The sequence below is a fragment of the Enoplosus armatus genome, chromosome 17, assembly GCF_043641665.1.
Source record: "Enoplosus armatus isolate fEnoArm2 chromosome 17, fEnoArm2.hap1, whole genome shotgun sequence".
NCBI lineage: Eukaryota > Metazoa > Chordata > Actinopteri > Centrarchiformes > Enoplosidae > Enoplosus > Enoplosus armatus.
This window is the reverse complement of record NC_092196.1, coordinates 20,356,736-20,411,059: the sequence shown is the minus strand read 5'-3', so window position 1 is coordinate 20,411,059 and position 54,324 is coordinate 20,356,736. Positions and strand designations below refer to the sequence as shown.

Sequence of the window (54,324 nt, the reverse complement as noted above, 5' to 3'; positions counted from 1 at the left end):
ATATTGCTTTCTGTTGTACACATTTTAATATAAAGCACCTTACTTGTAATGAAACGAGCTATTCGGTGTAATAAATGCTCTTCTTGCCTTGTAGTGCCTTTCCTGTGTGAGGGAGGAGATTAATGTTTGTCCTTGCAGGAGTAGACCTGCTTTTTCTCAGTTTCTCAGAGTTCCCCTCGTGCGAGGGAGATCTAGATCTGCAGGTATGAAGGTATTTCTTTTGATGTTGTTATTATTATTATTATTAATTACGCACTTATTATACATTTATTGAATTCCTGACTCATTAAAAAAAACAGCAAGATAAAAGGAGAAACAAAAACAAAAGAATACCGAAAAAAACTCCCATTTAAAGTAAAATAAGACGTATTTACAGTTTACAATGATGACAAAAGCAGCTGATGAATGACTGAAATGATCAAAAACTTCAGCTCCAGCTCCAAACTTGAAACGTCATTTAAAGCGAAGGTCTCTTTTCTTTTCAACTCCACCCGAAAAACGTGAGGATGACCCTCGCTCACCTGGTCGCTCACCTTCGTCTGTGCTGCAGGACGTTTTGCAGAGTAGAACCTCCTGCGCGCTGCATGTATCACAGCAGATTTATGTGGTCATTTCTCCTGCGTTGTTGCTGTGCCACATTTGGCCTTGTGAAGAAAATCAATGACAAAAATGATCAGGAGTCAACCATCTGTAATGTCTGTGATAGTGAAATCCATAGGAGAGTATGAGGATGAGTCGATTCCTTGTTGCCAGACTGCAGGCTCATTAACTACGGAGCAGAAAACAATTCATGGATCAAGCCTGACTGATGGATGGCGTTGTCTGGAGGGAGAGGGAGCTGAGGATATGCTTTATGGCACTGGTACTGTAACTACATTTGCTGGCCTTGAAGATGGTTTGGGGATGTTGCGAGTAGTTTATGATGTTGATGTACAACAGCTGATTGATTGAGCCGGCTGTTGTTGATTTTCTCAACGCTTTATTTATCCAGGGAGGGTTTGCTGAGCATGAAAGCTCTGTTTCAACAGACACCCCGTCTCAAACTCATACAGCTACACACAGTCGCAACTGTGACCCGGGAACCTTGTGGGCACTTGAACCTACCAGAGGGGCATTTCAACTGACCAGAGGGGTGAGTGGGCCATCCACAGGGACGGAAGAGCTGTTGAAGGGCGTCTGGACTGACTAGAGAGGGACTGTGGTTCACTAGAAGGTCATTAAGACCAACTCAAAGGGCGCTTGGGCTTTTGGACCGACTAAATGAGCACTTGGTATAATCAAAGGGGCATTTGAATTGACTGTGTGCTTGGGCCAGCTGCCAATCTGACACAACTACAAGGATCAGAAATCAGGCACTCGGACTGACCAGAGGGGCACTTAGACCAACTCGCAAAGCACTTTGGCATTTCGACCAACACAAAGGGCACTTAGGATGATCAGAGGGGCACTTGGATTGATTATAAAGGGGCTTGGACCAGCTAGAAGTCTGGATCTTCGGCCTAACAGAAGGGCACTTTGACTGCCGTTAGGAGCTTTTGTATTGAGTGGAAGGGCACTTGAGGGTCAATGGACTGACTATAAGGTAGTTTCGGTTGTCTTGAAGGGCACCTGGGCTGACCACAGAGGAATTTGCACCAAGCAGAGGAGCACTGGTGTGAACCAAAAGGTAATTTAAACCGACTCGAACGGCACTTGGGCATTTGCAAGACAAGAAGGGCACTTGGTGAGTGCCTTTGGGTAAATATATAAATGGAATTGTCCTTAAAGTCTCGACAAATCCTGGTTGAATTAAGGTTTAAGGAACACCACTTGCCATGGAGCAGCATGGCTGCAGCAGCTCGGGGTTAAGGGGCGAGTGATTCTCATTCACACCTGAAGAAACTCATCATGCCAGTGTTTGGGTAACACAACCTTTTATGTCAAAGCTGTCCTCATCCTGATTTTGCAGACAGAGGAAGTGTCTCATATCATCCCGTCCCCTCGGTTCATTGATTGATAGATTTCGTGGGGTCATTCTGCAAAGCCATGTCTTTTAAAAAAGGGGAGGGGGGGGGGGGTTGAATGGACAAACATGTCGACATTGGAGGTTCTTTGGGGAACATTAAGCTTTTATTGATTTTACCTTGATTACTCGCGTGCTTCCCAGCGTGCATGCAAACAGGGACTCAACCGTTTGAAAAGGTGAACGAGCGAATGGGAGAGTTTTCTCTTCTTTTTTCTTTTTTTTTTTTTTTTACTTAACCTTGGATCTGTCTCAGTCTCATTACCACAGAGGGAATAGCTCTCCAAAATTATCCGGCCTGTCCTCCTTTCATGTCTCTCTCATAGACATGGGAAATTAAATGGAGGAGGAAGGGAGGACCCCATTAAAGCACTCCCATTGCCCTTGCACCAGCCATAACCAAAGACATGCAACGCGAGAGGATTAAGCACATGATGAGGAGGCATGTGACTGATGGGATTTTGAAGGGCGATACTAGATGACATCAGAGCTGGATGACGTTGATTAGCTGATGTTCAGATTTCAATAAAAAGCTAAAGAATTGGCTTTGTTGATCGGCCACCCCATACACAGGTCAAACCTTAGCTTTCCCTTAAGGAGGGCTCACACTGGTAGGACAGTCTGATGATGCCATGCTGTCATGTGCGACTGCGTAAATATTGTAACCCGTCTTCCTTTGTGAGTTTGTGAAGTTTGTGAAGTACCATGTGTAGAAAGCAGCTACACACTTTGCTCGTGTTACTGTATCACTAGACCTCATCAAGTTACCTGTCAACAGACCCTTCGGGAATGTTGAAAACAGGCCTTTTAAAACTAAATGATGGTGCCTTTTTTAACGTTATCAGGATTTATGAATGAGGTCTGTGCTCGCCAGGTTTATTCTCTACAGATCATATCACACACAGAAGCTCATTCCCGTTATGAGACATGTAAGATGCTTTTTTTGGCAGATTGCATTACCAAGTTCTCAGAGCGTAAAATGTACCAGGAGCAGCCCAGAATGAAAAGTCCCTTTCTCTGCCCAATGAATTCAATTGCCACTGACGATTTAGTTGAGGGTATAATTCTATGATTTCTGGGCTTAGTCTGGCCTGTAATGGATTAATCTATGAATAAACTATATGCTTCTTCATTTTAAACACTCACAAAACGTCCATCCATATACAGCCAAGAAATAATCTTCACTAGGATTCAACTGATTCAGGAATAATATCCCGAAAATGATGTGAATTTGCTTTTCCACTGGTGTTGCTTAACGATAGGATTACATCCAATTACATTTATTGTCAATACCCTTAACTCACTTTTATCCCCTCAATATGTCCAAAACTCTTTATTTTTTTTGTTAATGTTATTATATAGCATTTCAAAATAAGATATATAGAACACTTCCTGTTTTGGGAAAGTTGATTATTCTCAATGGAGCAGTTGAAAGCATATGACTCTCTTTTGTAGATATTATGTCTTTTTCCTCTTGCATTCTCTCTGTGTTGAACTTAATCTTTTTCTTATTCCCATCCACACTTTCCCCCCTCACACCACCCAACCACAACCCCCACCCTATTCTCAAAGTGACTCTTAGCATCTGGGAAAATTTATGGAGTGTGAGGCAATTTATTCAAAGTGTGGATGTCCTGAGAATTCAGTTATGGAGCCGCTTTGTGGACGAACGTGAGGCTCGGGAGGAGAGTAGGATGATACCAGCCGGTGTGTGTGTGTGTGTGTTAAAATGCCTATTTATTGAATGATTTTATTTACAGAAAGAAAAGAAAGAAAGTTTTCAGGATTTTAATAAAGTTATTTGCCTTTGCCATAAACACCAGTGCCCCTATCCTACCCTAGTGCACTATCTTATATATATTGTGAGTGTGTGTACCAGGTGTAATGAAGAGGAAAACACAAGGTTTTTGTAGGACGCCACCGACATGAACGTATAATTTGAATGCAAGCTTGTGTGCTGCGGAGCAGATAAGTGGCATGACATTAGTGACATGAATATGGCTTAAAGGGGAAGGAGGAGGTCATGAAATCAATTGTGTTTCCAAATGGTCTCGAGTCGCTGCCTTTTGTGTTAATTGATCAAACTGTGGCTTAATTAATGGCATGCCACTTTAATGGAGAATAAATACTCATCAATGTCAGAGGGTCACTCTGTAAGTCAGCTGAAACAGAAGGAGGATCGTGTGGCTTCCTTCAGGATTTACCTGCTGACGTTTTTTACTATATTTTCTAAGACTTGACATGACAAAAGAGCTCACACAGAGAGGTGGACTTGAATTGTAAAACATTTAAAAGAGTGCACTTTAAATCACGTCCTTCCTTTCAGCTGTCGCATCAGAAAGTCTGACAGAGTTACGGTCATTTAATTTGCACGACTGAGCTGATGGCAAACGTATCACCACTGTCACAGTGTAGAGAAGTGCACGTGAACAGCAGGTCACTGGTTTCAACGCCTGGGCCAGATGGCAAAATGGTGTTGGAGAAAGTGAATGATTAAAGGGTGAACGTTAACTGGGAGTTCAGAGGTACAGCCACATGGTCTTGAGTGCTAGCACATTTTCAAGGGCACACACGTGACATACCAGGGCAGGACAATTTTTGTATTTGCATAGATTGACCCATTTTATATTAGGAGTTCATTTATACTTTATTATTTATTTGTGCCATAATTTAGCAAAGTGCTGCACAAAAACAACATATTTGAAAACAAAGAATTATACATAATGAACAAGGACTTCATCCATTAAAAGCTAAAAAAAAGTTGGATTTTAGATGTGATTTAAATGTTGTGATGGAGGCTGCAGACCTAATATGGAAATTCTAAATTACAGAGTGCCTTAAAAACAAAATATGAAATCTTAAAAGCAATTGTAAAAGTACCAATGATTGCACGGTGAACCAGCTCCAGCAGTCAGCAGGATGCAGCAAAGGAACCCTGCACCTCATGTCCTAAATTATCGTTCTTGTCTGGGGATATATCAGGGACGTGATATGCCAGGATGATTGAAAGTGAAAGTAAAAAGTTTTAACATCAGTAGAAAATTATATCTGAGGGCACAATTAAACATCAACACCACAAGCTTTACATGGGATCTGACATAGCAGACCAAAGTTACTGTGACCGGTTGTATTATGGTTGTTTTGCATTTATTTTAGCTGTGATTCAGCCAGTTCAGTTGATCTGCCTGTGTGCTTTTGATTATTGTCAGAGCCCCTGCATTCTTAGCTAATCTAATGCTATTTACTGGCTGAACCACTGTGACCGGCTGTCAATCAAAACTGGCCTCTCAACAACCAGTTCCACTTGGTTCCTCAATGATTACATAATCTAAACTCAACATGTATGAGTTACCAGCACTGTTTCTGTTTGCATCATCTCAGTCCCCTGCTGTCCTGGCACCACAGACCCTCACATGTGGCCCCCCCATCTTTTCCTGAGAGTGCAGTTCAGAGGAAGGCCCCTGTGGGACCCTGACTTATCTGCAGGCCTTGGATAATGGATGATGGAAATCAGGCTCCCTCATGGCCAACAATCTGCTCCTCTGAGGGCTCCTGGCCCAGCGCACTGGCCGGCCCGGAGCATTTCTCTCAGCGCCAGCACATGCTGATGGTTGCTTACTAACCCTGGGTCCAGATGCCAAGGCATCTGCCCGCAAATACAATGTAATGCTGAGGCCCTGAGCGCCCGGCGGACTGGTTGTCCCCAGCTTATGGATCCGTCCTCCAAGGACTGAAACAGTTTTGTTAGTATTCACTCAGGATATGTGAGCATTTGTGATACGAATATGATTAAACACGATGCAAGAGACATACTTTGAATTACAATCAAGTTTTCCTGTTTTCATGCAGCAAATAACTTAAAGTAAAGACTGAAAAATACTTTGAGAATCGTGACGAATTCTAACCAGCGATGATACGCAGGCGTAGTATCACACGTGCTCTGTACTGCCGTCCCTCAGTCAAAGAGACCGAACTGAGAAAACCGAGAGTGGCTCAGATCTCACTACACCAGAACCGTGCTTGCATCTACTGTCCGCAATGCTGTCCGCTTTCGTGTCAGTTTTGGAGTATAAATGGGCCCTTTAAGATCTACGCTTCTACTATAAATGATGTAAATCATAATTCTGTCAGAAATACTCTGTGTAGTTTTGAGAAATGGTCATATATAGATTGGAATATTTTCCCTCTACGTATCAGTAGAATTGGCAGCATTGAAGGGTCAACACTGCTGCTTTAATGCTTTACCGCATTATTTCATACTTCCATTAGCCTAATCTATCTGTTCAGGTAACACGTTTTGTTTAAAGTATGGTCATGGTGTTGCTTTCTTAACAGTAAACACCTGTGAATGTTAATTCTAAAAGTCCAAATATGGTAAAAAAACAAAAACAAAAATCTAATTAACTGCATTTCTGAGGTTTTATTATTATTTGTCTTATATGACTCAGGGCTCATCACCGGTATCCGGGATGCCAGGTTTGGGTTTTCATTGTTTCATTCATTTCGAGTCTGTGTTTGACTGACACGCCTGCAGTGCAGCGCCTGCTGTTTGCTCTTTGGATCTCGGTTGCATCATTTTGCTTTGAAAACTCACATAATAAAAGGTGCTGATTATCAGAAACCTTTTAAAGGTGACACATTCGACTTCCTTTGTATCTGTGGTTTAGTCAGATAAAAGTTGGAAATCTTTTTCATGTGCTGTTTCTATTATTTTGCCCCCCCCCCCCCCCTCCTCCTGCGGCTTTGCATTTCCCTCCACAGAGCTGTCATCCCTGCAGTGGAAGGGGAGTTCAAGGATTCATCAAACAAACAGCAGGTCTAGGTCTCTGCAGAAACCTGCTCAGCCGGCCAGACCGGGTCCACACATCATGACTGAGCTAATGAGGAGGGCCTCGACGGGTCAGTGTGAGTGTGTGAGTGTGTGTGAGTGTGTGTGAGTGTGAGTGAAGTCTGGCTCTCTGCCAACTCTAACCCATCCAGGTGGTTTGATTAAACACATCGCTAACACATTGTCTGAGGGTTAAGCAGAGGGGTCTGGGAGAAACAGTGAAGGGTAAAGTAGATGAAGCTGGAGATACTCAGACCAACATCCACAGAAACACACCGAGGTTTTCACCAGAAGCTAATCCGGTATTATCAGTACATACTGAACTCTCATGCTGCTGCACTTCTTCTTCTTCTTCTTCTTCTTGACTCTTACATCTTTGTTATGACGTTCAGCCCACTGTCATGTGCCTCTGGTGCTTTTCTGTGCCTCATTTTATTAATTCCACACATGATAAGTAGCAGAATCACTTTGTGCCGGGATGAAAACTGGATGTCGGCAGCCAGACGGAGAAACCAGGTTTGTGGATTGGCAGATTGACTGATAGTGTGTCGGATCTCTGATTGGAGGGAGCTGTTATTTAGCCTTTGCTTATCTGTCCTGCTGGTGTGATTTTCAGTCAGCATTAACGCTGTGGTCGCAGTAAACTTAGATATGTCGATTTAAAAGCTGTAGTTTCGATCTCGTCCGCACTGACTTCATTTTTCTGTCTGGCACAGAAATATGACAAATGTGGTTGTTGTTTGTCCAACTGGTGAAAAAGCCATCGATGAGCAAAACAACAGATCTTTTTGAAATGCTGAAAGAAAATCTAAAGCGTTCAGGTGGCGTCTCAGAGGTAAACCTATTGCTGCGTTTCCACTGGTGAACACATACATTTACACTGCATCTTCACAGCAATCCAGCATTTGGCTCAACCTTGTGAGCGGCAACATATAAACGCCATACCCATACACATGTTAACCAAAAGTATGGGAGTCTGGAGGCGAGGCCAACCACGCAATGAGCCGTCAGATTCAGAGCTTCCACCCTGTCAGCTGATTCTTCCCATCTGTCCAGCCCTCACTCGCCAGTTTGAAACAAAGTGGTCCAATCCCCAGCAGGCATGCCCTTTACAGTAGGACCTGTGTGCTCTGTCAGTTGATCAGGTATGTAGGGGGTCTGCTGTGTTCAGGCATCCCCAGCCAACATTGTGTTTTTTGTAGTTTATCTAAGCTAATGAGAAAGATGTCAATAATTCAACCAGTTCCAAGGTGGCAGCAGTGAAAATGAATTGTTCATTTAATGCGACGTTAGACGCCATCTTTTTAAAAACCTCTCAAAGTGAATGCCTGAGGCTTGTAGCTAACGTTTAGATGCACATCTGCAGCTCAGATGTACCTCTGACGTTTATCTCATTTCAATATTTTCAATATGCTGAGGAGTGAAATCGTATTCTAAACTGTTCCCTGACGCTAGATATAATCTTGTCCAGTATTTATGTAGTAAAATTGGGAAATGAATTGTCTCGCATGACCCGTCTTTGTATGCGCACCTTCTGTGAATTCATTCATTTCAAAGGGGAGTGAGAGGGAATGAATTTGTCACGTTACAAAGCACACAGATCACAGAATTAGCCATTAATTATTGTGTGAAATGAATGAAGATTGGTCTGGTCAGTGAGCACAGTGAAAGTCTTCACATACTCATCTACAGAGATTTACTTTAGAGTTCCAGAAATGAGTTTATTCAGCTGAGAGTCAGTTCTCACACTTATTAAGTGCTTGTGGCATTAATCTTTCTCTGTCCAATTAGGAGTCACGTTTCTATACGATACTGGGCTCCAGTGAAAAGTGCTCATCGCTCAGTGGTATCAGTGAGAAGCTCCAGTTAATAAGTGCACCGTACTGAGATGGAGCTACACAGAGCATTTAACCCAGAAAGACCTTCAAAAAGAAAGGATGGAAAGAATAAATATATTAACTCACTTACTACTTAACGGAGTCTTTATACACGTACATGCAAACTGTAAATGTAAAGATCCCTCCGCTTACAGGACTGGTTCACTATTGAAACAGGTTTTGCTTGCAGTTTCAATGTTTATTCAAGACAGATGGGATCATTGTGGACTCATCCTTTCAGGTTTCTCATCTTCCCTCCTTATTAAAAGATTTATCCTCATCCAAACCAATCGAGTCTAAGCATGAGGATGCTATATGTTGATCAGATCGTAAAATCCTTTGAAACAAAAGATTTTCGACGTTATAAATAAAGTTGACTTGATTCTAACCTTGGCTGGCTACTTGTAAGATTCCTGATCCAATAACTTAACCCAACAGTTTCTTCATTAAGTTATTTCTAAAGCTGCTTGTTATCATTTCTTCATTTAACAAGTCAGCTGCATCTCCAGTAAAATTATTTTACTGTAATTTAACAAACGGAAGGTACTTAAGAATATTTTTCACTGCAATATATTGCCCCCGATGGAAGCTTCAACTTGGCTGCTAATGTAGAATAAGTAATCAAGGTTAATAGTTTTACTTTCCTGTGTGGTGCCAAGAGTCCCAGAGAGCTATGGTTGTTAAATAGCCTTAAAGTCTCCAGCCGTATGCAGTCCAGTAGCACAACAGCACGTGTGTGGCTGTGGATATTTTAGACAAACGACTGGTGATATTTTATCTGCATGTGTAGAATCATTTATCATCTGTTCTGCAATCAGCCGGCCCTCCCATCAATTCTGCAGGTCTCAGAAAAGGAGAGCAGAATACATAAATGCCTCATCGCTGCACCATTATATCCCTGTTTGTCTCTGGGCCAACCTGACAACACACAAGAGCCCAGGGCATGAGATGCAGAGAGGTGAGTTTCACAGCTGCGTGGATCAATAATTACATTATTGCAGTTGTGGTTTTTGCGAGATGACTTTCCATATTCATGTGAGGGGAATCAGAGTGTTTAGGGCGGGTTAACCGTGAGTTTAAATGGCAGTCAGGTTGAATCAAGCACTGTGAGCTGTAATATTACAACCATTACAAGATGGGTAACTGCCGTGACAGCAGAGTTTAAGGCTGCTGTGTTTGATTTGTAAGGATTAAGAATTGAGTTTGGCTCTCAGCCCCGCTCAGCAGTTGGCGTTTACATTTGTCTTATGGAAACAATGTCAAAGTGAAAATAAACTTTTATTTATTTTCAGGGTTTTAAGGTTTGTCTGCCAGCAAGTCAACAGTCATAAAAGAAACGGAGGAAGCCAAATGAGAGGCTCTTCTTGAAGGTTTCATCCCCTTTTCTAGATTTTCTTTTTTTTTACTTTTAATGTCTTCAACCTCACTGACCCCCTGTGGGTCCCAGCCAAACATTGTTTAAGCCCATTTTAAATTCTAGTGGAGATCTCAAAGTTTTGGAAAATGTGTATAAAATGATGTGCAAGATATCTATATAAATATGTCCATTTGATGGAGTGTTGCAGCCATTTAAAAAAAAAACATACTTTACGTTAAAATAAGCTAATACAGATTATATGTGATACTGAGGATAGTGTGAAATAAGATGATTTTGATGAACTATGAAGATATTTAAGGGGAAATATAAGGGGAAATCTGTATTTTAAGAAGCCAGTACAATACTTAATTTTTGATATACTCCCATGTATTTATTATTATGAAATGTGTAGAAGAGTTGATTATCTCTGTTAGATTAATCTATTAGTCACTGGTATATTTGATCATTATATTATTTTTGTTAATTGGTTTATAATGTATTTATTAGTTTCCCACTGGGGCTGCTCTGTAGCATGAGCGCCCCCTGCAGGACTCTGCAGACTTCACCCGGCAGTGCGTTAGCAGTCCGCAGCCTGGTGTCCCTCCGGTAGGTCGACCTGTTAATAAGCTCCGTTTAAGTTGTTTTTTTGTCGGTAAAAGTGTCATTTCCTTCATTTGTATGTAAAAAACGAGCTCCAATGATCACAGTTAATGTTTCTGTGACTTTGTTGGCCGTGTGTCGGTTGTAATTTGTCGTTATCGGTGACCTTTGCTAGCTTAACTGTTTTGATGAGTCACTTGACGTTAGCTTGTTTTTTTTTAACTTTGTGACGATGCGTTTTCCAGCTGGGGGGGGGGGGGGGGTCAGAGGTCAGAGGTGGAGAGGAGTTGCATTAAATGGAAATATTTCAATAAAGTACAAGTACAGTACCTCATTTCTACTTAAGCATTGTATTAGTATGAAGTTTCTTACTTTGTTTTTGGTGTGTTTTTATCTGCTCTTTTAAATTCATACAACTTAAAATGAATTTGAGGAAGCCTAGTGATTTAGTCCAGACATCCATATACTTGAATGGCTGCTATGCCCCCCCCCCCCACACACACACATTTACATCAAATTATATCAACAAGGTGGTCTTTTGAAAGTGTCCAAGCTGAACCCAGTGTTTTGGTACATTAGCATGTGGCTCATGCAGCATTTGATGAAGAAACTTGCCCCTCAACAGTCCCATGAAGTCGCTTCATTACAGCCTTTCCTGTTGTAGGTGTTGTGGGATCAAACTGGATTTAACTGGAATTGGATTTTCCTGTCCATGCAGTCTGGAGCTGCGATGGTTCTTCCCAAAGTTAACTGTCAGGGGCTGTTTGACTTCAGCTAGCTAAGTGTTCGTACTGTGGGTTTATGTGTTCAGTCTCTGTTTATGTGCTTGGAAATATGGCTGCCTGCACTGCTGGTGTTTTATGTTTTTGCTTCTGCTGGCTGCTCATTTGTTCTGTATAGCGGCTGTTTTGGATCGATGTGCAGCATTTGCAGTGGTATACATTGTGATTGCAGGCCTTGTTGTGGCTGAGCTTATTTTTTTTTTGGGTTGTGCACATGCATTATGATGCTTTGATGCTGCTGATTTGTACAGTGATAAGAAATAAATACTGATGTTTGTGCAATAAGTGGTATGAAAACCTGATTGCACTCCAGGTTGTTGTTGTTCTGTTACCACTCACTGTAACAAGCTAAGGGTAATATTGTATGTTGGCATTTACAATGTAATCACAGCCTCCTACAGTTATTTTCTATAATAATATTGGGTTACCAATAACTATAGGTTACTAATCTGTATTATTTATTATTTCCTGTCCATGCAGCGTGGAACCGTGGCGGTTCTTTCCAGAATTGACTCTCAGCTGAGACCCTGACGATCACTGATTCACTTCAGCAAAGTAAGTGGCGGCTGCTTGTGAATTCACAGTGGTGTCCCAATTCCAAACTGCACACTGCAGGTTTTGAGTATTGTGTTCACGCTGAAAAAGTGACAAAAATAAGTATTTTCAGACTAAAAGACGTTTGCAGTTGATGTCCCATGATGCCACGCTCGGAGGAAATGGAGGTGCCAGTCACAGCTGCAAAAACTAGTAGTAGACCGCTCCAGAGAGATATTGGAAAACAGAAAAGTGTAACTTCTATAAATATTATCATATAGTGCATACTGTATACGGCTGATATGTAGTATGGAATTGGGACACAGTCTTGGCTCTGTTCAGTCAATGTTTATGTGCTTGTAAATGTGGCTGCTGACACTGCTGGTGGTTTTGTTGCTCTTGTGTTGCTGATATGGATGTAATTCAGAATTGCAGTGGTGTCAATTCTGAATTAATTTGCTGCTGTGAGTGAGCTAATTTTCTTCTTGGCTGTGTTTGCTGCTGATTTTTGCTGTGATCAGTTATGATTGAGGTTGTCCGAGTAGAGAGTGTCATAGGCTGGATTGGTTGTTGCGTTGTATTCCCCTCCCGTTTGTTGTTGTTGTTGTGTTGTAACCAGAGTTATACTCTACGCAAATGTTCGCGTCCGGTCAGCTTGTGGTTCTTCCAAAAAGTTAACTCTCCTGCTGACACTCATCAGCTGCTGATTCACTTCAACAAGGTGTTATTGCTTGCGCTAACATGCATATTGTGAGTTTATGTCTTGGCTGTGTTTAATTACTGTCTGTATGTTCAGAAATATGGCTGCTGACGCTGCTGCTTGATTTTGTTGTTCTCTGCAGATCTGCTTTTTTTTTTTTTTTTGGTGTCTGCTTTTAATGTATGTGCAATATTTGTGGTATTTGGTATTAATTGTGAATTTTCAAGTGATGGCTGACCTACATCACATTTTCTTTTACTTGTTTGGCACGTGTGCTGTGATGCTTTCATTTGTGCGGTGATGGAATATGAAAACTGATGTTGAGTGTTATGTGCTGCACTGGTTTTCTTGTTGTTCTTTCTTGTTTCCTCTCAGCTCACTGTAACCAGTCCTTTGGCTGAGGGTATTTTGCTTGCTCGTTTTAGGGATGCAAACATGACGGACAAAGACTCACCTACAGAGTTATTTTTCTGTAATATTGTCTTCTGTGGAAACTCATGCGGCTCAGGTCGTCACATTCACATTTTATCACCCAAAGCATTTGAGAAATGTTTAACTGATGACTTGATTTACTATTCATAATATCGTAATTGCAACTAAACTGCTGAGCTTCCGTTTTATGGTTTACACTGCTGCTCCACTCAGTAAACCTATCTCAATCTAATGCCTATCTGAAGCTCATAGCCATGTACCTGCTTATCAACACTACATCATATTTCAGAAGCTTGCTGGTGTGTTTGTGTGACTTTAATATGCATAAATGAATAATTACTTGCTGCATAGCATAATTTGTGCTGCATGTCAAGTGGATTGGTGGGTTCAGTTTTATCTATCTAAGTTCAATATAGACTGTTCCTTTTTAATGGTTGGGGGCACTTTGTTGGACCAAGGTCAGACTCTCAATATCAACCTTGAACATATACTGTATTCACATAATCATCCTTCTGGCAGATTGAAATAACAGATTGTCTCGACAGTAGCGCACAAGTGAAAAGTCCCATTCATTATATCACCGTACGACGTGAGAGCATGTTTAACATACAGATTGAGGTGACAGATGATTCCAAAAGGCCCTTGAGATGACCTTGTTCTTTATTAAAGGGTAGTGTAACAATGGAAATACACATGATACTTTTTATGGTTTTCCCTTTTTAAAATCAAAGTCAAATTACATTAATGACCAATGGAGCAGAAAGCCTCAGAGGAACTGTGCAACCAAGGTCGTGGAAAATTCACGGAAGATACGTCAGTGGTTTGATCACAAAATTATCTTAATAATTTATCTCTCAATTGATGTGATGGGTACTGAAATGATTTTGAAAAACATGAGAAGAAGAAATGTCTCAAGTCGTAGTCAGATTGAGAGGCTACAGTATATTGTCTCCCAGAAGTCTTTCACATAGCAACACAGCATTTAAAAATCCTTTAAATAACAATCAACAGGTTAAATTCTTATGTATTAAATACTTTTCAACATTGCCTTTTCTTTTATTAGTATTTTAAGTTTGGCTTACAAAGTCCCAGCAGTAATTTGCTATGTCAGTGTGTTCTCCTTTACATGTCGCTGCCCAAGATATTATTGCACTGATAATTGAGAGTCAGCACTCTCAAATACACTATTGGTGTAGAGTTTAATTTTTGCTTTAACCAGAGGCTGAGGGGAGAACCCCCAGGCATGGCCCTCCTCAGGGGGGCTCAGTTTGAGAGCCGAGTGGAGTTCTAGTAAGGATGGGGGCTCAGACCTCAGACTCCAGGCTGGATACTCTGCCCCAGGGCTTTGGCACATAGGGACTGTTGACTCTGCGCGCCACCAACACCTGCCTCCGCTCTCTGTTCCCAGGGCCTGGGTCTTCCCTCTTTCCGCTGCCATCGTAGGGCCCAAACATATTGTTGTGGTAAACCACCTGCCTGTCACTCATACGGGGCAGCATTGCTGCGTTATCTGGGCAGTGGCTCGTACAGGGAAACAAGTGGCACATGTCCTTGGAACCGTCGTAGAACTGGGACGGTCCCTGGGCCATTGGCCCCACATACACTGGTAAGTCTGTGTATGAGTTCAGGTAGGTGGAGTAGTGTCTGTGCACCACTGTGGAGGAGGAGCGGCGCAGGGCAGCGGCATTCTGCAGGATGGCTTCCCTGTAGGAGGGCAGCCGGGTGGACTCTGAGTACTTGAGCTTTTGCTTGTAGGGGTAGGAGCCCATGTGGGCTGGGTCCAAGTAGGCAGGCTCAGCAGCCAAGGGGTAGCAGGACAGGTTGTGCCCCAGACTGCCGTATAGCTTGTGGGGCTTTGGGTTGGCCACTACCACCCGTGGAAACAGGTCAGGCATGTCTACGCGGGTGGAGGGAGATGTGGATGTGGAGGGCTTTGTTTCATCTACCTGATGGATCCTATCGTTGCCCCATGTGGCTTTGAGGAATGAGGCGCGGCGGTTGAGTTTGTCCTTCCCCAGGAGTGGTATGTCATCCATTTCAGGCTCCAGGTAGGACTTCATACAGGAGTTGCAGCTGGTGCTGCTGCCTGGGTAGTGTCCTGAAGTGCAGGCCATGGCAGCAGCAACAGGGGCGTGGTTGTTCAGGAGATGATTGGCCCTCAACTCAGCAAGGCAGGATCGAGGTTGATCATAGTCACCTCTCACTCTGGGGTCTGCAGCATCAAAAACGTAACTATGGGACCTCCTCCTACGGCTCACACAGTCGGGGGGGTAGCTAAACTTCCTCCTCAGTGGTCCTTTGTGCTCCACATAGATATCGGGCACCTGGAACTCCCTGTAAGGAGCAAAGGGGGACGTGGGGTGCCGGGCCGGGTTCTCCACATACAGCCTGCTGCTGTGGTGGGGGTTAGAAGTACCAGAGGGTGCAGGGTCCCGCATGGCGATGTGAGGGCTGCTGAGGCTGGAGATCGGCAGAGTCCTCTCTAAGACGTGCTGATTGCCGCGGTTCGGCAGCGTGTAGCGGAGCGGGGTGGGTCGGGTCACCACCCGAGGCTTATCCAGGAGGGGCTGGGTGGAGGTGTCCCCATAATGAACTGGGAAAGTGGGTGTGAGGGCCCTCTGAGGGTATGGTGAGTGGTTGTCTGTGATGCTGGAGATATAGGGCAGACGGCCATGGGTCATGTCTGTGGTTGTCACTCTGGGTGGCAGGCCAGCCCGCACATTGTCGCCCCCCCGCCGGCTCCAGCTCTCTATTGTTTTGGTGGCATTGTCTAGAGAGTTCTCCACTCTGGCGGAGGACACCATGTCCTTGGCTGTCTGCAGCATCTTTAGCATATTGGCTTGCGTATAGTTGGTAGTGATGTCTGGACTCTGCATGCTCCCATTGTGGTCAGTGTGCTCTACTCCATTGAAGCAGCTGTAGATGCCCTGCAGAGAGACGAAGGGGGAAATTACGATTTTTAAGCCTCATCAGCTACCAGAATGAACCAACTGAACTCCCAAAGGTTTTCAATCATGTTTCGTGTTTACTGTGATTCATTTTGGTGATTTTGTTTTTGGTGACATTTCTAATAACTTGCGCAAATGAGGTGAAAACAATAATATGGTAAAGTGTCATTGCAGGAAGAGATTCATTGTTGTTTCTGGTTGTTTCATGCTTGTGTTGCTGTGTGTGTTTGCACAGAGCTTGATCTTAAAAACAGCTCAGGCACATAAATGAGTGAGTTGCTGATCATGCACTCACCATATTAGTTACTCCATTTTTATCCCACAAGCTTTATTTTACTTTCAAATTGAGTATCTGTTCAGAATACGTAATCTCACCTCTGACGACTGGCGACACACAGATGAAGGTTTTTTAATGGGACAATTTAAATTCAATTTCACAGGACATGTTTGACCATGACAATATAACAAATATACATGGAGTTCTTTATTGCTTCAAACTCATTTTATTTTACTATCTTTTTTTTTTATCGTTGCTGCCCTTGAACTATTGTGACTGACTGCATTGCTAATAATTCTAACGCTATGTTTTGAAGGATACCTCACAAGGAGACAGCAGGCTGCATATTTTTATGCAGCAAGGCCGTCACATATGCAACTATTACATTCCTTAACAGTTACCTCTTAAATATCATACACCAAATATTTAAATATTGTATGAAGATAATAAAATATATTGCAGCAGCATAAACCACCTATGCTGTCTGCAGTTTTTCATATGTAAGGATTACTTACTCTACTGATAGCTAGCAGGAAGTCCAGGCGCTCTGATTTGCGGACTGAATGTCGTAGTTTCCAGTACAGCAGATGTTCCCAAGCGAAAACCAGCAGGCTCAGGCCCATGGCCACGAGCAGCATGTAGAAGACTCCCGCCATGTTGTCAATGTCCAGCTTACTGCTCATCACCTCTTTCTTCTCATTACGGCAGATGCCCGTGAGCCAGACGGTCTGCAGCTTCTGTGTGTCGCCTGTTAGAGAGGAGCACAGAATACAGAACAGTTGTTCTTCCAGAGGAAGAAAAGAAAATAATGGCTGCCACAAAGTTATCACGTTACAACTACTACAGGGCAGTGTTTCTCATCTTTTTAGCTTGTGACCCCTTAAAAGGAAGCTATCATATGTCCGCATGCGACTCCTTGCCACCAGTTATATGTGTACTGGTTGTGACCATTTCTAGATTGTTTGAGACTGAGGAAGTAAAATGATCTATTTGTTCAAAAGCAAATTAACCAGAAATATGTTTTTTCCAACACTGCCTTTTACAGCAAAGGAAACGTAATGAAATAAGGCTGGATCATGTTTTTTGTGATCATAATGAGGAAATGTTGAACGCATACATATATTTGTGTGTATTCCAGCTGTTTTTTTGCTGTTGAGAAGTAATAATATCACAGCTCTTTGTCTGTGGCCTCTCAGTTTGACATATTATGCAATGTGGTGAATTATTCCTCTTACCAACTATTGCATATTTCTGCCAAAGGTGACCAACTTTTTGCCCGAGGCTTTGAAATAACTTGCCCGAGGAGCTGAGGCTGACGGAATAAGAGTCACATTTTAAATCACCTCTTGAAACTTGGTTTTATTGACATGCATTTATGTCTCTCATTCGAATAAAATTTATTATAGTAATATTTTGTACCCTATATTCATACCCCCCCCCCGCCCAGCCACTTTATTTTTTATGTGTATGGCAGTTTTTATTGCATCATTTTGGACTGTTTATTTACATTCTCTCTTGTAATCTGTTTATTTCCATTCAGATTTATTGAAAACATGCAGACACAGTTATTATAGCATTCCTGGTAATATCCTGGGAAATTCAGCATCTATTGCATGTATGTGAAGAATTTACCATCAGCCAGGAACTGGAGCAGGGCCAGGTCGATGGGTCGTTTCCAGCGTGAATCCTTCTGCAGGGCAATGCCATAACCAGTGGTAGCAAACACTTTCCCACTGCCAATGGTCACCAGCTTGCAGCCCTCATCTTTGCCAGCCATGTAATTCAGCACAGCAGCATCATAGATAAAGGCATCCAGTTTCCTAGCAGGGTAAAGATTCAAAGGATTTTTACTCAAATGGCCATTACACAACTGTTTGGCTCCTCTTTGGCTCTCAGTTCTGCTGTAAATGTATTTTTACTATCCTTGGCAGAGACCTACCCTGTTTTGAGGCTGTTGAGGGCATCCTCTACTCCCTTCTGGTTGTATTTGACCATGTGGGAGTGCATTTCGGGGTAGTTACTCCTTATGTTGCGCTCTGTGCTGCCATTTGGGACCGTACCAAAGCGGAACGGAGGGTACTGCTCCTGTGGCTTTTGAAACTGTCGAGAGAGGTACAATAAGAATTGATGATGACAAACATGATTTGTGATAGTGATTGATTGCACGTGTAATTGAATAGAGATTGCATAATTCTTTTTTACAAAAAAATTTGACCTAAGTAACGATCGCTGTAGAGAACTAATCAGATTCACCCTGATGATTGTTTTGTGACTTCCCAGATAAAAAGCTCTGAGCTGCTAATACAATGACATTCACCACCGTGGCATTTTTGTGATTTGTGCCTCAACTCCCGAGTGCTATTGTGCTAGCTATCCTACTGGCCTCTTGGTCCGTTCATTTACACGTCGAACTCTACAATTAAGAGACCCAAAGAGTCCAAAGAGATCCAAATATCCTTCATCCTTGTTCTTGTCTGCAGTAAGAAAATGAACTTCTCATTTTATCCTTTTGCTTTTGGCAGTACTATATGCATTTAATTAGCTGTGAGGACAGGAAGTGGGACGGGGTGGAAATGCAATCGACAAAATTGCACTTTTTCATTAACCTTATGCATATGTTCTCAGCACATTAGCTGAGGGACAATTTGAGCTAAAGTTTGTGAATGAGAAAAGGGGCAATATCATGTCAGGACATCTTGAAAATGAACCAGACCTCTTCTGCATTCTGATCTCAAACCTTGAGCAATCGCTTGAGGTTAAGTTTATATACACACTCACACACACACACACACACACACACACACACACACACACATATATTTCACAAGTTTGTCCCTGACGACTTTTACAATCTGTACAGCATACAACTCCCCCCCCGTCCTTAGACCCTCAATTCAGGTAAGATTTAGTAAGACCTTGGTCTCTGGGAGGGAACACTGATTATTTGCAAGACCACAAGATGTCTGTTGTCAGGAAAATGTAAACATCGGTTGTTCAAAGTGTTTGACCAAACAGCTGATGCTGTAGTTTGTCTGGTGAGGACAGTCCTTATATGTCTCCATGTAGCTCACTTAGATTAAGCTGCCTCGCTGTATCTTGTATCATGTCGCTGGAACATTTCCTGCATACACCTTACTGGTACTACATAGTACAGACATGTAGTGTGTTGGTGGAGCGAAGGAGGTCGGGCGATGTCAGAGTTAACATGATGTGTTACCCCATCACAAGGTCTCACAAGTGAAGTGTCTATTCTGTAGGGATGAGGTAATCATCTGCCTTCACACAGCGCAGTGTCCTTAGAGCGGCTCTGCTCGTCTTCATCACTCTCCTCTGATACAAGGTCACTTTCTGTGGCTTCATCTTGTACCTCATTTACATTTACTTAACCTGAGGGGTTCGGCACAGCTGGACAAACAGCAGTTCAACCCTCCATTCCCTTCCATGCTGCCATGCAGAATGCTGTTCAATAATCTATGGACTCGCTGTCAAAATGGCTCTGTTTCTTTCTCTGCGTAGCAGATTTAATGTATAATGAGATGAGAATTGTAAATTACTTTGCCAGAATCGTAATGAGCAGTGGACAGCTTGGTCTTTTCCTCAAATGCCTCTTTAATCCCTTCAGTTGCCTTCGAGCAAAGAATCTACAAACCATTTCTTGTGCTGACGGTTTAACATGGATTTCTTTGTCAATACTCCTATAAAATACATCCTCAGGCCTGACAAATATGCATAAGATAATACCAGAAATTATAATTACTGCCTGCCTAGAAAATCCACTTGTGTATTACATGTCATAGGATTTTCACAGACGTCCCCGTCCAAAGAGTCTGGGGATGTAATTCAATTTCACCACTCTACTCTACGAACCCTTTTATATTTTGTGGGAAAAGTGAAAAGTCACAGCCATGACATTGCCACTTCTGGATATGTGCCTTCATAGCTCTGCCACACACTGTTTACACACCCAAAATAAACCACTTTGTGTTTTTCCTAAGCTGTACATCAAACAACAACAACACGCCTGACAACACGCACAGGAGTGTCAATGACAGTGAAAGAGCTCTGTACCTTTTTGTCACTCAGTCCAGAGACCGTGTCGATGTATTGCTCCTGGATCATGAAGGCTGCCAGGTTGGCTGTGTAGGAAGCCAGGAAGATGACAGCGAAGAAAGCCCAGACCAGGACCATGATCTTACTGGTGGTGCCCTTTGGATTCTCAATGGGGACCGAGTTGTTGAAGACGATTCCCCACAGCAGCCACACTGACTTCCCAATAGTGAAGGTGGGACCTCCGGGATCTAAGAAGGATGAAGTCAGGAGTGGACTCAGGACTCAGTATCAGTTTAGACATGGTGGACAATGGTGGAGGAAACACACTCATTACTATACAATGGCTCGACTACCTAAACAACAAAATAAGTCGTTTGTCTTTGCCTTCAAGTTTAGTGGGAAATCACTGTCGAAGTAAGAGAAAGCCATTCTGGAGTTTGTGGGAGACAGGATGCCAACATGCTACCACCAAGCTGTTGATGTTTTTGTTTTGGTGAAGATCAGATCTGCTTATTTTTCCTCATATGACATATGACATCAAATATGCTCCTGTAGCTATTTTACATGTATTTTGTGCACATTTTAGTTGAGTGAGTTTTGACTGAACTGAGGTGTTGTGTGTGTCCATAAGTCAGGCAGCTGAAATTCTGACAAAAGCAGGATTGAGTTGTTTTCAGTGCCACTCAGTATGTGGTACACAATCAGATCCAGATGACCTGCGTTATTGGTGTAATATTTCACTGCAAATTACAATATGTCAGATGACATTGCCATGATGAAAATATCTTACATCCTTAATTTGAAATCAAATGTCAAGTGTCAGCAGACTGACTTCCAACGGACAATAACAAACAACAGTGAAGCAGCGGTCTTGTTTGATAAAACATGAGAAACATGACATATTTGACCTTGCTGTTAATTTTTCATATATTGGATTCATCCTAAAATACATAAAAACTCGGAAACCGAGCCATGAGCGGCGCCCCTTTGGCCTTTCTTCATTCATTATAAGATACTTTATAGACCACGTGGCTCAGAGATGAAACTGCAGTATCTCAATTTTCCAGGCATTGATCCAATATGTGGCCACTGTAAATAGGCTTGGATTTCACATGTTCTCTAAAGCCACTCGCCTCTCTATGTGGAAGTTCAAGGATGCCAATATTAAAATGAATTCATGTAAGCACGTAAAAATGTACTGTGACAAAAGTAATAAGGCAAATTATCTCTTTCATTTTAATGTTTGAAAATGCATCTTAACTGAAAATTTTAAATTAAAACCCTGTTGACAAATAATTCACTGTACCCTGCCGTAATGAGAATTAAATTAAACGTGAAACTGACATTGAATTTGTAGACCGAAACAACAACTATTGCTCATCAAGCAGCCATACTCGATTCTTCTACCCTGCTGTTATGGAGGGAGGCGACACTCACCTTTGGCAGTGACCAGGCTGCGGTTGTACCCAACTGGACTGCAGTATTCAAAGACGAAGACAGTGATGGCCACAACAGTCAGACACATGACGAACATCATCACCCAGACCGCCGGGCTGTACGGTTCTACGGGGACAGAGTCAGACAGCTGAACTACACTGAAGGACAGAAAGAGCTCACTGAGACGCTCAAGAGTCAAACTTCATCTGTTGGTGCTGATGAAGAAAACTATATTCTACCTAAAAAGCCTGTTAGGCTGATTTGTTGATAGCACATACTTTATATACAGTATACAGTATGTGACTTAACCACTGGGCCACCACAATGCCCCATTTATAGCTAAGTTGAGCACATGTATTCTAGCGAAGGCAAAAACACCCACAGCTGCACACCTTCTTTACTTCAGAGGACTTTCTCACCTAAAAAGGCAGATGGTGAGACTGTCCCGTTACTTCTGGCCACCATCACACTGATCCCTGTCTCCACAAACGGCACAGAGAAGTCAATAATCTCGGAGCGCTCTTCGTTTATGGTCAGCGAGCCGATGGCCATGTCCGCCCGTTTGTAGAACACCTGAAAGTCAATAGAGATGTCCTGAGATGAATAAATCGGACCCTGTGTAGCTGCGTCTGACATGATGCTGGATGTCCACTGCTGACTTTTTGAGATAAATCTCATCTATCAGTGAAGTCAACACACGGCCTCAGTCCAATGTTGTCTTGCTGCCCTTTTTTCACCATTGCATTGTAAAGGATGAACCACCATCTAATCCATCTCTAATCCATTATAAGTTATTGCAGGATATAGCATAATGCTGACAAAATATTGCAAACAGGAAGTGGAGCTAATCGCTGCAGGGTAAAGGTGACTGGGGGTCTGGCTGAATGGGAAGTGATGCTATTCTCGCTAATGTGTAAACCTCAGAGTCCCACCAGTACAGTTCAGAAGCCCCTGTGACCGCTTTCTCAGCCTTTGCTGCCACACCACACCGCTGTTTATCATACTGATGGAGAGCTGGTAGATTTACAGTCCAGACACTCCGCCTCATGCAAGCCATTAGCTCTCCTATGGAGGTTGATGCCTCATTGAGCACAATAGCCTTCCTGTTTGTGGGGAAAAAAAAAGTCCAACTAATGTTTTATCCTCCAACTCCTGAAGAGGAGGGCCGGCCAGAGATTATTCACAAGGACACCTACTCCTCCTTTTTGTACAACAGTCCCTTCCTCACCCACCACAGTGACCTTGGTACATAGTCATGTACTCATTAATCTTGACTTCAGATGGTTTTTCCTTTTTGTTGTTTTTTTTTTTTTTTTTAAACGCAGAAAAAAAGAGTCTTGTCTGAGGTTTTCATTCTTATTTATCGTTGGCACACGATGTTTATTCATAATCAAAGGAAATGGTACAACAATACCACAATGGCTCAATCAATGTGATATACTCAATAACAACAATAACTAACAATTTCAAATTAAAGATTTGCATACAAACATGCCTTTTCGAGGATTTTGAGCTTTAATAAAGTTACGCACATTTTGACATGAACGATCAAAATCATTAAACTTTTCTGAATTTTCATGTTCATAAATGCAGCAGTACCAAAATGACTTTTATAGAGAGTACAAATAAGTGGATGTTTGTATTTTTATAGTCTTCTCTTCTCTTAAGAAGGTTTTGACAATTTGTGCCTCGATGGAGGGATTATAGTCCGGGCAGAGGAGAAAACATCTCACTGCAACGACCAAGGATTAACACACAAGCCAAACAAACGGAGTAAACTATAATTCATCACTGATCTCCAACAACCTAAATAATCGACTTGCCTCCATTCTAACCAGGTTAAACTGTATCAGGAGTTTGAAAGGTGTCGACGTTTACTTGGCAGGGAGGGTCTCAGGGTTTATGCCATCGAGCTGCATTATAGGAAACATAGATTTTTGAAGTGTGACCCATTTTAGAGACAAATAGTGAGGATATTTCATCCTCTGCTGCACAGATTTGGACCATTCTTGGATCGTAACTTTTGTGCAGTGCAATGCTAAATTCTTGAAGTACCCGTATAAGCTATTTCTATAAGAAGCAGTGAAACATTGAAGAGCCATCCGTCAAAAACTCTGGTTTCAGGAATTATTACAAATAATCGTGTACTCTTAAACCGGCATTAGTGCATTTTAAGGAATAGTTTTACTTAGTTTGCAAGTCATGGATGTTTCTTTGCACGTTCAGTTCATCTCATTAGCCACCGAAGTGGCTGTCAGAGAGCTAAAACTCACATTTCAAATGACCTTAAGTCTTGTATCTCTGATGCCTTACAGATCTACGCATGCATCCTCTGATTTAAATCATCATACAGTGTTCTTTCCCTGAGAATGTGGATGCATGTTTTGCGTCTTGGCATCTATGATGAGAAGCAGCTAACGGGGAATTGACCTCATTCCTAATCTTGGCGATGTCACTGTGGACCTCCTGAGTGAGAAGCACTCTGCTGCTGTTATGTAAAACTAGCTGCTCGAAGTTCTTACCTCTCCGATCATCCCGTTCCAAATGCCGCGGACCAGCTTGCCGTGCTTGCCGTTGGTGACCAGGTAGAGGTCGTAGGAAAACTTTATGGTGCGGGACAACTTCTTCAGGATGTCTATGCAGAAGCCCTTACAGCACAGTTTTGTGTACGGCTCAGTGTGACCCACAATACTAAAAGGCAAAGACAGAAACAGAGAATATGATGGTTCTGATGATCACTTCCTGCCCTGACTCTTTGAGAACTGGTTTCTTTACATTACAGGTTTCTGTTCGTCTCGACTGCTCAGTCCTCATTGTTACAGATGATGCTATTAAACTCTCATTATAGGTTATCAATTAAAGGGAAATCCACTGTTATTATATCCGATAAATGATTTGGATTATACAGAACTACCAACATAATCAAGGCTCATATTTGAAATAGAGAAAATGGTGTAATGTGAAATATTGACCAATATTTAGATGTGTTGTGTTTAAAGGAGAAAGGATAACCTTCAGCAGTCCACCACAGTTTACTTTGGTTTATATTTCTGTCACATCCCACGTGGGATTACAAGACACAGCTATAAAACAATACTTTTTCTGATACCTTCTAATACTGAGAAATATGCACCTGTTTTTCTACAAACCACAGAAACCAAGGATCTCAAATGATGTTGAAACATAAGACCTGGCATGGGTTTCTATGTTTCTGGTAACAGCACATATACAGCTGGTCTAAACTGATTTACACAAGAGCATGCGACGGAGAGGGACGAGGGACTGAGACGTAAACTCTACATCGAGGCTGGGGCTCTGACGTCAGGAAACTGGGGAGGTGGGGGTTTGCAGGAGCAAGAGTTGGAGCTACTCCACAGGCTTGCGCATGATGTCACGGCCCCGACAGATGGACGGACAGCTGGGCGGACCAAAACAAGTCCGACATAAATTAATCACAAACAAACAATGGCAGACAGGAGTGAAACTCATTGCTGGATTATATGGGCTGGATAATGGCAACTTGGCCATAGCAACAAGTCTTAATAACGTTACCTGAAGAGTAGATAATGAGTACTTAATATATCGATAAGTCCAGGATTCATTACAGGTCTACAGTGCAAACCTGTAGTTCAACCATTTATTGTTTTTATTGCTTTTAGTAACTCAGCTGCTCATTTTCATATTTCATTTTTATTCATTAGATCTCGTTTGATGTAAACTAGATTTTGGGCGATGTGACAATATTCACTGGGGTCAGTGTGTCTGGAGGGATGCAGGGGTGCATCACAGTAATATTTATTTCATATGCATCAGCTTACATTTTCAATATCACAATATTTATTAGGGCTGAAACTAACCATTGTTATGATTATATACATTATTGATTAATCTGCAAAATATTGTGTTCATTAATCAATTGATTGTTTGGCCTATAAAACATCAGAAAACTCAGTTCAAAACCATAAGATATTAAGTTTACAATGATACAAATAGAGAAAATCATCACATTTGTGCTTGAAAAATGGCTTAATGACTATTAACTACTAATTAATGTAACGTTGGTGGATTGACCTGCTGTTTCAGCTATAATTTAATCTATTCCTTTTTAAAGAAAGTGAGTAGTGAAAATCTGTAAAAATGAAAACTGACGACTTACTTGCGACTAAATAACATGGCTGCTGATTGGGCCTTTTAATGAAGAGGGTCATTTTGTAAATGAAGCAAATTCTCTGATTGGTCGCCTCTTTTGCTGAATTGTACTGTTAGCAAGTATTGCTACTGATTCTCAAGTTCTAGACCACATTACCCATAAACCCCGGAAACCCTTCATCTCACTCACTTCACTGATGAGGATAAATGTTGTTCCATTAGCAGCCCACCACATTTTCAAATCCAGACTAGCAGTAGAACACAGTGAAGAGGCGTCTTATGTTTTAGCGTAATTTATCTGCTGCTGCAAATCTGTTAATGCTGTTAAAATGCGACACATTGCATCTTTTAAGTGCTTTATTTTAGACTCCTTCCCTGCTCCCCCTGTTTTTCCTCACATCTCCCTCTCTTCCAAAGACCAAGCAGTTTGACCCAGACCTGGATGTGGTGTGGACTACAGTATGCTCAACGGTTTTAATGAGTGCATACGCCTGTGTAATACCTACCACATGCCAAGCTGCCCGAGTGACCCTGACCGAAAGACTTACATACAGTACTGATCTCCAGACAGAGCACGCAGCAGAAGCTAAACGGACAGTTTCAGGCTCGGCATACCAAGTAAAAGAGGCTGACGTAAGGGTTGAAATCAATTCCCCTTACTTATCAGCAGGATTACCACGAACGTGGGGATGAAAATGTCCTTCAGTTTCACACCAACTGGATGACGCCAGTGATGTGAGTCAGGAAACAGCGCTTTGTAAAACATCCTGTGCTCCTGCTCTGATTTACAGTAAAAGGTGTTCAAGAAGAGTCTGGGTGGCTTTTACATCATTATTTTGAACTGTTGGGAGAAAACAAGCAGTTTGGCCTCTAGAAAACTGTGATGGGTTTTCTTCTCTATTTATAGACTAAATAGTGAATCAATTATTCACATAAATAAATAATATGTAATAATTAAAGTGTATTAAAGATTAATTAGCCTAGAGCTTGACATCATATTTGCTTGATCCTGTCACATTACGTCATAATACGCATAAATCTGTTTTGGATTGATGCTGGGACCAGAATACATTATATTTTTTTTGATTTTTGAGATGGTCACAGTGTCAGATTAGCAATCATACACAATCACAGATGCTGCATCGGCTGTCTTCCACTATGTCACACTGCACGCAGTAAAATGAGCAGTCGTCTTGCCTGGTGCTCTTTTTCGTTCATGAAGCCCGACTTCTTCTGGGTCGGTCCATAACTGGCCTTATATCGTGTCGTCTGATCCCGACAAATTGTGCAAATTAAAGGAAATTTGAGGCTTTAAATTCACAGGTTTTGGCTGCTTGCGATGATTGGTTAGAAAGACGGTCTGCAGTTTTCTAAGAATTATAAGTTATAAATATGGTTTTTGTGTTCTTTGTGTGACAAGATACGAATTTGGTGTAAAGACCTAAATGAAGTTCACATATTTCTTTGAATATGTTCCTTTGAATTGTTCACATATTTCTACGTAGTGAATAATTAGTGATGAGAATAATCTGGGTTAGTCGTTAGTTGTAGATAAAGTGTGCAAGACTAATAAATGCAGCTGCGCCTAGAAGAGCCCATTGTGTGATGAAGCCGTCATTCCTTGATGTCAGCTTGGCAGGATCATTTTAGACAGACTTGTAGATCCATTTTGTTTGTTTTTATTTATCCTCAGAGAGGTTATGGCCCACCATTAAACGTCTATTTGCTTTCAAAGAAACCCAAATAAACGCGTCTCTGTAGTGCATAAGGTGTGCAGTGTGAGGCGATGCGGCAGCGAACTGGTGAGCCATGGGCGCAATGCAGAGAGAGCACTAATGACACGTCACCCCTAACCTCCCCCAGACCTTCAGTCTAATGGACTCTGCACCCACGCATCAGGACCAGGAGGCAATGAGACGAACAGACGAGGCGGCGAGCGGGCAGAGCCGAGCCACAACAAACAGAAACAAATGAACACTTTGGAGGAAAACGAGGCCGCCACAGCAGACCGCGAGTAAACACAGTGGTCCCAACATCCCCCGTCTCACCAGCTGCCAGGGTTCAAGGCTGGGCTTTAAGTCGGCTGCCAGTTGCATTAAAATGGGTCTTGGGAATGGGAATTGTTGCAAATGTGTGTGTGTGAGGTAATTTATTGTGGACATCCTTAGAATAATGTTTTGAAGCTGCGCTATGCATGGTGACAGGCGGTTATTTCTGTGTGTGTGTGTGTGTGTGTGTGTGTGTGTGCTACACTGTCATTAGCCATCTGTGTGGTGGAGGATGTCTGTATCTCTTCTCAAGAAAATTTAAAGAGCCTCACTGAGAAGCCCTTGAATTATTCACCTCTTAAACAAGTTGTAAAGCTGCACCAGGTGATTTTTTTTCTTGTAAAATGATTCGCCTAAATCAAATTAGAGGCCGCAAAGTAGAAGTCTCACTCCATTCTTCCAGCTGCAGTCTGTTCTCTACTGCTGGGACCAGAAGGGGGTCACAAAATACATTTTTAGGGGTGGCAAAATAATACAGAAAGAAAGAAAAAGAAACAACAGTTCTGCTACATGAACGTATTGTGTAGTTTAAATTATGTTGAAGCTTGAAAAGTTTGAAACGTACAGTACAGTCTGCTTCCCTTCTGAACTCACCCAGCAGGCCCTTTTCACAGCGGCCATTTTGACATGTCAAACACAGGTGTAATTGATAAAATGAATAGCTGCCCATTACATCTTCAGTCTGATCTGTTGGCCGTTCCACTGGAGCAGATTAAGTGCCTTGCTCAAAGGCACTTAACTAGTGATTACTGATCTCTATACCTTTTTGTCACAAGCTCCGCCTCCCTCAGAGATTCGATAAACTGCGTCTTTCTGGAGAGGGAGACACCTCTCTTTAGTTAAACTGCTCAGCTGATGTATGTTTACATGCACTGATGGATTATAAGATAATGGGCTCCTGGACATATATGCCTTAAAGGCCTCTGCACCGTCTTTGGCGTAAACACAGAGGTCAGAGGTGAAGTTTTAGGATTTGTTTTATCAGATTAGGAGGGCCCATACACCACACCACATCACAGTATATATATCACATGACACCATTTAAAGTTACTACAGTTTTCAGGCATTAGCTTGTGAAGCCACAGATTGAAGTTGCTTAGTGCAGCTTCGTGGTGCCGTGTACCGCTCATCTACCGCTGCACTCAGTCTCAGCTTTAATTAAATCAACTTATGATCTAACTCCCATTGAACGCAGCTAATGCACGATGACATTATCTACCGGCCTTCACCAGGGCATTGAATCTCCGCCACTGTGCTCTGAGGGAGAAGAGTCCGCCTGCAGTGAAACAGCAGTGAGGAAGAGAGCTTGAGATTTTCCTGATCTCACTGGAGAACATGTGTGACTCAAAGGGAAGAGCTTGTGTTAACTGCTTCGGGCTGCTTCAGCCAAGTCTTGGCCAGGCGCTGGTGGCTGTTTGTCAGGCGTCTCTGAGGAAGAATGAGGGAACTACACAGATGGTCTGCCGGGCAGGCCGATTGTATGGGAGTGAAGGGGGTTGAGGGATTGAACTAGAGATCCTGCATGACCAATGAAAACCGATTTAGAAAGCTTTAGGGGCGTGGAGGAGGAGATAAAGAACCTGCATCAAGGATTAGGGAACACAATTCTCAGGCAGATATATTATCAAATCTTTAAAACTCTTAGATATCCGTCTAAAAAAATCCAGCATTAGTCAAACTCTAGTTTTAAAAATTATAAACATCGACAAGAATAAAAAAAAAAAGAAAAAAAAAAGAGCCCAACATTTGCTGTTTCTAATATGATTGTAAATTGCATATTTTGGTGTTTTTTGGACTCTTGTAAGCAATATAAGCAATTTGAAGACACTTTTTTAATCTATGCAAAAGATCTGTCTTCTGCCGCTTCACCCTCCATTGCAGCGTTCATTGGTCATTGTTTCTCCTTCAGCCGATCGCTTCATTGAACCTCTTATTGACTTTTTCTGCTTCTGCCTTTGATTTTTTTATTTTTTTCCCCCAGCTCCATGAAAATGTGCCGTCGTCTGACAAGGGGAATTATGCACTTTTTATACTAGCAGGATGATTTGGTCAGCATGAGCGATAAAGCACTACAGTGCTCTATAACACTGAAGGGACGGGATCTTCATCTTCCGTTCCCCTCGTCTCGTTAACGCTATTGTCAGTAATGGGTAATGGCCAGCGCTTCTCTCCCCCACTAATGAACACCGATATCAGTCTCTAGGTGTGGAGGATTGATGACATGGCCTAATCGTCCCATCTAATTGATACCCCACCATGCAGCACATATATTTCCCTGATTGGGTCACAGGGTGATCCCTGGGATATTGCTCTCTGGCCAAGCAGCCTAATGAGTATCTCACCTCATTGAGTGATAAGAAGCCATGCCTGGGCTAATGGCAGGGGAAGAGCCTCTTAATCTCATACCTAATGGCACTCTCAAGTTAGATACAAAATCAATTAAGCTGGGCATGTTAACATGTGAGAGTGCATGTGGGACTGTACAGTGCTATAAAGTGGGTTTGCATAAGATGGTTTCTTCGACTTAAGATGGACTACACACAGTTTGGTAACGGCAAACGATTTGACTGATTGACTACTGATGAAGAAAAAATGGCAGACTCCAGAGCCGTGATACTCAACTTACATTTCAGTGGATGTAAAATGATTCAGTTCAATTTGATAAAATTGATTTGATACCAAAAGATTTTGGTATCGGAAGCGTTGTGCTTTCTGTTTGTAGTCCGAGTGGTATTGACCAATCACGTTTGAGCAGAATTTGGTTGCATGCAGGTAAACAGTCAGCGTGGAGAGCAATGGAGGCGGAACTTATTGGCCAAAATGTAATCTCGGAACCCATCGGCTTTTTATCAGTTTTGGATCCCTAGAGATGAGCTTTTTATTAGCTTGTTTTAAATGTATCTGCATTCAAATCGTTGTCAAACGATAGCTGACGGGTTCCGAGATTGCTAATCGGACTGTAACCAATGAGTGGCACACGGAAGAGGCGCTCTTGGTCCAGACATCTACCAGTAGAAACATTGGCCGTTGCCCCCAGAGGCTAAATCGCCATCAGACGACAGCCGATGGGTTCTGAGATTGAATGGGACTATTCGGTGTTGTTGAGTGGCTGCATCACTTACGCCTCCGTCTTGTTGGACTGTCGTCGGCAGGGTACAGTGTTGCTGACACATGTACCAGTCACGGGGTCCACTGCCTCCACAATGACGAAGGGCCTCTCCTCCAACGTGGCCACCGTCAGATGCCTGTAATCCGACACCGGCTCCAGGTAGGAGCCGTACCGCGGCCACACGGGGTATCTCATTTGCAGGATCCCCATCTCGTAGGTCCCCACCTGGAGGAGTCCGGAGAGTAGGGGTGAATCAACACACTGTCTGACGCTGATGTGTTACAGCAATGATGCACAAATCAGTGATTCTCTTAAAAGGACGACATGTATAAACGGCAGAGGACGCTAGAAACCTGTTTCACTCAGTCACAAAAAACAAATAAAGAAGAAAATTGAGCCCTTTTGCCTCTCATATATCTGATGAAACTAGTGGAGACACGACTGCCTATCACAGCCTCCAATCTTAATACGGTTGTCCCCAGTTGTTCTCTAACTGTATATGTTGTTATCGCACGTCTTTGTGATCTGTGCATCTGGACCTGGTGCAGCGAGGACACTTTTAGCTCGTTGACGGTTTAGAGGAAATTGATTTTTGGGTCACTGGGGATGTAGAGAGTGCAATTATACATCTAATGCAACCAAAGCAATTCCACCCCCTGCCATACCACCAGTTAGCTCATCTTAATTGGATATTGTGGGGAAATGAGCATTCAAGCCAGCTGAATACATAATCAAGATCTGAAATGGAACATTTCAAGCTCACTTATTTAAAGAAGCCGTGACCTGTTTAGCATCACGTTCCTCTGACTATTACTGCTTAAATCAGGCTGGGAAATGAAGAATTGAAGGTCGCAGACGACCAATTGGACCCCAATTACCCAAAACACCAACACATCCCGCTGAGTGTTAACTTTATGCTGAATCAGACGTGGCTATTAAATGCCATAATTCAGCAGACAGGTTTTTACATTTTTGAGCATTCACCAGAGACAGTAATGAGAAGCAGCTACTGCTGGTCTCTAACATTTTGCTCAGGAAACGGCGTCTTTCCGACGTTCTAACCTGCAACTCTGTTAGAAGATAATAAAACGAACTCCTCGTTTCTATAACTGCCTGTTTGCATGTACACAGGATGATTAGATGGAGGTGATTCATTAACAAAAAACTCACTGATTTAAATGTTTTTATAGTTTTTATAGAAGCCAGACCCGGTAACTAGTAAAGGTGGAAATGATATGACTAAAATTAATTATCCACTAAAAAGTATTTAGGGATTCTCATAAAATAATTAAATCATCACCTATGAATTACATTTTTTTTAATGAATAATTAATCTTATTGTGGCAATAAAACAAAGCAAAACAAAAAGTATATGAGGAAGTGGTGTATTTAAGACCTCATAAGTTTAATGGAAGTCAATGTTTGGAGTCTGAAGGACATTGAACATTTGATTTAAAGTCATGGGCAAACACAAACTGTTTATTTATTTTAATTGGAACTAAGAGGCCAATAGGTGTCTGTCTAAATATCATCTGTAGAATATATAATTGTTCCTTTTTCATAAATCAATAACCCTGTATCAGCTCAGTCATTCCAATGAAATAATCTATAGGCTTGACAGGAAGCCGCCGTCTTTATCTGCACAATTTAGCATGTGGGAATGGATGCGTCCCAGTTACAGGGGAGGAATTAGAGATGAGATGAGCCGTTTCCTTCTCTTTATCTTATCTTCTCGTCGATGGCTCAATTACACTTACCATTTACGTCTGATAGCGAGGTGGTAGGTGCAAATGTGAGCTGACTAACATTTAAATTATGTTGTGTTTATTCACAAACACTCAACTGTGCTGCTGTAAATGTCATTAACTTCCTGCAGAGCTAAAAAAAAAAAGAAAAGAAGTGTCAGTCTGGACAAAATGTTTTTCCTCCCACATAATCTCTGCTGTTTATGCAGGAAGGGGGACAATCCTGTCTGATCACACCAGTCAGTACAGCTTGTCACAATGAAATGAAAAAACTGTGTGTCGGGGGGGGGGAGCAAATATCACAATTCTCTCTGGACTTTTCAATTATTCCTCTCTCATGCCAGTCATATTGATCAGTCCTGCTGTTTACCACACGCTTCACTCATGGGCATTTAATCAAGTCAATCAGAATCTCAAATTTCAGCAAAATATACTGAGATGGAAAACGCCATGTCCCTGTGGCTTCTCACACTCTGAAGATGTTCATTGTTCATTCATCTTGGAAAACACTAGAAAGAAGACTGCTTAGTTTGTATATTGCACAAATCCATAGGGAAATACTTCAATTCAATTCATTTTTCTTGGTTTACAAACCAGCTGGCGAGACTTTCTGGGTTTTTGTGCGCGTCACAGATATAAAGCCAGAGAGTGGCAGCATATATCACTCTGCCAGATAACAGCAATGACAGGAACACTTCCCGTCCTCCTCCTTCTCTCTGTCGCCACTCTCTTTTGTCATGCTCTCCCTCCATCTTCCCAAGTTACCTTGACTTCTAGATCCAAAGAAGAAGTCTAAGAACCAGCTGAACAATGACTCTTGGGAGGCAGCAAATTATAGCAGCTACATTTCATAAGAGCAGTGATGTGATCTGAGGAGTGTAATGCGAGGTATTAGTCTACACAGTGTCAGGCTGAGGCTGGCTATACATAGGTGATGTATGAATGTAACAGACAGCCTGCCCTGGAACATGCACAAAAAGAAGGCTGGCAAAAAGGCAATCAAAAGGTGGAATTGATTTTCAGCTCTCAGAAAAGAAAAGACGCCAGAGGCAACAGAAAGTTAAGCACAGAAAACGTATCTCCTCACACGAAATGTTTCTGCAGTGAGCACAATGTTGTTTTTCTCCTCCCACAAAAGGTTTATGTGAAGGTCAGCATGGTGGAAATGAGTCAGTGGGTGAATGAGAGGACACCTTTAAGTTCCAACTCTGTCAGTAATGTCAATCTTTTATGTAGAAATGACCAAACACTTATGTCCACCTTAATTGTTTTGTCTTTATGAATAAACCTCGTCATAGGACAGTGACGTATCCAATTCATGTTACTGTCACTGAGTTCAATTTAATTTCAGTCTTCGAGAGTCTGTGCTCATTTCATAAAATTGGAGGAGACCGTAACACCTCTAGCCAACTCTCCTGTTTGTCTTTGATAGCACAGAGGACGAGGATATTACGATGGTTAAAAACCTCCCTAATCTCTTAGGAGTGTTGCAGGAGAGAACAATGCCCTTCAATGTGAACATCCAACAGCAGGACAGGAGGCCCAAAGAAAAGTGAAAGCTGCTTCTGTCTGTATGTTGAGAGACAAAAACAGCTCATCAGGAAAACGAAAGAAAAGTGAGCAGGTGTTCGTCCTGTTAGTCTTTGTTACCTGCACTCTGCAACCTGTTCCTGCATTCATTTATGGAATGATTGATTTAAGATTGTCTCCATAATAGCAGTAAATAAAAACAGCACTTTCACCTCAATCAAAAATGTTCCTGCCTTTTTAAAGATGATGAACACCTCTCCACATCCCTAAATTTCAAGTTTGAAACAGCTGAAATGATTTGTTTTGAGCCGAGCGTTCTCTGGTTCAAGCTTTTAAAATGTGGGGTTTGCTGCTTTTCTCTGTTTTCTATCTACGTCATTGTAAACTGAAGATCTTTTGGACTGTTGGTGCGACAAAACCGTGATACTATTTTTGTGGATAATCGATAATGACAATAATCTCTCACAGTTCACAGTTTGGTTTCAAAAACTCGGACAAAATATATTTGTTGACATCTTTGTCTAGATTGTTTGTTTGCTTCTTTTACCATCACAGCTTCCCATTAGCGCCAAGCCTTGATAACATATTGGAAATTAATAGGACGAAGCACCTGAAAACATCAATATAACACAATTAGCATTGAGACGCCTGCGGCTGTTTACTCTGAGCGTGATGTTTAACTAAACACCTTCCATTCATCCAGTGGAGGAAGTGAACTCCCTCCAGTCTGGTGTCCACGTCACATTCGCCCCCTGTGGTTCAATTAATGGTTCAATCTCCAACCAAGTCAATGAGGCGGCACGCTGCAGCAAAGTTACCTGACAAGTGTGTGCGTGGGTTTCCTTCTAATATCTTTTGAAGAGATGGAGGGTAGGAGTACGTAGAGAGAGAGAGAGTGTGTGTGATGGGGAGATGATCCTTCATTAAGTGGTTCATTGGTATCAACGGAGCTCTGACTCTTCTAACTAGTCTTTACAAAGAGACCAGTGATGTATGAAATCACTCTGCTTTTAGCATGCAGAGAAAGACGTCAGTGTAACTGTAGAACAGCTCCTCTGTTTTCTCTTTCTCTGAGTTCAATTATGGATTTGTGCATTCAGTAATTATCACAGAAATACATTCAGTGTGTACTCAAAAACTAATTCTGCAAAGAAAACCCAGTGTTTAGTGAAACATCTGTCACCATCTTGTGAAAAGCTCACCTTGTCCCACTGCCTCTCTCTGTCCAGAGTGATAATTATCATGGCTGGATTCACCAGGTAACCGTTACTGTTGAAGGAGAAGTCATTGTGTTCCCAGGTTACGTTCAACATGTGCCTGCAGAGAAACAAAAGCCAAAGAGAGAGAGGATCAGTGACTTGACCTTAAAAAAAGCATCATTTGCGGTTTCCTGTAGTCAAACCGCTGAGTGTACTGTTCACAGGATAAACTGTATTTATTATAAGTTTGCTTGTTTTATATGACCAGCAGTGCAAAATCAATCAGGTCATAATTATGAGAAACTAACGTAATTATTAGAACTTTAAGGCATAATAATGAGATCGTAAGTTATAATTGTCACGTATTCCATCGCTTCGATTCAGATTGAAGTATCAACTATGAGACGGATTGCTTTAAAATTTTGTACAAACATTCATGGTACCCAGAGGATGAATCCTACTGACTTCGGTGAACACTGGACTTTTCCACTCGCACCACCATGAGGTCGTCTTTTTAGTTCTTTGTTGAAACATCTCGACAACTATTGAATTGTTTGCTAGCTCCTGACTTTTAATTTAGCGAATGCACATGGCAACCATAGCTGCTAAACATCAACACCCTTTACATTTGTGTTTTCTTTTAATGTATTTATTTCCCACACATGTTGCGTGTAAACATGCTGCATATTGTTTTAAATGTTTTGCCCTCAGTTGTGGAAATAGCATACATGTTGGATAATGTCGCAGAAAAACACAGCAGCTTTCTCACTTTGTGACACAGATATAGAGACACAAGGTGTCCTGACAGCTTCTGAACTGTGTGGAAAACGGTCGTCTGCCTCCTTTGATTCTGTTGTTTCATCACTCACATCCTGTTATATTAGACCTGTGACGCCGCTCTCTCACCTCGCCCGTCACTCCAGCAGAGGTGATGAAAGCCTGCTGGGAGGAGAATAGCCTTCAGCCCTGTCTGTGTGAAAAGCCTATTTAATCTGGTAATCTGCGATAATCCCATTAACAGGTGAGCTGACTCATTATCAAAAGCTCGTTTGAAAAAAAAAATCTCCAATCAAGTGAGGATGAATCTGAGAACCGAGGGGGATGTTAATGTTTGATCTGGCTGGAAAGAGAAGAGACTATAAAGTTAATAGAAAGTGCTTTGTTCTATCTCGCCGACCTTCACGTTACTGACGAGAGCTGCTGCGACTCAAGTCATGCCTGCTGGGTTTGGAAAGTCTAAAAGGAGGGGTTGGTACAGTATCAAAGCCTGAGATAATGTTCACCATTCCCACTTTTTCATGGACGGTTCGGGTTTACAAAAGGAAAAGTTGTCTCCCCTGCGGCTCCGAAGACTCCGAAAGAAAAATTACTTCTGACATCAGAGGGAGAGAGAGTGATGTTTCATAATGCAAGAGGAGTGTCTGATGATGCTTGTGTCCCGTTAGCGGCCCCTTGGTGACCGTCTACAACAGCGCACACACATATTTACACACAACACACTCCCAGTCTCCCTGAACGACCTTGACTCAGCTGATGCTGGAGCATTTTTTTTTTTTCCTGGTTGCTGATTACAACATTTTTCTAACAAAATAGGATTTACTTCGCGTTCCATGGCACAGATTGCTCTTTTAGGCATGGTTTAAATGAGAAGCCAAACCCCCCCTCCCCACACTAAATAACCTCACAATCTCCAAGAGATATATGGGAGCGCTCAGTGCTGAGGAGATGAGGAGCTAGATGGCAGCAGGGCAGAGGACACAGCTCGGGAAAGTGCCAGCCGCCGTAAAATGTGCTTCACAACTCCAAACAGATGCGAAGTCATGAATAAATAAACGACTGTTAACCTCTTTTTCCCAGGAAGTGTGAACCATTACTGTTGTATCTTTATAATATATATGACACAACATTCTTCTGCATCTCCTAAACAAGGTTATGCAGATAATATATAAGAAAAGAGACAACATTTGGTCAAACGCTTGAAACAATCTATGAGTGCATTTTCCTGACAAGCGACTGTCCTCTATGAAGCAAAGGCAGAAGTAGCGGTATGCTTAGCATGGCTGGTGTCAAACTCTGACATGAGAAACGGCGGTTTTCAGCATTGAGTTCTTTTATCACGGACTACGAACTTTCCTGAACCTCAACCAAGTGTTTTTTATTACCTGAACACAGAAGTGACGGATCAGAAAACACCTGCGTGATTATTTTTGTAAGAGACATTGTTTTGGAAGGCAGCGACCTAAGATCTGTTTTCTCATTTAGGTAAAAGGTAAAAAAAGAAGAAGTGTTAGTCCTGAAGATTGTGTTTTTATTAGATTTCTTCCTCTTGCTCAGTTGGTCACATCAAGTGCATTTTCATAATACTTGGGTTCAATTTAAAATTAAAGTGCCTTGTGTACATTTAAACACAATAAATGAGACTCCATAAAGCACTTGTGAGATAGTTTAAAGCTACAGGGATTCATTGTTCACCATTAGCACCATTAACATGGGAAGAGCCTCCACTCTGTAACTCACTCTTGTCATTTATCATTTGTCATACATTTCCACAGCATTAAGCAGCACTTTTTTTTAAATTTACCATATTTTATACTAAAATATTACTACCTGTTGGATATGTTTCCAATTGCTTTGCCATGTCTTTGATTGCTGCTAAGTTACTGTCAGTAAAACACAACATTTCCTGCTCTGATATGTATGTAAAGCTTACAAGGAAAGGGAGTGATGTGCCCTTTGAGCTGCCTGAAGGCTTTTAATGTGAAACATCTGTGCAGGAAGTGTTGTGTTTAATTGACAGCGGCTAAACTATGATTGAAAACTAGAAATTGTCTGAATAGAAAGAAATTTATTTCTGTCAATTGAGTGGCGGGATTAGTGTTTGTGGAAATGAACATAATCCTGAATTTGTCAAGACATCGTGTAAACATGGCAGGAATTTGCATCAACAGCGAATTAAAACGATAGCAGATCAGAAAACAAGGAAGCGTCTTACTAAAATATGATGAAATATGCAAATACAAACTGGGGGTATCAGAAATAAAGCCTAATATTAGACTGTTCTCTGGCCTCCAGCATGGCAGCTTACCTGAACAGAGTGTCATTAGTAGTGGATGGCTTGGCGGGGTTGTGACAGTCACTGTGGCCCTCGGGAACGAAGCCCCTCTGTTTCCGAAAGCTCTGGACTCCTTTCACCACGATGGCCACCCCATCCCGCACCCTCTTCCTCAGGCTCATCCTCCACCGGTCTGTGATGATGCTGATGAGCCCCACAGGGAAGCTGTCAGGTGGGGGGATGTCTGGGTTCCCCACTGCCAGGCTGGGGATAATCCAGATGTAGCCCGGCCCCACCAGTCCGGCCTCGGCTGCCATGGTGAACAGGTACTGAGCCTCTTCGTGGGAGCAGTAGACCAACAGCACCTGGGCGTCGATCTGCTGCAGCAGCCTTCGCGCTCGGATGTCGTTCATGCCGTCGGCGGACATGTCGAAGGTCAGCACGTCCTGCAGATCCCATATGAAGTAGCTGGTGTCTGTGAAGGACTTAATGTAATCCACGTAGGTTTCGTAGCCTGGGTAGAGGCTGGTTATGACCACGAAGCTGTCCCAGTTGTACTCCTCCATCACCTTGAACATGCCGTTGATCTGCTGCTCAATGGAGGAGCCGAGCTGGAGGAAGTTGGAGCCCTCACCCTGGAGGAAGAGGAAGAGGAAGAGGAAGACATGGCATCATCGTGAGGAGATCTACGAAGACCTTTGTGGTTAGTTAACTCGCTGCACACACACCTGACTAACTTAATTAACACATCTTAATTCAATGTGTACACTGCAGTATGATCTCTGGAGGACCCACAGAGAAGTGAGTTGCCCGACCAGTAGGTTCTGTAGTACAGCTGTGACAGCTGCTTTATTTTGCTCCTACAGGAGCCGCAGACCCATTCATCATTTAAACTCACATGTCTTACTTTTGCCAACATCCATACTTGCAAATTCAGAGGGATAGCACCATCACTGTGGCCAGCGCCTGCTCAGTTTCATCTGTCTTTTCTGCAAATACAATGACCTTGAGAGAGCGATGAGGATTGCTTTTCTGTTAACTGTATTATTAAAAAAAAAGTGGAGAGGAGGGAATAGTACTTTCAGCGTTTTGCAGTGTCTGATAGGTTTCCCTTGAGATTTTCATTAAAGCTGTGCTGTCCAGGCTTTTACACCTCAGGTAAAGCTTCAGGTGGTGTTTTAAAATAAACAGTGAAACGTTGAATTTGCCCAATCAACGCCTGCTGTGACATCACTGATGGGGGTGTGGCCAAAGGTGCCTGAAAGATTCAAGGAGGAAACAGCTCAGAAACAGTTTTCTTCTTCTGTGATTTAGTATTGAGTTACCCTTTAAAGCTGCTGTCTGTAACATTTTAAAATCAATGATTCACCACCGAAACGAAAAGACAAGAAATCCTGGCCTCTGCACTTTGCTGTGCCTTTTGCATTACGTTGTCTCTCGGTGGGAAATATGCTGAATTCCTTCCGGCACAAAGACATGCTTTCTTATAGCAGTTGTTCTTCCAGCTCAAATAAAGCTCTGGTGGAGTGAGTGACAGAACATTTACTATAAATATATGTTGTAATGTGTTGCTTTCTTCCACAAAGGGTATGTTGGTAAAGGGGTTAATGGGGAACTTTTAAAAAATAATTTACCTGTTATTATTCCTTTATATGACAGTAAATATTTGTAGGTCATCTATTACTATGAGTTTTTATATCAAATCAAACCATTAACTCACTCACAGTTTTAAATGTTAATAAGTTGTTGATAGATGGATTGTGGTCCAGATGAGGAAGAGGATAACACCAAAGGGATTTTTCAAAACCTGGCAACCCAAATGTTTTATTCATGGCTTAATAAAGCCACTAGTTACAACTTATAAACACCTACTAAAGGGTGTCATATTAGAAATGGGTGCCCAAATACTAGCTAATGCTAAGAATACGAAGGTAAAGGGTTTAGAAGTCGTAACTAATGGCTGTATTAATGGCCAATGAAGCACTTATTAAGATCAGTTAAAAGCCATTCATTTAAAATCCCACTGGCTGGTGTTACAGGTACGGAAATACAGTATAAGCAACCGCTAACAGTCCTGCCAGCTTTAGATTCAGTCGACTCAGCCTTGATCTTATCTCTTCACATTAATTACACCGAGGTATCATAATTAATGTGACAGTGATGTATTGATGCTGCTCTACATATAGAGACATTATTGATTCTTCAGCTGATTCCAGTTCCTCTGCCTCATCTCCACGGTGATCTACAAAACAAACATCGTCAAGTCATGAACCATTTGTAATATCATGACATTATGTTGTGTAAAAAGGTATTATTATTCTGTTTTTATTAACTAATGAATCAGAAACTGACTTTTAAAGAAACGTTTCTGCCTCTGATCTTTCTAAAATAGAAATATATGGTTTGACTGTGGTGTGATCTTGTTATAAAAGCCTGCGTCAGGCTGATAGGTAGGTGCCCCCCTCCTGACCCTCTCCCTCTCTGGGGAAAAAAACACTCCATCCTGAGCTCGGGGCCCTCCGAGCTGAGGACTGGAGGGGTCAGGCATCCTGAGACTGTCTCCTTGTTGTCCTTGAAGAAAGTTCAGCGGTCTTGTGATGTATGAGCGTCTTACGATTTCAGACGTCACGGCTAAATCCACTGACTTTGTGCTTCTGACTGTACCGTGCTCACGCCCCAGAAAATGTTTTATTTTTCTGTTGTCTTGTTTCACTTGTCACTGAAACACACACACACACACATATATATATATAAACCTACAACCACTGCAAAGAAGGAATAATATCCATTCTTTGGTAACTATTCTTTTTAGGGATGTTAATTAATTAAATGTTAATTAACCGTTAAGCGACTGTAAGAATTTTGACCAATTAATACTATCAGTTGAACAGTTTAAAAAACTATTATTCGTAGCCACGATGCACGACTACAGCACCCCTTCATCAAGCTGAGGTGGACATCTGTATGAGAGACAGTCCCCCCTCATTGGAGGAAAAGTATTCAGACGTTCTTCCCGAGGCTGGCAGCACTAGCGAGGCGCTATCTCTGCGTTCCCCGGACATCGGGACCGTCTGAGCGGGTATTCGACGCCGCGGGTCTCACAGTCGCGCAGCAGCCTGACCCCATAGCCCGTCGACACGTTACTACTTCTGAATAAAAACCAGCAGACAATCTGTCAGCGAGTGAGGGCTGAGGTAGGCCTGGCCTCTTTATTTTATTTTAGGACAATCTGAGGTCTGAAAAATGCGACCACGTGTTTCCGCTTTGTGAACCCGTCGTCTGTTTTTGATCATTAATTAGCATACTACAAATTCGGGATACTATTTACTTTAATAAGTTCTAAAACATTTTTCTACACGGGAGATCCAGGCCGTCATGTCTACTAAATGTTCTATACAGCGGTATCAGCGCTGGAGGATTCAGTGTGTGTCAGTCTAGGATGTGTGAATCCTCATGTTTCTGTTGTTTGTGCTGCTATTGCACAGGTAAAAAAATAAATCGGTTAACGAAGGTCGGCTATCGGTCAGAAGAAGAATTCGTTTTTAATTAATTGAATAAAAATCCAGTGCTCATATCTTTTCTTTAAAAGCCTCGCGTGTTATTCATTAATATTCACATAAAATGACATTCAGTTATCAGCGTCTTTACTGGGAACCGGTTTCAGCTCAGTGTGAGGGAGCCGCGGTGGACTAAGATGGATTAGACTGCAGTGGAGGCCGGCTGGCTGCGTACATCCATACTGGGTGCAGGGATCTTATGCAGGTTAGTCACGGAGGAGCTTGAGAAGATCGTATAAATCTGCTCATTTTCTTCTTCCCCTCACTCTCCCACAGCAAATCTGTCAGCCTTATTGCCTTATTGCCTTATTCCTGTATGTGCTGCTGCCTGTTCCAGCATCAGCAACGGTGCACAATCAGTTTGTTCCCCAATAGGTGCTAAGGTGTCAGGAGTGTGTATGTGCAGGTGTGTGTTTGTGTATGTGCTTGTGTTTCTGTATGCCTTGTACATGCCCGGGTCTGTCAGAGTAAAGCCCCCTGCAAACTACAATCTCAACAGCTCAATTAGAAGAGAGCAGACTGATAGTGTGGTTCAAATGAGCCCGGGGCATTACCACAGGCTCAGCTGCAGCTCAAAGCCTGAAGTCAGGGCCGCCCTGTCAGTGTGCAGAGCATGTACAGCACTGTCCAAAGCATACGGTTGGAGGGAATAAAATGAAACCAACAGTCACAGTCGGTTACACACAATGTAATATGAATTCTCCACCAGCAGTGTTCACCTTTCTAGAGGCCAAATGCAGACTAAAGAGCTCTTTAGGCTTGGACTGACCGACCGCATCAAAAGGTAAAAATGTTTATACCCATCCCACACAGCCACTCGAAGGCGGGGCGCAAAGCCTCCTCCCGGCTGCATCCCACTTCTTCCCTGATGTCTCTCTAAGAATTCTGTCTTTTGTCTTTAGTCTTATCATGATGATTCGGTCACCAAACTTCATGTACTTGAAGAGAAACTTAAAGAAGCGGAAAGTCTTGTTTTTGCTGACCTGCTGAGGCGTACTGCAGGGTGTGTTGGTACACTATGACATCACTGTTGGGTGTGGTTACAGGTGCTATGGACTTTCAACCGGTGAGGGTATTAAATTACATTTCTTTTAAAGACTAGACTACGTCCACACTAAGTCTGCTGAATGTAAATGCCGCCACCAGTGTTTGTGAATAATTGAGTCCCGTTCGATTGACAAATTCAAGAACTTGTTTTCCGTCCCGAAACAATAATGCACATTATGTATAGAAGTGCTAAGTCAAGGGCAACTGGACTTGCTTTAGATTCTCGAAGACCTCTATCATCGATATATACGATCATATTACCCAATACTGTGGATAATGTATGTTAGATTATAACCTGGGGTTTGTAGATGGATGTCGATCGTGACTCTGTTCAGTCAGAAAACTGGGCTTCCTCACAGAAGCTCACAGTAACAGTCTACAGTCCCAAAGAAGATTACAGCCATTGAGTGTAAAGCTTTGCTCCTCAAGGCTGAGATTACATTTACAAGGTTAAAATATACAGAAGAACAAACACGGGGGCAGAAACGCTGCCTTAGTCTTCACAGCCAGCTCTAACTTTTTAACCCTTTAACATTTTGTTAAAGCGTGTAGTGCTCAAATCTTGCGATGTCCAGTTGAAGGAATGCTGTGCAGTCAGAGGATCAGTTTTCAGATGCTTTGAGCTGCGATTATGTCCAAACCACAGCTGTGTATAGTGCGCGGTGGCTGTGTCACTGAAAGGCTATGTTACAATATACAAACAGCAGTCTCTACCTGCTCTACAACAGTCTCACTGGATAGCTGACTCAGGTGAGTAATGCCTATTGATAGGCTTGAAATGAATCCAAAAATATAAAGGAAACAAGATTGAATTCACTATGAAATTATGTTTTGTGGTAAATGTGTAGTGGCAGTGAGTGAAATTAGCACTGAAGATATGGAAGTGGGCCCTCAGGTCACGTGACTGAACTGCAGCCATCTCCCTCTCCGCCCTTCTCTGAAGAGCGACTTCTGGCCACGGCTCTTCGCTGCGACATATGTCTGCCTCCGACCACGCAGCAGGAAATGCCCTGGCACCAGCTTCCTGTGCTGCTGTCGTCACGTAGATCCTGCATGGCAACCAGGAACAGACACTGCCTGGCTATGTTCCACTTAAAACTCAAGATTATGATACTGTGAATGTGGTGTTGAGCAAGATTTAAACAATGTGCAAATGAGAATGGAAGATATTTCTGAGTCTGACGCAAGGAAATCAAACAGAAATCAATTTAGTAATTTTTTACCTACAACCCCCCCCCCCATGAATTAAAATATCTCACAAAATCTAATCAGAAACTAAAGTTTAGTTTTATCTTACTCATATATGAGTCTCATATTCTTATTTCTGATCACTCAAAACCGCGTTAACATGGTGTGAGGACAGAAAGACGCTTATGGCACAACAAAGGCACGATTGAAGCACAGCATAAATTACTTCAACAAAGGCATCAACTTTACATATGAGCTTTGGTTTATTGAGGGGACGTCAGTTTAGTCGCCATGTTTCTTACAACTCATTTGCAGCAACAGAAACGTAATGCCGCCTGGATTACGTTCACTCGGTTGTACCACCTCGTCTTGCTCCCCTCTGGCTGCTTTGTACGACTGTTCTGCACTTGCTCTACCTCAGTCTAGACAGGTTACAGTAACTGTGCCAGTGCTTTTAAAATGCAGCGGGAGGTGGAGGTAGAGACAAGTGAGTTCAGGACGTAGCGAAGGCAGACAGAGGAGGAAAAAAAAGAAGTGCTCTACTTCTTAGAAAAGCCTCGGGCTCATGTTCCTGCAGAGACAATCAGGGTTCTGCTCGTGCCTGACTTACATTTTGTCCACTTACAGCGTTGTGGCTCGGAGGATGTGATCTGTCAGACCGCACAATGAATACTTCAAAGGATGGATTTTAGGTCAGGGTATTAAACTAAATGCATAATGAGAGGGAAAGTACAATTCATGCTATGTTTGTTCAGGAATTATGAAGCTACAACAACCCCCTTGAGTGTGTAATTACTTCTGAAGGACATCACTGGATGTCTTTATTTGTTCAGAGATTAATCACAGCTTTTTCCTAAAATACTATAACAAACCTCCTGTGGTCAAAGCTGCACTGGGAAGGATTTTAAAACTACACCCCTTTGTCTAACTGAGATGCTGTATAATCACCCTAATGGTCTATTCTGGTGTCACTTTTTCATGCTGCAGGAAGTAATGAATCAAAACTTAGTTTAAAGTCCCATAAAAATATAGAAAGGGCTGTTCAAGCTTCAGCTTCTGTAATATAAACACAATCTCTCTCTAACCTTACCCACGTCGTTTTAGACGCCTAAATCTAGTCAAATGTTAATCATACAGGTGGCAGACTAGAAAACACTCATATGAATCTTTGTTGTAAGTATCACGGGTCCTTTTAGAAACAATGACAAATGACCTATTTTGTCGTTTTAGGTTGGAGGACTTTGAGCTCTGTTGTGTCCTGGCAGAGAAGCAGCCATATTTTAGCTGTTAAACCGAACGTTTGCTTGTCATTCTATATTTTTCTCATTGGGATAGAAATAGAAGATAATAATGGCGTGTCTGCTCTGATGTTGCCAATCAACAAACTGAAACGTCCTGAGGCGCTGGAATCAGTTTATCAACTGATTCTATGCTGTCACTTTCAGAAAGATCAGACTCTCAGCGATACGTATGAAAAATGAATGAGCTCCGCTGCCTTGTTGACTACCTTTGACAGCGTCCCATAAATCAATCGACAGGCGGCCCCCCTGATTATTGAGAAGACGACTCAAAGAGGGCTGGACCAAAGTCATATCTGTGTATCTGGCACATAGTTACATTTACAGCACTTCCCTTAATCTTAATAAATGACTAATTAAAGCTTAAAGAGGTGACTGCTGGTGTTCCAAATACATTGAGACATAAATATTTACTGGAGACACAACAGTTTTGCTGCCAGTCCGTCACGTCACATTCTTAATAATAGAATGACCATTAGAATAAACTCTTATTGATGTTTCAAACCTCGAGTTTAAATCTCATCATGAAGCAGTGGCTGTAGTGATACTGTGCGTCAGTACTTGGTAGTCCATTGTGTCCAAAAACCTGGACTTCCGCCATCTGGATTCTGTGATATGCTCCACCATATTCAGTCTGGACAGACTGATCCCGGAGCTGCTCCACCTCTCTTGGCCTGACGTAATCTGTAGTGGTCCCTTGGATGTTAAACAGAAATGCTGACAGACCCCTCTTTCTGCTTCTCCACAGCCTGCCATTGGCAGCGCTTTCTGAACTGAGGCAGCATGTCACTGATGGGTTGTAAAGTGGGCTCAGCGATCTTAGAAAGTGTACAAATGTATGCTCCAACTATATTCAGTATTAATCACATGCATCAATTATACCAAGGCTCTTATTTTAACTATTAAAGTTTGTTTTATCCCATTAAATGCAAATTTTGTGATCGTAAGCTGCACTACTGTTGACCATTTTCCAAAACATACCCTTAGATTTTGGACATTACATTACTTTCATTTGGCAGACTTTCATTTTCTCCATACAGACAATTTGGGCAGTTTGGGGTTCAGTATCAACATGTGGTCAGGAGAGACTGGAGATTTAAGGTTTCAACCAACTGAGCTACAGCCACCCCCGATTGTATACTTAATCCAACAAATAGGAGCTTTCAAAACATATCTTTCATCTACCATAAAACACCTCTCTCAAATAAGTTTGACAAGTTAACAGAACAGGAACCAGTGGCTGTCCTGGCGATAGGAAAATGGACATCAGCAATCTGAAGCTAAGAGATTTGTAGTTAAAGGGCCAAAACATGCAAAACCACATGTGGAGCGTTGACTGCACGGGGGCCCCAAGACCATAAGAAATTTTTAATTGTCTAAAAAATATCAAATTCATTCAATCAGGTGAGGCAGGGAGGTGTGTGTGTGTGTGTCAATCAGAGGCCTGCTGTCTCAGTGGGTAGTAGATGATTATGGTTGGGTTCCAACTGGGACGTCCATATTAATAATGCATGCACGCACTGATCTGTAAGGTACTTTTACTGCATTCACTACACAGCACATATTAATGGTCTCAGCCGCCTTCACTGGCTAATTACTGATGAAAAGCAGTCCTTCACTTTAACAGCTGCCTGCCTTTGTCATTACGCTTGTTTCTTATGACGTGTTTATTTGGTAATTTCTTATGATTATGTTATGAGGTGCTGTTAATGTCCTCAAGTTAGAATAGTTAGAGTGCAAATGAGCGGCAGGAGGCATTAACTGCTGAGTGACATCTCTTTTATTACCCCGAGAAGACATGCTGAGAAGACATGTTTCCTGAAATGGATGCAGCTGACAGGGGAGCTGACTACAAAACCACATGAATTAAGGAAATGACTGGAGTCTCTAGAAACTGACGAATTTCGGATTATTTGAAAAAGGTTTCATCCTTCTCTTCAGAGAACTAAAAAAAAAAAAGAGAAACTGAGCATCAGGTCATGATGAACTCGTGTTGGTCACCAAACTCCTCCTTCAATAGTCAAACTTCTTATTCATGTATTTGCCAAATTATTTCTAACTAGAATATTTCCCACTAATCTCAGAATTGCAAACGTTGTTCCCATCTTAAATCTGAGCCTTCCATGTCTTTCAAAAAATACTTCTATAACAGAATACTTCAGCATTTTCAGTATTTTTTTTTTAAGGCATGCATAGATCCAAATAAAAAAATCAGTGGACAGGTATGGCTGTTATTGAGATGGTCGATCTGCTTTGTAGAATAATGAATGCTTGTGGTCTAATTCTAATACTTTTGATGCTGTTGGTCACAATGTTTTGCTTATTGTTTTCTCATTATGGCTTCAGTGGACTAACGTACGAATGGCTCTCTAATTCAATAAAACATCAGAAGCTATTTTTAAATGTAAGTGGGTGGACATGTCATGTGATGTTTCTTGTGGTGTCCCACAGGGGTCTATTCTTGGACCCCTTCCGTTTCTTATCTGCTGCATCTTCATCCATGTGTCTTGCTTTTTACTGACAATACGAACGTGTTTCTTTCGTCAGTTTTTCACACTTTTCTGCTCTTTCTGAATTAGATATCATTTCCAGATGGTTTAAATTGAACAGTTTTATAATATACACCTTTAACTTAGATACCCGCCTGTCTCTTGTTTGTGTAGTGCAACATGTAGCATTTAATAAATCATTTTGTTTACTTTGCCCTAAATCTTTAGTGTGATGCCGAGCTCTGTGTCGTCTTCTGCAGGAGATACTCAAATGTCACCAGAAGAAAGCCATTCTGAAAGGATTAGAGTTGGTCTCTGAGGCTGAGCCTTTCGTGGTGGCTGACGATGCTCCTATAGATGGATCATTGCTGCTAAACCTTCCAGCTTCAACTCTAAAAGCAGTTTAATGGCTTGTGTGTGTCACAAGCATCTCTTGAGCCGTTCACCTCACCTGAGGGTTGCGGCTGCATACGGTACTAATAGTACTGATTGTGATTCGGGACAGCATCTTCGGAGTCCACAAATTACATTTAGTGATCAACTGAAACCTGATTTCTCTGCATCAATTAGAACGAACACTTGAGGGATTCATGTTTTATGTTTGACCTTGACAAAGTTCCCTAATTCGTTTCTTGCTTCTTGAACGTAGTGCAGCTCTAATGCAGTCCTGAGCAAATTGGTATTTCTGATATTTATTAATCATTAAGTCATTTTAAAATGACAGATTGTGCCTGTCCTCTATCTAATGCTCATTATGGCTGACGTAATTAGCTCTCAAATGACTGTACGTGTGGGCTTCTGTGTGATCATTTGACTGCTCCGAAGAAAATAAATCTGCACCTTAAGTGGATTAAAATCATTTATTTTTTGCTTTACTGCAGCCTCTGTTTGAACGGATGACCGAACCATCTATCTTACTTCAGTGACAGAGTGCCTGACTCATGACAACAAATGGCCGAAAAGGGCATCTGAAGATCTAAGTGGAATGGCATCAATTTGCTGTTATGGTGTGTTCCTGTACGATGACCCTCATAGTCTGCCAGGTGATTTATAGCATCATCAATAAAATCTTCATTTGTGATCTGATCTTGTGGTTCTCGCATTAGCAAATACCAAAATCAACTTGTATTTTACTCGAGGATGTCCGTTCAGTGCTACATTACCTACTCCTAGATTTCATATCCAGCATATATGATTAGTTTATAAGATATGATGCATTGTTACAGATTAAAAAAACCCAACAGTAGATAGATGAGCTCCACCTTGTCCAGCTTTACATTAAAATGCTGCTTAAATGTTAATGCATCTGTGATAATTATTCAGTGTAATATTTTTATTCTGTTCCGCACAATGAGTACTTTTACTTTTGATATTTAACTTGTACGATGGTACATTTTCATAATACTGTAGTGTAACACTGCAGGACTTTTACATTGTGGTGTGTGGCGTGAAAGATCTGAATACTTCATGAGACTGTTTAAGACAAACTGTGGGACCTGCTGTGATGTATGAATGTGTGATGTATTAGTGTTTCTGTATATATGAAACGATACTCTGCATGTGTTCCTTATTGCTCTCAGATTGATCTTGTCTGGAGATGTTATAACCACCTGCCCGTGTCTCCTAAAGCTCGGACATTTATAGCTGTTACAAACCGGGATGATGGCGAAACGTGATGAAAGGCCGCTGGCTTGCCTCTCTCAGCGTATCAGTTTGAGAGTCTGTCATTTAGCCTGTAACATTAGGAAAATGACATGTGATTTAGAACCCAAAGGTGGACCGTAGCTGGAGGCATCTCGACTGCTGCCGTTTAACGGCTGGTAATCTGTGTTCATCATGTCTGTGTTCATTACTTTGTACAGCGTTCTGTTTAGCTGCAGTGTCTTTGTGTGAGTTGCTGACTGTGAATGATATAAATAGGAAATTACCTGATGATTTAATCAGGCTTCCAAGTGGCCTTGAGTACCCAGAATGCACCTCTGTGAACTGTCTCTCTGGCTCACTGTGTTCAATTTTGTGATTGAATACTTGATATGTTGTTTCTGGGCATATTCCATCCAAATTCAGGGGTTTAAAATGTCAATAAAATTTCTATAGTTTGATCAGTTTCTAAGTCTGTTCTACAGGGAGGGTCCCTCAAGTCAGCACTTTACTGGCCCTCTCCCAGTCCCTGACCCTGCACACACTGACCTTGTACGGCAGGACGACAGCAGAGCCTCCGCTGATGCCCACGATGGGCACAGCTGTCTGAGTGGAAATGAAGTCCAAGATCTGTGCCACGGCCTCCGAGCCAACGTTGTCCTCGAACACCACGCCATGGACGCGGTTGGTGGAGAGGGTGTCGCAGATGCGGGTGAGCAGGGCCCGTGGGTTGGTGTTGTTGACCAGCACAGTGATGGGGTTCACCTCCAGAGGCAGGTCCATGAAGTTTTCCCGGCTTAACCGCCCCTTAATCTCTGTCTGGTAGGCCGAGCCGCTGAACACCACCGCCACGTTCACAGAGGGCATGGGAATCCCGAACGGCCTTCCTGAACAGCAGGGGACAGTGCAGAACAGCAGCAGCAGCAGCGGCGGCGGCCACCACGGGGAGTCGCTCAAGCAGCCTAGACGAACGCCCATCTCAGTCACCTACTGCCTGGAGGAGGGGTCAGAGTGGAGGGAGGGGTCAGTGGAGAGGATTGACGTATTAGATACACAGAACCGGTTGCTGTCTTTTTCTGAAATGTTGTGATAATGCTCAGTAATCCCAGCTGGCCCGGCAACCAAACTGCCTTTTGTTTAGAGTTGGCTTATTTTGATTAATGACCTTTTAGCTTCATCTCTGCTCAGTGTGCTGGTCTGCCTGCCATAACTAAGACAGTGTAAGAGCCCATTAACGGAGCCCAGAGTAGTATTTTTAGATTGTGTCAGCGTGCGACATGAGGCTGTGGCCAGGCTGTTGTGTCTTAGGGTGGCAGCTGCCACCCTGCTGCTGTTGTATTCTGTGGTCCAACCCAACAGATGGTGTCCACTGTTTAATGCAACAAATGGAGAACAAGAGGATTTATAATTTTTCTCTCGTGACATTACTTTTGAAGCTGTTGCTTAATTTTTTCAGCGGTCCAAAGCATTCAGACTTAATCTGCCAAAGGTCTGCGTGGTTTTGGCTCTGCTGATTAATTGACATCCATAGTCTCATAATTATGATTAGTAAGCTGTTTGGGAAAGTTTTTCTTTTCTAGTTTTGAAACTGACATTTCAATGCTTCAAACGGCAAAGTCTATATTTACAAAGGGATTCAAATCCCCCAGTTGGCCTTTGAAAAAAATCCAAGCTCTTTGTGCAACATTGCATCACTAACGGTCTGGATTGCAACCAGTAACTCTTGGCCAAACTATCTTAATTTCTTCCAAAACCCTAATTGCTTTGCTTTCCGCCCTCTGGAAGGTAATGGAGGAGAAACGCCATGGCAGAGCTCTGTGATGTCAAACCCTGTAGCGGTAGTTTAACATTCACATTGTAGCCAGACAACGGTTTGTGTTGAGCTGTCAGACAGACTTAGCCTCTTTGTCAAATCTGTCACAGTAGTGTTTGTGGCCCTGAGGGAGTGCTGCACACTGGTCCCCTGTCACAGAGATCTGATCCACCATGTGATGGAATCCCAGTGGGGTGAATATATTGTAATCCCTTGGTAATCCCTGCCAGGCGTCATGGCCTACGGCTTGATTGTAGTGTATAAACTTATCCAGAGATTTGGCTACTGCACGAGGCTCAGTGTAGCTGTGTGGCGCAGTTCTCTCCATGTTCTACTTCCTGTGTGGGACTGAGCAGTGAGCTCTGCTTAGAAAACATTGTCAACAGGCAGGAAGATAAACAGAGGAGCAGGGACGCTGGGTTAGCTCTCCACAATACCTATCCTGGGTTTGTTTTCCCCAGTCGTAATCAGTCAAATAACAGACATCGCACATGGAAGCTGTACACGCTGTGTCCTACATGCGATTCTCCAGGTTGGCGTTGCCTCATAAATCATTTTATAAATTGATTAGTCCCCACCGTGAGAGGGCATCTGCCACATTCCTTTCAATGACATTAGCCATGTTTCAGCTGCGACAGCAGTGGAATAGTTTAGGGTTAATGTCTTTGACGAGGAGCGACGTACGTGGTCAAAATGCTCAAAAGCCTCGACCTTCCATGTGTTTAATCGGGGCAGGGAACAGCTGAGGCAGGTACATGAAGGTCGAATCCTGGGAATGAGTCATCAGTAACTTTGTGACAAGGCTTTGTATTGTCAACATGCCTTCTAATACAGGCAAGGAAATAACAACAGGGACCCACTTTGACCAACAGGAGCTTCCAGAATACCTCGTCTAACGTTTAGATTCTGAAAAGAGAAGTGGGATAAGCTTTGTGACGCAGCTGAATCGCAGATTGGCGCTGTAGATTTGCTGGGCACTGACCCCTCAAACTCTAAAAGTCAGCGGAAACTGTAAACTGCACCAATATATAAAGGAAAGAGGCTTTTCATCTGTGCTCGGGCTAAATCCTCCACACAAAAAAAACCAAACACAAAAACATTCCTGTGTGTACAAGAGCTGAAGGCTTCGCTCTGATGTTGGGGATCAAAAGTCACTGTGGACATCCATTGGTTTGAGAGATTTTAAAAGAGGAGGATGCATGACTCGGTACATCCACCCTGAATTATCACGACACACAGTCTATTTGGCTCTGAAGCAGATACAAGGTACATGCTGCAGTTTGAGCCCTGAGCAGGAGACAGGCTGCTGTTTGCGTCATGACGCTGCTACAAACTGGATTCAGCATGAGTCACAGTGACGCTGGTGACGGAGGGAAATCCATTACCACCCAAAACTCTGCTTAACTCCTTAACTTATATATAGACATGCTGGTATTTGATGTAAGCTTGTTATAAACCTACTTTTTATGTAATAACACTCAGCTAAATATTGTAACACTTACTAAACATCTTATTACATATTATTATTTTGCTGCCAAATATACATTCTACAGCCATTTTGTTTAATTGTGTGCATCAGAAGCATGTTCATCAACTGCAACAAGGAATTATAGGAATTGTATTTGATGAAGTATTATATATATATATTACCATCTGTATGAGCCCAGTGGAGCTGCTCTCCTTGTTGGATTGTAAAGTGATGTGTACATCATTTCAGCGCCATTATCTCTTGCCTTTATCACGAGGCGTGAACGTGGAAGTGGCTGTTTCCACAGACATGTAACTGTTGCAAGGAGTAAAGATGCGTTTTCACCACTTCAACATCTGGCTAGAATGTGTCTCAAATCTTTATTCTTCATCTTTAATCCTTTCTGGTTGCATTTGCACTTTTACTGCGTATTGATATTGAATAACCGTCTGATCTGTCCAACACTCATGAAGTGGTCATGTGGAAATATAGTATTGGTGTCCAATTTCTGTAAATACACTTACAAACATTTAACTCTGCAGCAGTAGTGACTCTCCATACACACACACTAACCCTAACCCTTATACAGTATTAATAATCCATTGCCTGGAGACTCTCCCCTCCCTTAACCAAAACCCCTACATACCTAGACCAACCCCTTACCCTTAACTGAACTCTTGGCCTAAACTTAAACAAAAAAACACGTCTTAAACCTTTTATGGTTTTTTGAGGTATTTGGGTTGTTTACAGGGATTGTGGCTGGAGATGGCAGGTAGTCTCGCTCATAATGTGACTGTCTGAAGCAACATGTGTCCCCACAACATGATTAGTACAGGCGCAGTCTTATCCCCCCCGGTAGCAGATTATTAGTAGTATTATTAATAGTTTTTTGCTGCTGCAAGGGAACACAGAAAAGTGATGTGACTGAAGAAGTTCCTTCAGAATATCTCAGACCAACCACTAAATAATCTAATGAGAGATTAGATTTAATAAGATTTAACGTGCGACTACAGTTTCAAAGACAAACCTGCACCAAAACAGTAGCCGTCCCTCACTGACTGTCTCTGTCTTCAGCGTTGTTTGACTAACAAACATTTAAGATGTGCTTATCCCCCTCTAGTGGGTGACATACGGTGGAAGCAGCTCCTTTACAGAATTAGCTGCCAT

At 42.3% G+C, this 54,324-nt stretch overlaps 1 protein-coding gene across 1 annotated transcript; it reads right to left on the bottom strand.

Moving 5' to 3' along the window:
- Positions 1–14,416: 14,416 nt before the first annotated feature.
- grin2ca (glutamate receptor, ionotropic, N-methyl D-aspartate 2Ca) lies at positions 14,417–50,854 on the bottom strand. Its single transcript, XM_070922965.1, has 12 exons — positions 50,426–50,854; positions 38,690–39,291; positions 35,608–35,722; positions 31,144–31,355; positions 24,347–24,515; positions 22,244–22,397; positions 21,825–21,950; positions 20,406–20,635; positions 18,277–18,437; positions 17,970–18,157; positions 16,853–17,085; positions 14,417–16,039 (listed from the first exon to the last, which is right to left on the bottom strand). The coding sequence occupies exons 1-12, from the start codon at positions 50,852–50,854 to the stop codon at positions 14,417–14,419; spliced, it is 4,242 nt and encodes a 1,413-aa protein (XP_070779066.1).
- Between the last annotated feature and the right edge of the window lie 3,470 nt (positions 50,855–54,324).

Bases quoted from the DNA above. Each gene is read 5' to 3' on its own strand.
- grin2ca (XM_070922965.1), bottom strand. From the start codon at position 50,854: ATGGGCGTTCGTCTAGGCTGCTTGAGCGACTCCCCGTGGTGGCCGCCG. The intron at 39,292-50,425 runs GTCAGTGTGTGC...CTCTTCCTCCAG, and splicing joins CTGTCGTCCTGCCGTACAAG to GGTGAGGGCTCCAACTTCCT. The intron at 18,158-18,276 runs GTAGGTCTCTGC...TTACCCTGCTAG, and splicing joins CTCAACAGCCTCAAAACAGG to GAAACTGGATGCCTTTATCT.